At 44.0% G+C, this 60648-nt stretch overlaps 1 protein-coding gene across 1 annotated transcript; it reads left to right on the forward strand.

The window, feature by feature from the left end:
* Window positions 1-23528: 23528 nt before the first annotated feature.
* Window positions 23529-56399, forward strand: LOC139748797 (uncharacterized). The gene is made up of 5 exons (XM_071662231.1): window positions 23529-23828; window positions 45763-45892; window positions 53785-55542; window positions 55668-55817; window positions 56071-56399. Exons 1-5 carry the CDS (start codon window positions 23763-23765, stop codon window positions 56397-56399), a joined length of 2433 nt encoding a protein of 810 aa, XP_071518332.1. The 5' UTR covers window positions 23529-23762.
* Window positions 56400-60648: the final 4249 nt, after the last annotated feature.

Raw genomic sequence — 60648 nt, forward strand, 5'->3', positions numbered from 1 at the left:
TGTAGATATATTCATGTAGGCCAGACTGGTAATACTGTAACAGAGGTGTTAGTGGCACCGTCATTCAGTACGCTGGATGACCTTATCTAAAGCCCATGCCTTGCAACCATACAACATTGTTGGAACCACTATTCCTTTAAACATACCCATTTTTGCTTTCCGAGATAACGTTCTTGCCTTCCACACATTCTTCAATGCTCCCAGAAGTTTCGCCCCTTCCTCACCCTGTGGCTCACTTCCGCTGCCATGGTTCCATCCACTGCTAATTCCACTCCCAGATATCTAAAACACTTCACTTCCTCCAGTCTTTCTCCGTTCAAAATTACCTCTCAGTTAACTTGTCCCTCAAACCTACTGTACTTAATAACCTTGCTCTTCTTCACATTTAATCTCAATTCTCTCCTTTCACACACTTTACCAAACTGTTACCACCCTCTGCAGTTTCTCACCCAAATCAGCCACCAGCACTGTATCATCAGCGAACAACAACTGACTTTCTTCCCAGGACCTCAAATCCACAACGGACTGCATACTTGCACCCGCTCTCCAAAATTCTTGCATTCACCTCCCTAACCACATCATCCATAAACAAATTTAACAACCATGGAGACATCACGCACCCCTGCCGCAAACCGACATTCATTGGGAATCAATCACTCTCCTCTCTTCCTACTCATGCACATAACTTACAATCTTTTCACTATCTCTAAGAACTTACCTCCCACACCATATACTCTTAAAACCTTCGACAAAGCATCTGTATCACCCCGATCATATGCCTTCTCCAGATCCATAAATGCTACATACAAATCCATCTGTTACTCTAAGTATTTCGCACATACATTCTTTAAAGCAAACACCTGTTCCACATATCCTGTACCACTTCTAAAACCACACTGCTCTTCCCCAATCTAATGCTCTGTATATGCCTTTACAATTGCGATCAATACCCTATTATATAATTTCCCAGGAATACTCAACAAACGTATGCTTCTGTAATTTTTGCACTCACTTTTATCCCTTTGCCTATGTACAGTGGCACTATGCATGCTATCTGCCAATTCTCAAGAACTTCACCATGATCCATACATACAATGAATATCCTCACAAACTAATCAACAACACACTCAACCGCTTTTCAAATAAATTCCATTGCAATTCCATCCAAACGCGCCGCCATGCCGGCATTCATCTTCTGCAAAGCTTTCCCAACCTCTTCTCTGTTTACCAAACCCTTCTCCCTGACCATTTCACTTTGCACGACCAAAATACCCTATATATGCCACTCTACCATCTAACACATTCAACAAACCTTCAAAGTACTCACTTCATCTTGTCAGTTCATTACTGTAGGTATATATATATATATATATATATATATATATATATATATATATATATATATATATATATATATATATATATATATATATATATATATATATATAGATATATATATATATTCACTGAGAACCAATCACTTTCCTCTCTTCCTACACGTTCACATGCCTTACATCCTCGATAAAAACTTTTCACTGCTTCTAACAACTTGCCTCCCACACCATATATTCTTAATACCTTCCACAGAGCATCTCTATCAACTCTATCATATGCCTTCTCCAGATCCATAAATGCTACATACAAATCCATTTGCTTTTCTAAGTATTTTTCACATACATTCTTCAAAGCAAACACCTGATCCACATATCCTCTACCACTTCTGAAACCACACTGCTCTTTCCCAATCTGATGCTCTGTACATGCCTTCACACTCTCAATCAATACCCTCCCATATAATTTACCAGGAATACTCAACAAACTTATACCTCTGTAATTTGAGCACTCACTCTTATCCCCTTTCCCTTTGTACAATGGCACTATGCACGCATTCCGCCAATCCTCAGGCACCTCACCATGAGTCATACATACATTAAATAACCTTACCAACCAGTCAATAATACAGTCACCCCCTTTTTTAATAAATTCCACTGCAATACCATCCAAACCTGCTGCCTTGCCGGCTTTCATCTTCCGCAAAGCTTTTACTACCTCTTCTCTGTTTACCAAATCATTTTCCCTAACCCTCTCACTTTGCACACCACCTCGACCAAAACACCCTATATCTGCCACTCTATCATCAAACACATTCAACAAACCTTCAAAATACTCACTCCATCTCCTTCTCACATCACCACTACTTGTTATCACTTCCCCATTTGCGCCCTTCACTGAAGTTCCCATTTGCTCCCTTGTCTTACGCACTTTATTTACCTCCTTCCAGAACATCTTCTTATTCTCCCTAAAATCTAATGATACTCTCTCACCCCAACTCTCATTTGCCCTCTTTTTCACCTCTTGCACCTTTCTCTTGACCTCCTGTCTCTTTCTTTTATACATCTCCCACTCAATTGCAATTTTTCCCTGCAAAAATCGTCCAAATGCTCTCTCTTCTCTTTCACTAATAATCTTACTTCTTCATCCCACCACTCACTACCCTTTCTAATCAACCCACCTCCCATTCTTCTCATGCCACAAGCATCTTTTGCGCAATCCATCACTGACTCCCTAAATACATCCCATTCCTCCCCCACTCCCCTTACTTCCATTGTTCTCACCTTTTTCCATTCTGTTCTCAGTCTCTCCTGGTACTTCCACACACAAGTCTCCTTCCCAAGCCCACTTACTCTCACCACCCTCTTCACCCCAACATTCACTCTTCTTTTCTGAAAACCCATACAAATCTTCACCTTAGCCTCCACAAGATAATGATCAGACATCCCTCCATGGAGACATCACACACCCCTGCCGCAAACCTACATTCACTGAGTTGAGGGAATAATTGGTATACATGGGGTGTTCAGTGTTGTAAATGGAAATGGTGAAGAGCTTGTAGATTTATGTGCTGAAAAAGGACTGGTGATTGGGAATACCTGGTTTAAATTAGCGAGATATACATAAGTATACGTAAATAAGTAGGAGAGATGGCCAGAGAGAGTTATTGGATTACGTGTTAATTGACAGGCGCGCGAAAGAGAGACTTTTGGATGTTAATGTGCTGAGAGGTGCAACTGGAGGGATGTCTGATCATTATCTTGTAGAGGCTAAGGTGAAGATTTGAATGGGTTTTCAGAATAGTGGAGTGAATGTTGGGGTGAAGAGGGTGGTGAGAGTAAGTGAGCTTGGGAAGGAGACTTGTGTGTGGAAGTACCAGGAGAGACTGAGTACAGAATAGAAAAAGGTGAGAACAATGGAAGTAAGGGGAGTGGGGGAGGAATGGGATGTATTTAGGGAATCGGTGATGGATTGCGCAAAAGATGCTTGTGGCATGAGAAGCGTGGGAGGTGGGTTGATTAGAAAGAGTAGTGAGTGGTGGGATGAATAAGTAAGATTATTAGTGAAAGAGAAGAGAGAGGCATTTGGACGATTTTTGCAGGGAAAAAATGCAATTGAGTGGGAGATGTATAAAAGTAAGAGACAGGAGGTCAAGAGAAAGGTGCAAGAGGTGAAAAAGAGGGCAAATGAGAGTTGGGGTGAGAGAGTATCATTGAATTTTAGGGAGAATAAAAAGATGATCTGGAAGGAGGTAAATAAAGTGCGTAAGACAAGGGAGCAAATGGGAACGTCAGTGAGGTGATAACAAGTAGTGGTGATGTGAGAAGGAGATGGAGAGAGTATTTTGAAGGTTTGTTGAATGTGTTTGATGATAGAGTGGCAGATATAGGGTGTTTTGGTCGAGGTGGTGTGCACAGTGAAAGGGTTAGTAAAAATGATTTGGTAAACAGAGAAGAGGTAGTAAAAGCTTTGCGGAAGATGAAAGCCGGCAAGGCAGCAGGTTTGGATGGTATTGCAGTGGAATCTATTAAAAAAGGGGGGGACTGTATTGGTGACTGGTTGGTAAGGTTATTTAATGTATGTATGACTCATGGTGAGGTGCCTGAGGATTGGCGGAATGCGTGCATAGTGCCATTGTACAAAGACAAAGGGGATATGAGTGAGTGCTCAAATTACAGAGGTATAAGTTTGTTGAGTATTCCTGGTAAATTATATGGGAGGGTATTCATTGAGAGGGTGAAGGCATGTACAGAGCATTAGATTGGGGAAGAGCAGTGCAGTTTCAGAAGTGGTAGAGGATGTTTGGATCAGGTGTTTGCTTTGAAGAATGTATGTGAGAAATACTGTATGTGAGAAAAGCAAATAGATTTGTATGTAGCATTTATGGATCCGGAGAAGGCATATGATAGATTTGATAGAGATGCTCTGTGGAAGGTATTAAGAACATATGGTGTGGGAGGCAAGTTGTCAGAAGCAGTGAAAAGTTTTTATCAAGGATGTAAGGCATGTGTACGTGTAGGAAGAGAGGAAAGTGATTGATTCTCAGTGAATGTAGGTCTGCGGCAGGGGTGTGTGATGTCTCCATGGTTGTTTAATTTGTTTATATATATATATATATATTATTAATATTATTATTATACTTTGTCGCTGTCTCCGGCGTTTGCGAGGTAGCGCAAGGAAACAGACGAAAGAAATGGCCCACCCCCCCCCCCCCCCATACACATGTATATACATAGGTCCACACACGCAAATGTACATACCTACACAGCTTTCCATGGTTTACCCCAGACGCTTCAATGCCTTGATTCAATCCACTGACAGCACGTCAACCCCGGTATACCACATCGCTCCAATTCACTCTATTCCATGCCCTCCTTTCACCCTACTGCATGTTCAGGCCCCGATCACACAATATATATATATATATATATATATATATATATATATATATATATATATATATATATATATATATATATATATATATATATATATATATATATTGAAGCTTATTGATACAGTGGTTAAATTGATGAGAACTGCCATTGACGTTTGTGTAAATAACTTATACATTTCCTTTTTTCCATAGCCAGAGGTTGAACCATTATGTGACATTCTTTTTTTCATTCATTTCAAGCTAGAAGTTTCAGTTTTCTAAATTGTTTCTTACATTTGTCATATGTATATATATAATAATATGTATACATATATATATATATATAATATATATGATAATATAATATATATATAAAATAAATATATATATAATAAGTATAATAAAATAAATAAATATATATATATATATTTTTTTTTTTTATTATACTTTGTCGCTGTCTCCCGCGTTTGCGAGGTAGCGCAAGGAAACAGACGAAAGAAATGGCCCATCCCCCCCCATACACATGTATATACATACGTCCACACACGCAAATATACATACCTACACAGCTTTCCATGGCTTACCCCAGACGCTTCACATGCCTTGATTCAATCCACTGACAGCACGTCAACCCCGATATACCACATCGATCCAATTCACTCTATTCCTTTCCCGCCTTTCACCCTCCTGCATGTTTAGGCCCCGATTACACAAAATCTTTCTCACTCCATCTTTCCACCTGCAATTTGGTCTCCCACTTCTCCCCGTTCCCTCCACCTCCGACACCTATATCCTCTTGGTCAATCTTTCCCCACTCATTCTCTCCATGTGCCCAAATCATTTTAAAACACCCTCTTCTGCTCTCTCAGCCACGCTCTTTTTATTTCCACACATCTCTCTTACCCTTACGTTAATTACTCGATCAAACCACCTCATACCACACATTGTCCTCAAACATCTCATTTCCAGCACATCCATCCTCCTGCGCACAACTCTATCCATAGCCCACGCCTCGCAACCATACAATATTGTTGGAACCGCTTTTCCTTCAAACATACCCATTTTTGATTTCCGAGAAAATGTTCTCGACTTCCACACATTCTTCAAGGCTCCCAGGATTTTCGCCCCCTCCCCCACCCTATGATCCACTTCCGCTTCCATGGTTCCATCCGCTGCCAGATCCACTCCCAGATATCTAAAACACTTCACTTCCTCCAGTTTCTCTCCATTCAAACTTACCTCCCAATTGACTTGACCCTCAACCCTACTGTACCTAATTACCTTACTCTTATTCACATTTACTCTTAACTTTCTTCTTTCACACACTTTACCAAACTCAGTCACCAGCTTCTGCAGTTTGTCACATGAATCAGCCACCAGCGATGTATCATCAGCGAACAACAACTGACTCACTTCCCAAGCTCTCTCATCCCCAACAACCTTCATACTTGCCCCTCTTTCCAAAACTCATGCATTCACCTCCCTAACAACCCCATCCATAAAGAAATTAAACAACCATGGAGACATCACACACCCCTGCCGCCAACCTACATTCTCTGAGAGGGCAAATGATAGTTGGGGTGAGAGAGTATCATTAAATTTTAAGGAGAATAAAAAGATGTTTTGGAAGGAGGTAAAGAAAGTGCGTAAGACAAGGGAGCAAATGGGAACTTCATTGAAGGGTGCAAATGGGGAGTTGATAATAAGTAGTGGTGATGTGAGAAGGAGTGAGTATTTTGAAGGTTTGTTGGATGTGTTTGATGATAGAGTGGCAGATATAGGGTGTTTTGGTCGAGGTGGTGTGCAAAGTGAGAGGGTTAGGAAAAATGATTTGGTAAACAGAGAAGAGGTAGTAAAAGCTTTGCGGAAGATGAAAGCCGGCAAGGCAGCCGGTTTGGATGGTATTGCAGTGGAATTTATTAAAAAAGGGGATGACTGTATCATTGACTGGTTGGTAAGGTTATTTAATGTATGTACGACTCATGGTGAGGTTCCTGAGGATTGGCGGAATGCGTGCATAGTGCCATTGTACAAAGGCAAAGGGGATAAGAGTGAGTGCTCAAATTACAGAGGTATAAGTTTGTTGAGTATTCCTGGTAAATTATATGGGAGGGTATTGACTGAGAGGGTGAAGGCATGTACAGAGCATCAGATTGGGGAAGAGCAGTGTGGTTTCATAAGTGTTAGAGGATGTGTGGATCAGGTGTTTGCTTTGAAGAATGTATGTGAGAAATACTTAGAAAAGCAAATGGATTTCTATGGAGCATTTATGGATCTGGAGAAGGTATATGATAGAGTTGATAGAGATGCTCTCTGGAAGGTGTTAAGAATATATGGTGTGGGAGGCAAGTTCTTAGAAGCAGTGAAAAGTTTTTATCGAGGATGTAAGGCATGTGTACGTGTCGGAAGAGAGGAAAGTGATTGGTTCTCAGTGAATGTAGGTTTGCGGCAGGAATGTGTGATGTCTCCATGGTTGTTTAATTTGTTTAATTTGTTAGAAGCAGTGAAAAGTTTTTATCGAGGATGTAAGGCATGTGTACGTGTAGGAAGAGAGGAAAATGATTGGTTCTCAGTGAATGTAGGTTTGCGGCAGGGGTGTGTGATGTCTCCATGGTTGTTTAATTTGTTTATGGATGGGGTTGTTAGGGAGGTAAATGCAAGAGTTTTGGAAAGAGGGGCAAGTACGAAGTCTGTTGGGGATGAGAGAGCTTGGGAGGTGAGTCAGTTGTTGTTCGCTGATGATACAGCGCTGGTGGCTGATTCATGTGAGAAACTGCAGAAGCTGGTGACTGAGTTTGGAAAAGTGTGTGGAAGAAGAAAGTTAAGAGTAAATGTGAATAAGAGCAAGGTTATTAGGTACAGTAGGGTTGAGGGTCAAGTCAATTGGGAGGTGAGTTTGAATGGAGAAAAACTGGAGGAAGTGAAGTGTTTTAGATATCTGGGAGTGGATCTGGCAGCGGATGGAACCATGGAAGCGGAAGTGGATCATAGGGTGGGGGAGGGGGCGAAAATCCTGGGGGCCTTGAAGAATGTGTGGAAGTCGAGAACATTATCTCGGAAAGCAAAAATGGTTATGTTTGAAGGAATAGTGGTTCCAACAATGTTGTATGGTTGCGAGGCGTGGGCTATGGATAGAGTTGTGCGCAGGAGGATGGATGTGCTGGAAATGAGATGTTTGAGGACAATGTGTGGTGTGAGGTGGTTTGATCGAGTGAGTAACGTAAGGGTAAGAGAGATGTGTGGAAATAAAAAGAGCGTGGTTGGGAGAGCAGAAGAGGGTGTTTTGAAGTGGTTTGGGCACATGGAGAGGATGAGTGAGGAAAGATTGACCAAGAGGATATATGTGTCGGAGGTGGAGGGAACAAGGAGAAGAGGGAGACCAAATTGGAGGTGGAAAGATGGAGTGAAAAAGATTTTGTGTAATCGGGGCCTGAACATGCAGGAGGGTGAAAGGAGGGCAAGGAATAGAGTGAATTGGATCGATGTGGTATACCGGGGTTGACGTGCTGTCAGTGGATTGAAGCAGGGCATGTGATGCGTCTGGGGTAAACCATGGAAAGCTGTGTAGGTATGTATATTTGCGTGTGTGGACGTATGTATATACATGTGTATGGGGGGGGGGGGGTTGGGCCATTTCTTTCGTCTGTTTCCTTGCGCTACCTCGCAAACGCGGGAGACAGCGACAAAGTATAATAAAAATGAAAAAAAAATATATATATATATATATATATATATATATATATATATATATATATATATATATATATATATATATATATATACATATATATATTTTTTTTTTTTTTTTGCTTTGTCGCTGTCTCCCGCGTTTGCGATTTATCGCAAGGAAACAGACGAAAGAAATGGCCCAACCCACCCCCATACACATGTATATACATACGTCTACACACGCAAATATACATACCTACACAGCTTTCCATGGTTTACCCCAGACGCTTCACATGCCCTGATTCAATCCACTGATAGCACGTCAACCCCGGTATACCACATCGCTCCAATTCACTCTATTCCTTGCCCTCCTTTCACCCTCCTGCATGTTCAGGCCCCGATCACACAAAATCTTTTTCACTACATCTTTCCACCTCCAATTTGGTCTCCCTCTTCTCGTTCCCTCCACCTCCGACACATATATCCTCTTGGTCAATCTTTCCTCACTCATTCTCTCCATGTGCCCAAACCATTTCAAAACATATATATATATATATATATATATATATATATATATATATATATATATATATATATATATATATATATATATATATATATATATATTTATATATATTGTTTTTCATCTACATTTATTTTGCTTTGTCGTTGTCTCCCGCGTTAGCGAGGTAGCGCAAGGAAACAGACGAAAAATGGCCTAACCCACCCAAATACACATATATACACACACAGACATATACATATATACACATGTACATAATTCATAGTCTGCCTTTATTCATTCTAATCGCCTCCTCGCAAGACATGGAATAACAATCCTCTCCCCCCTCATATGTGTGAGGTAGCGCTAGGAAAAGACAACAAAGGCCCTATTCGTTCACACTCAATCTCTACCTAACTTGTAATAATGCATCGAAACCACAGCTCCCTCTCCACATCCAGGCATCACACAACTTTCCATGGTTTACCCCAGACGCTTCACATGCCCTGGTTTAATTCATTGACAGCACGTCGACCCCGATATACCACATCGTTCAAATTCACTCTATTCCTTGCACTCCTTTCACCCTCCTGCATGTTCAGGCCACGATCATTCATTATCTTTTTCATTCCATCTTTCCACCTCCAATTTGGTCTCCCACTTCTCGTTCTCTCCACCTCTGACACATATCCTCTCGGTCACTCTTTCCTCACTCATTCTCTCCATGTTACCTAATTATTTCAAAACACCCTCTTGTGCTCTCTCACCACACTATTTTTATTACTACACATCTCTCTTACACTTACATTACTTAATCGATCAAACCACCTTATACCACATATTGTCCTCAAACATCTCATTTCCAGCACATCCGCCATCATCCGCACAACTGTATCCATAGCCTACGCCTCGCAACCATACATTTTTGAAACCACTATTCCTTCAAACATAGCCATTTTTGCTTTCCGAGATATTGTTCTCGACTTCCACACATTTTTCAAGGCTCCCAGAATTTTTGCCCCCTCCCCCACCCTATGATTTACTTCCGCTTCCATGGTTCCGTCCGCTGCCAAATCCACCTCCAGATATCTAAAACACTTCACTTCCTCCAGTTTTTCTCCATTCAAACTTATCTCCCAAGTGACTTGACCCTCAACGCTACTGTACCTAATAACCTTGCTCTTATTCACATTTGCGCTAAACTTTCTCCTTTCACACACCTTACCAAACTGTCACCAGCTTCTGCAGTTTCTCACATGAATCAGCCACCAGCGCTTCATCATCAGCGAACAACTGACTCACTTCCCAAGCTCTCTCATCCACAACAGACTTCATACTTGCCCCTCTATCCAAAACTCTTGCATTCACCTCCCTAACAACTACATGCATAAACAAAATAAACAACCTTGGAGACATCGCACACCCCTGCCGCAAACCTATATTCACTGAGAACCAATCACTTTCCTCTCTTCCTACACGTACACATGCCTTACATCCTCGATAAAAACTTTTCATTGCTTCTAACAACTTGCCTCCCACACCATATATTCTTAATACCTTCCACAGAGCATCTCTATCAACTCTATCATATGTCTTCTCCAGATTCATAAATGCTACATACAAATCCATTTGCTTTTCTAAGTATTTCTCACATACATTCTTCAAAGCAAACACCTGATCCACACATCCTCTACCACTTCTGAAACCACACTGCTCTTCCCCAGTCTGATGCTCTGTACATGCCTTCACCCTCTCAATCTGTACCCCTCCATATAATTTACTAGGAATACTCAACAAACATATACCTCTGTAATTTGAGAACTCACTCTTATCCCCTTTCCCTTTGTACAATGACACTATGCAAGCATTCCGCCAATCCTCAGGCACCTCACCATGAATTGTACATACATTAAATAACCTTACCAGCCAGTCAACAATACAGTTACCCCCTTTTTTGATAAATTCTACTGCAATACCATCCAAACCTGCTGCCTTGCCGGCTTTCATCTTCCACAAAGCTTTGTCTACCTCTTCTCTGTTTACCAAATCATCCTCCCTAACCCTCTCACTTTGCATATCACCTCGACCAAAACGTCCTATATCTGCCAATCTATCATCAAACACATTCAAAAAAATTTGAAAATACTCACTCAATCTCCTTCTCACATCACCACTACTTGTTATCACCTCCCCATTAGCCTCCTTCACTGAAGTTCCAATTTGTTCTCTAGTCTTACGCACTTTATTTACCTCCTTCCAAAACATCTTTTTAGTCTCCCTAAGATTTAATGATACTCTCTCACCCAAACTCTCATTTGCCCTCTTTTTCACCTCTTGCACCTTTCTCCTGACCTCCTGATTCTTTCTTTTATACATCTCCCATTCATTTGCATTTTCTCCCTGCAAAAATCGTCCAAATGCCTCGCTCCTCTCTTTCACTAATAATCTTACTTCTTCATCCCACCAATCACTACCCTTTCTAATCAACCAACCTCACACGCTTCTCATGCCACAAGCATCTTTTGCGCAAACCATCACTGCTTCCCTAAATACATTCCATTCCTCCCACACTCCCCTTACCTCCTTTGTTCTCACCTTTTTCCATTTTGTGGTCAGTCTCTCCTGGTACTTCCTCACACAAGTCTCCTTCCCAAGCTCAATTACTCTCACCACTCTCTTCACCCCAACATTCTCTCTTCTTTTCTGAAAACCTCTACAAATCTTCACCTTCGCCTCAATAAGATAATGATCAGACATCCCTCCAGTTGCACCTCTCAGCACATTAACATCCAAAAGTCTCTTTCGGGTGCCTATCAATTAACACGTAATACAATAACGCTCTCTGGCCATCTCTCCTACTTACATACGTATACTTATGTATATCTCTTTTTTTAAATCAGGTATTCCCAATCACCAGTCCTTTTTCAGCACATAAATCTACAAGCTCTTCACCATTTTCATTTACAACACTGAGCACCCAATGTATACCAATTATTCCCTCAACTGCCACATTACTCACCTTTGCATTCAAATCACCCATCACTATAACCCGGTCTCGTGCGTCAAAACCACTAACACACTCATTTAGCTGCTCCCAAAACACTTGCCTCTCATGATCTTTCTTCTCATGCCCAGGTGCATATGCACCAATAATCAATCATCTCTCGCCACCAACTTTCAGTTTTACCCATATCAATCTAGAATTTACTTTCTTACACTCTATCACATACTCCCACAACTCCTGTTTCAGGAGTAGTGCTACTCCTTCCCTTGCTCTTGTCCTCTCACTAACCCTTGACTTTACTCCCAAGACATTCCCAAACCATTCCTCCCCTTTACCCTTGAGCTTCGTTTCACTCAGAGCCAAAACATCCAGGTTCCTTTCCTCAAACATACTACTTATCTCTCCTTTTTTCTCATCTTGGTTACATCCACACACATTTAGACACCCCAGTCTGAGCTTTCTAGGAGGATGAGCACTCCCCGCGTGACTCCTTCTTTTGTTTCCCCTTTTAGAAAGTTAAAATACAAGTAGGGGAGGGTTTCTAGCCCACCGCTCTTTTTATTATACTTTGTAGCTGTCTCCCTCGTTTGCGAGATAGCGAAAGGAAACAGACAATAGAATGGCCCAACCCACCCACATACAAATGTATATACATACATGTCCTCACACGCACATATACGTACCTATATATTTCAACGTATACATATATATAAATACACGAACATATACATATATACACATGTACATAATTCATACTTGCTGCCTTTATATATTTCCGTCGTTACCCCGCCACACATGAAATGACACTAAACCCCCCCCCCCCCCCCCCCCCCCCCCCCCCCCCCCCCGGGAACGCGGAAGGGATAGCGCTAGGAAGAGACAACAAAGGCCACACTCGTTCACACTCATTCTCTTGCTGTCATGTATAATACACCGAAACATCGGCTCCCTTTCCACATCCAGGACCCGCAAAACTTTCCATGGTTTACACCAGGCACTTCACATGCCCTGGTTTAATCCATTGACAGCACGTCGACCCCGGTATACCACATCGTTCAAATTCACTCTATTCCTTCTACACCTTTCACCCTCCTGCATGTTCAGGCCCCGATCGCTCAAAATCTTTTTCACTCCATCCTTCTACCCCTAATTTGGTCTCCCACTTCTCCTCGTTCCCTCCACCTCTGACACATATATCCTCTTTGTCAATCTTTCCTCACTCAGTCTCTCCATGTGACCAAGCCATTTCAAAACACCCGCTTCTGTTCTCTCAACCACACTCTTTTTATTATCACACATCTCTCTTACTCTTACATTACTTACTCGATCAAACCACCTCTCACCACATTTTGTCCTCAAACATCTCATTTTCTACACATCCACCCTCCTCCGCACATCTCTATCTATAGTCTACGCCTCGCAACCATATAACATTGTTGGAACCACTATTCCTTCAAAAATACCCATTTTTGCTATCCGAGATAATGTTCTCGACTTCCACACATTCTTCAACGCTCCCAGAACGCTCGCTCCCTCCCCCACCGTGTGAGTCACTTCCGCTTCCATAGTTCCGTCCACTGCCAAATCCACTCCCAGATATCTAAAACACTTCACTTCCTCCAGTTTTTCTCCATTCAAAATTACCTCCCAGTGGACTTGTCCGTCAACTCTACTGTACCTAATAACCTTGCTCTTAATCACATTTACTCTCAGCTTTCTTCTTCCACACACTTTACCAAACTCAGTCACCAGCTTCTGCAGTTTCTCACCGGAATCAGCCACCAGCGATATATCATCACCAAAAAACACTGACTCACTTCCCACTCTCTCTCATCCACGACAGACTGCTTACTTGCCCTCTCCCCAAAACTCTTGCATTCACCTCCCTAACAATCCCATCCATAAACAGATTAAACAACCATGGAGACATCACGCACCACGGCCGCAAACGGACATTAACTGAGAACCAGTCACTTTCCTCTCTTCCTACACGTACACATGCCTTATATCCTCGATAAAAACTTTTCACTGCTTCCAACAACTTGCCTCCCACAACATATGCTCTTAATACCTTCCACAGAGTATCTCTATCAAATCTATCATATACCCTCTCCGGATCCATAAATGCTATATACAATTCCATTAGCTTTTCTAAGTATTTCTCACATACATTTTTCAAAGCAAACACGTGATCCATACATCCTCTACCACTTCTAAAACCACACTGCTCTTCCCCAATCTGATGCTCTGTACATGCCTTCACCCTCTCAATCAACACCCTTCCATATAATTTCCCAGGAATATTCAAAACACATATACCTCTGTAATTTGAGTATTCACCTTTATCACCTTTGCCTTCGTGCAATGGCACTATGCATGCATTACGCCAATCCTTAGGCACTTCACCATGAATCACACATACATTGAATATCCTTACCAACCAGTCAACAATACAGTCACTCCTCTTTTAATAAATTCCACTGCAATACCATCCAAACCCACTGCCTTGCCAGCTTTCATATTCTGCAAAGCTTTTACTACCTCTTCTCTGTTTACCAAATCATTCTCCCTAACCCTCTCACTTCGCACACCATCTCGACCAAAACACCCTATATCTGCCACTCTGTCATCAAACACATTCAACAAACCTTCACAATACTCACTCCATCTCCTCACATCACCACTACTTGTTACCACCACCCCATTAGTCCCCTCCACCGATATTCCCATTTGTTTTCTTGTCTTTCGCACTTTATTTACTTCCTTCCAAAACATTTTTTTATTCTCCCTAAAATTTTGATGCTCTCTCACCCCAACTCTCATTTGCACTCTTTTTCACCTCTTACAGCTTTCTCTTGACCTCCTGCCTCTTTTTTTATACATCTCCCAGTCATTTACACTATTTCCCTGCAAAAATCGTCCAAATGCCTCTCTCTTCTCTTTCACTAATAATCTTACTTCTTCATCCCACCACTCACTACCCTTTCTAATCTGTCCACCTCCCACGCCTGTCATGCCACAAGCATCTTTTGCGCAAGCCATCACTGCTTCCCAAAATACATCCCATTTCTCCCCCACTCCCCTTATATCCTATGCTCTCACCTTTTTCCATTAAGCACTCAGTCTCTCCTGATACTTCCTCAAACAAGTCTCCTTCCCAAGCTCACTTACTCTCTCTCCTCTGTTAACCCCAACATTCTCTCTTCTTTTCTGAAAACCCATTCAAATCTTCACATTAGCCTCCACAAGATAATGATCAGACATCCCTCCAGTTGCACCTCTCAGCACATTAACATCCAAAATTCTCTCATTCGCGCGCCTGTCAATTAATACGTAATCCAATAACGCTCTCTGGCCATCTCTCCTTACGTACGTATACTTATGTATATCTCTCTTTTTAAACCATGTATTCCCAATCACCGGTCCTTTTTCAGCACACAAATCTACAAGCTCTTCACCATTTCCGTTTATAACACTGAACACCCCATGTACACCAATTATTCCCTCAACTGCCACATTGCTCACATTTCCATTTAAATCATCCATCACTATAACCCGGTCTCCTGCATCAAAACTACTAACACATTCACTCAGCTGCTCACAAAACACTTGCCTATATATGATCTTCCTTCTCATGCCCAGGTGTATATGCACTAGTAATCACCCATCTCTCTACATCCACTTTCAATTTTACCCACATCAATCTAGAGTTTACTTTCTCCTGTTTCAGGAGTACTGCTACTCCTTCCCTTGCCCTTGTCCTCTCACTAACCCCTAACTTTACTCCCAAGACATTCCCAAACCACTCTTCCCCTTTACCCTTGAGCTTCGTTTCACTCAGAGCCAAAACATCCAGGTCCCTTTCCTCAAACATACTACCAATCTCTCCTTTTTTCTCATCTTGGTTACATCCACACACATTTAGACACTCCAATCTGAGCCTTCGAGGAGGATGAGCACTCCCCGCGTGACTCCTTCTTCTGTTTCCGCTTTTATCTTTGTAAAAGTGGAAAGAAAAGGCTTAAGTAAACCATGGGAAGTTTTTTGGGGCCTGAATGTGGAAAGGAAGCTGTGGTTTCTGTGCATTACACATGACAGCTAGACACTGAGTGTGAACGAATGTGGCCACTTTTTTTTTTTAGTGCTACGTTGCGCACGCCGGGGGGGGAGGGGGGTTCCATTTCATGTGTGGCGGGGTGGCGACGGAAATGAATAAAGGCGGCAAGTATGAATATGTACATGTGTTTATATGTATATGTCTGTGTACGTATATGTAAGTATACGTTGAAATGTATAGGTATGTATATATGCGTGGAAGGTATTAAGAATATATGGTGTGGGAGGCAAGTTGTTAGAAGCAGTGAAAAGTTTTTATCGAGGATGTAAGGCATGTGTACGTGTAGGAAGAGAGGAAAGTGATTGGTTCTCAGAAAATGTAGGTTTGCGGCAGGGGTGTGTGATGTCTCCATGGTTGTTTAATTTGTTTATGGATGGGGTTGTTAGGGAGGTGAATGCAAGAGTTTTGGAAAGAGGGGCAAGGATGAAGTCTGTTGGGGATGAGAGAGCTTGGGAAGTGAGTCAGTTGTTGTTCGCTGATGATACAGCGCTGGTGGCTGATTCATGTGAGAAACTGCAGAAGCTGGTGACTGAGTTTGGTAAAGTGTGTGAAAGAAGAAAGTTAAGAGTAAATGTGAATAAGAGCAAGGTTATTAGGTACAGTAGGGTTGAGGGTCAAGTCAATTGGGAGGTGAGTTTGAATGGAGAAAAACTGGAGGAAGTGTAGTGTTTTAGATATCTGGGAGTGGATCTGGCAGCGGATGGAAACATGGAAGCGGAAGTGGATCATAGGGTGGGGGAGGGGGCGAAAATTCTGGGAGCCTTGAAGAATGTGTGGAAGTCGAGAACATTATCTCGGAAAGCAAAAATGGGTATGTTTGAAGGAATAGTGGTTCCAACAATGTTGTATGGATGCGAGGCGTGGACTATGGATAGAGTTGTGCGCAGGAGGATGGATGTGCTGGAAATGAGATGTTTGAGGACAATGTGTGGTGTGAGGTGGTTTGATCGAGTAAGTAACGTAAGGGTAAGAGAGATGTGTGGAAATAAAAAGAGCGTGGTTGAGAGAGCAGAAGAGGGTGTTTTGAAATGGTTTGGGCACATGGAGAGAATGAGTGAGGAAAGATTGACCAAGAGTGTCGGAGGTGGAGGGAACGAGGAGAAGAGGGAGACCAAATTGGAGGTGGAAAGATGGAGTGAAAAAGATTTTGTGTGATCGGGGCCTGAACATGCAGGAGGGTGAAAGGAGGGCAAGGAATAGAGTGAATTGGAGCGATGTTGTATACCGGGGTTGACGTGCTGTCAGTGGATTGAATCAAGGCATGTGAAGCGTCTGGGGTAAACCATGGAAAGCTGTGTAGGTATGTATATTTGCGTGTGTGGACGTATGTATATACATGTGTATGGGGGTGGGTTGGGCCATTTCTTTCGTCTGTTTCCTTGCGCTACCTGGCAAACGCGGGAGACAGCGACAAAGCAAAAAAAAAAAGAAAAAAAAAAATATATATATATATATATATATATATATATATATATATATATATATATATATATATATATATATATATATATATATATATATATATATATATATATATATATATATATATAAGTTTCAGTTTTCTAAATTATTTCTTCCTTTTTCATATGTATATATAAGTATATGTGTGTGTGTGTGTGTGTGTGTATGTGCGTGTGTATGTGTATGTATATATGTATATATATATATATATATATATATATATATATATATATATATATATATATATATATATATATATATATATATATATATATATATACATATATATATATATATATATATATATATATATATATATATATATATATATATATATATATATATATATATTATCCCTGGGGACAGGGGTGAAAGAATACTTCCCACGCATTCCTCGCGTGTCGTAAAAGGCGACTAGAGGGGACGGGAGCGGGGGGCCAGAAATCCTCCCCTCCTTGTATTTTTTAACTTTCTAAAATGGAAAACAGAAGAAGGAGTCACGCGGGGAGTGCTCATCCTCCTCGAAGGCTCAGACTGGGGTGTCTAAATGTGTGTGGATGTAACCAAGAGGTGAAAAAAGGAGAGATAGGTAGTATGTTTGAGGAAAGGAACCTGGATGTTTTGGCTCTGAGTGAAACGAAGCTCAAGGGCAAAGGGGAAGAGTGGTTTGGGAATGTTTTGGGAGTAAAGTCAAGGGTTAGTGAGAGGACAAGAGCAAGGGAAGGAGTAGCGCTACTCCTGAAACAGGAGTTGTGGTAGTATGTGATAGAATGTAGGAAAGTAACTTCTAGATTAATATGGGTAAAACTGAAAGTTGATGGAGAGAGATGGGAGGTTATTGGTGCATATGCACCTGGGCATGAGAAGAATGATCATGAGAGGAAAGTGTTTAGTGAGCAGCTGAATGAGTGTGTTAGTGGTTTTGATGCACAAGACTGGGCTATAGTGATGGGTGATTTGAATGCAAAGATGAGTAATGTGGCAGTTGAGGGAATAATTGGTATACATGGGGTGTTCAGTGTTGTAAATGGAAATGGTGAAGAGCTTGTAGATTTATGTGCTGAAAAAGGACTGATGATTGGGAATACCTGGTTTAAAAAGCGAGATATACATAAGTATACGTATGTAAGTAGGAGAGATGGCCAAAGAGCGTTATTGGATTACGTGTTAATTGACAGGCGCGCGAAAGAGAGACTTTTGGATGTTAATGTGCTGAGAGGTGCAACTGGAGGGATGTCTGATCATTATCTTGTGGAGGCTAAGGTGAAGATTTGTATGGGTTTTCAGAAAAGAAGAGAGAATGTTGGGGTGAAGAGGGTGGTGAGAGTAAGTGAGCTTGGGAAGGAGACTTGTGTGAGGAAGTACCAGGAGAGACTGAGTACAGAATGGAAAAAGGTGAGAACAATGGAAGTAAGGGGAGTGGGGGAGGAATGGGATGTATTTAGGGAATCAATGATGGATTGCGCAAAAGATGCCTGTGGCATGAGAAAAGTGGGAGGTGGGTTGATTAGAAAGGGTAGTGAGTGGTGGGATGAAGAAGTAAGATTATTAGTGAAAGCGAAGAGAGAGGCATTTGGACGATTTTTGCAACGGAAAAAATGCAATTGAGTGGGAGATGTGTAAAAAAAAGAGACAGGAGGTTAAGAGAAAGGTGCAAGAGGTGAAAAAGAGGGCAAATGAGAGTTGGGGTGAGGGAGTATCATTAAATTTTAGGGAGAATAAAAAGGTGTTCTGGAAGGAGGTAAATAAAGTGCGTAAGACAAGGGAGCAAACGGGAACTTCAGTGAAGGGCGCAAATGGGGAGGTGATAACAAGTAGTGGTGATGTGAGAAGGAGATGGAGTGAACATTTTGAAGGTTTGTTGAATGTGCTTGATGATAGAGTGGCAGATATAGGGTGTTTTGGTCGGGGTGGTATGCAAAGTGAGAGGGTTAGGGAAAATTATTTGGTAAACAGAGAAGAGGTAGTAAAAGCTTTGCGGAAGATGAAAGCCGGCAAGGCAGCAGGTTTGGATGGTATTGCAGTGGAATTTATTACAAAAGGGGGTGACTGTATTGTTGACTGGTTGGTAAGGTTATTTAATGTATGTATGACTCATGGTGAGGTGCCTGAGGATTGGCGGAATGCGTGCATAGTGCCATTGTACAAAGGCAAAGGGGATAAGAGTGAGTGCTCAAATTACAGAGGTATAAGTTTGTTGAGTATTCCTGGTAAATTATATGGGAGGGTATTGACTGAGAGGGTGAAGGCATGTACAGAGCATCAGATTGGGGAAGAGCAGTGTGGTTTCAGAAGTGGTAGAGGATGTGTGGATCAGGTGTTTGCTTTGAAGAATGTATGTGAGAAATACTTAGAAAAGCAAATGGATTTGTATGTAGCATTTATGGATCTGGAGAAGGCATATGATAGAGTTGATAGAGATGCTCTGTGGAAGGTATTAAGAATATATGGTGTGGGAGGCAAGTTGTTAGAAGCAGTGAAAAGTTTTTATCGAGGATGTAAGGCATGTGTACGTGTAGGAAGAGAGGAAAGTGATTGGTTCTCAGTGAATGTAGGTTTGCGGCAGGGGTGTGTGATGTCTCCATGGTTGTTTAATTTGTTTATGTATGGGGTTGTTAGTGAGGTAAATGCAAGAGTTTTGGAAAGAGGGGCAAGTATGAAGTCTGTTGGGGATGAGAGAGCTTGGGAAGTGAGTCAGTTGTTGTTCGCTGATGATACAGCGCTGGTGGCTGATTCATGTGAGAAACTGCGGAAGCTGGTGACTGAGTTTGGTAAAGTGTGTGGAAGAAGAAAGTTAAGAGTAAATGTGAATAAGAGCAAGGTTATTAGGTACAGTAGGGTTGAGGGTCAAGTCAATTGGGAGGTGAGTTTGAATGGAAAAAAACTGGAGGAAGTGAAGTGTTTTAGATATCTGGGAGTGGATCTGGCAGCGGATGGAACCATTGAAGCGGAAGTGGATCATAGGGTGGGGGAGGGGGCGAAAATTCTGGGGGCCTTGAAGAATGTGTGGAAGTCGAGAACATTATCTCGGAAAGCAAAAATGGGTATGTTTGAAGGAATAGTGGTTCCAACAATGTTGTATGGTTGCGAGGCGTGGGCTATGGATAGAGTAGTGCGCAGGAGGATGGATGTGCTAGAAATGAGATGTTTGAGGACAATGTGTGGTGTTAGGTGGTTTGATCGAGTGAGTAACGTAAGGGTAAGAGAGATGTGTGGAAATAAAAAGAGAGTGGTTGAGAGAGCAGAAGAGGGTGTTTTGAAGTGGTTTGGGCACATGGAGAGAATGAGTGAGGAAAGATTGACCAAGAGGATATATGTGTCGGAGGTGGAGGGAACGAGGAGAAGAGGGAGACCAAATTGGAGGTGGAAAGATTGAGTGAAAAAGATTTTGTGTGATCGGGACCTGAACATGCAGGAGGGTGAAAGGAGGGCAAGGAATAGAGTGAATTGGAGCGATGTGGTATACCTGGGTTGACGTGCTGTCAGTGGATTGAATCAAGGCATGTGAAGCGTCTGGGGTAAACCATGGAAAGCTGTGTAGGTGTGTATATTTGCGTGTGTGGACGTATGTATATACATGTGTATTGGGGGGGGTTGGGCCATTTCTTTCGTCTGTTTCCTTGCGCTACCTCGCAAACGCGGGAGACAGCGACAAAGTATAATAAAAGAAAATAATATATACATATATATATATATATATATATATATATATATATATATATATATATATATATATATATGTATATATATATATATATATAAATATATATAATGGGAAGTGAGTCTGTTGTTGTTTGCTGATGATACAGCGCTGGTGGCTGATTCATGTGAGAAACTGCAGAAGCTGGTGACTGAGTTTGGTAAAGTGTGTGAAAGAAGAAAGTTAAGAGTTAATGTGAATAAGAGCAAGGTTATTAGGTACAGTAGGGTTGAGGGTCAAGTCAATTGTGAGGTAAGCTTGAATGGAGAAAAACTGGAGGAAGTAAAGTGTTTTAGATATCTGTGAGTGGATCTGGCAGCGGATGGAACCATGGAAGCGGAAGTGAATCATAGGGTGGTGGAGGGGGCGAAAATCCTGGGAGCCTTGAAGCATGTGTGGAGGTCGAGAACATTATCTCGGAAAGCAAAAATGGGTATGTTTGAAGGAATAGTGTTTCCAACATTGTTGTATGGTTGCGAGGCGTGGGCTATGGATAGAGTTGTGCGCATGAGGGTGGATGTGCTAGAAATGAGATGTTTGAGGACAATGTGTGGTGTGAGGTGGTTTGATCGAGTAAGTAATGTAAGGGTAAGAGAGATGTGTGGAAATAAAAAGAGCGTGGTTGAGAGAGCAAAAGAGGGTGTTTTGAAATGGTTTGGTCACATTCAGAGAATGAGTGAGGAAAGATTGACCAAGAGGATATATGTGTCGGAGGTGGAAGGAACGAGGAGAAGTGGGAGACCAAATTGGAGGTGGAAAGATGGAGTGAAAAAGATTTTGAGTGATCGGGGCCTGAACATGCAGGAGGGTGAAAGGCGGGCAAGAATAGAGTGAATTGGATCGATGTGGTATACCGAGGTTGACGTGCTGTCAGTGGATTGAATCAGGGCATGTGAAGCGTCTGGGGTAAACCATGGAATGTTGTGTGGGGCCCGGATGTGGAAAGGGAGCTGTGGTTTCGGGCATTATTGCATGACAACTAGTGACTGAGTGTGAACGAATGGGGCCTTTGTTGTCTTTTCCTAGCGCTACCTCGCACACATGAGGGGGGAGGGGGATGGTATTCCATGTGTGGCGAGGTGGCGATGGGAATGAATAAATGCAGACAGTGTGAATTGTGTGCATGGGTATATTTGTATGTGTCTGTGTGTGTATATATATGTGTACATTGAGATGTATAGGTATGTATATTTGCGTGTGTTGACCTGTATGTATATACATGTGTATGGGGGTGGGTTGGGCCATTTCTTTCGTCTGTTTCCTTGCGCTACCTCGCAAACGCTGGAGACAGCGACATAGCAAAAAAAAGATACATATATATAGAGGAGAGGGCGAAAATTTTGGGAGCGTTGAAGAATGTGTGGAAGTCGAGAGCATTATCTCGGAAAGCAAAAATGGGTATGTTTGAAGGAATAGTGGTTCCAACAATATTATATAGTCGCGAGGCGTCGGCTATAGATAGAGTTGTGCGGAGGAGGGTGGATGTGCTGAAAATGAGATGTCTGAGGAAAAAATGTGGTGTGAGGTGGTTTGATCGAGTAAGTAACGTAAGGGTAAGAGAGATGTGTGGAAATAAAAAGAGCGTGGTTGAGAGAGCAGAAGAGGGTGTTTTGAAATGGTTTGGTCACATGGAGAGAATGAGTGAGGAAAGATTGACCAAGAGGATATATGTGTCGGACGTGGAGGGAACGAGGAGAAGAGGGAGACCAAATTGGAGGTGGAAAGATGGATTGAAAAAGATTTTGTGTGATCGGGGCCTGAATATGCAGGAGGGTGAAAGGAGGGCAAGGAATAGAGTGGATTGGAGCGATGTTGTATACCGGGGTTGACGTGCTGTCAGTGGATTGAATCAAGGCATGTGAAGCGTCTGGGGTAAATCATGGAACGCTGTGTAGGTATGGATATTTGCGTGTGTGGACGTATGTATATACATGTGTATGGGGGTGGGTTGGGCCATTTCTTTCGTCTGTTTCCTTGCGCTACCTCGCAAACGCGGGAGACAGCGACAAAAAAAAGAAAAAAAAATTATATATATATATATGTATATATATATATATATATATATATATATATATATATATATATATATATATATATATATATATATATATATATATATATATATATATATACATATATATAATATGATAGTTAAACAAGACTGGTCGTGTGTCAGGGGAAGTAGACTTGGTTACTACATCACAGATGTCATCTGTGTCTCTCACCCACCTGCTATGGCGCAAGATAATATGTGGCCAGTGTTTATGATTACATCATCTCGCCCCCATCGTCTGTCAGCTCCTGGTCTGCAGGTGTTGACTGAAGACTTCTCACATGACGAGAGGGCACGAGGTCAGGAGGAGGGTCGTGGTTGTGCAGTGTGTCAGTGGCTCGGCTGACAGTGCCAGCAGAGGACCAGCAGCAGCAAGGCGTTCTTAGTCCCCATAATACGGCCTTTATTCCCGCCTCTCCCATCAGCTCTTACATCCAGGTGCTCTGGTACCTGCCAGCCAGGAGACTCGCTCACCGGCAGTAGAACCTCTGGGTGTGGGCCAAGAGCTCTCGTGTATCCACCGTGGACTCTTCTTCGTCAGCGTCAATATGCGGCTGTGGGCGGCAGTGGCTTTGTGCGTGTGGGTGTTCCCAGCCATCGCTCTTGCTGATAAGGTAACGTTTCTCAGCCTCACTCACCCACTACCTGTGGACACTTTCATGCACAACACTGACATACGGCTCATGAAAACAACACGTAATATATTGCAAAAAAATTTTGACCAGGAGTCAGTTTCCCAAAGGCTTTTTTTCTCAGAAGGTCGTTAGCCAAACCATTCAGAAATATATTCTTTTAAGAGATCTCTTTCATGATATATCCATTATCAGCTTACCAGAGTTTCCCTGTAGCCATGGACCTAATGCTCTGCTCTGCTCCTCCAGCATCATCATTATCAGCTCATCATAATTCCTCTTATAATGCGGTACAGGTTGAGCCTCTTTAACCTGGCAGTCTTGGGACCTGACCATTGCCGGATCACAGGAAATGCCCGTAAACAGAAATGACCCCTTAGGGAACGCCCTATGTAAACATATTCCCGACCCCTAGTTTTGCCTGCTCATTCCACACACATATTTCTTTGTTATCAAAGGAAGAACAAAGCTTAGAATAGGAAATAGTACAATCATCAAATCTTGCAAACAAGTTGTTTTTGTTACATCAGATGGAGCAAGCATTTTGCGTGGCATATAACGCCAATACAGAGCACATTTGTCATCATTATACATTTGTTCTGAGGATTAGTTTTCCGCTGCCACTAACTGTGCCAATTTATCCACCAACTTGGTCCAGGTTTGTGACGAGTAATTAATATAACGAATGACCATAGGTTGGTGGTTGGCTCTGGTCGACTCTTGTTACTATTGATGTTTTATTGTTATAACGAACGACCATAGGTTGGTGGTTGGCTCTGGTCGACTCTTGTTACTATTGATGTTTTATTGTTATAACGAACGACCATAGGTTGGTGGTTGGCTTTGGTCGACTCTTGTTACTATTGATGTTTTATTGTTATAACGAACGACCATAGGTTGGTGGTTGGCTTTGGTCGACTCTTGTTACTATTGATGTTTTACTGTTATCGTGGAAGCAGCCAGCCCGCGCTGCGGCGTTAGTTCCAGCTAGGCAGCCAGTTTGTCCACTCACTCTCGCCCTGTACGTATTGGTTGTTTAATAGAAAATTTGAGCTTTTATCGATTCTTTTATTACGACGTTACGCTACAAGGTTCCGCGTCAGCACTACGCTTTTCTCCGCACACACTATGTGCTGAAGTTTCATGTCTCCACTTAAACTTGTGTAACCATCCTTGCCAATAGTCACAGTCATAGCACAGCTTTAGTTCTCTATGAAAAATTTTGGCCTCCTTGATGAGCATCTCCCCAGAAGTCTTACACCTTCATTACGTGGGAGCTTAAACCACTTTACAAGTGCATTGTCTAATTCTGTACTCCTGGCACCTTTCAAAGTTTTCCGAAACTTTAAGCTTTCTCCGTCTGTGATATTCAAGTAAGAGTCTCCAGTTATTGATGATAATCATCATTCTTTGTCAAATCTTAGACCAATGCCACAACCGCTGGTTGCCCAAACGTTGTTTGATGGCAACAATTATTGTTGCTCAGCCGTTGTTTGATGGCAACAATGATGGCTGCTCAGCCGTTGCTTGATGGCAACAATGATGGTTGCTCAGCCGTTGTTTGATGAGAACACTGGTGGTTTCTCAGACTTTGTTTGATTGTTTGATGGCAGCAATAATGGTTCCTCAGCAGTTGTTCGATGGCAATAATGATGGTTGCTCAGGCGTTGTTTGATGGCATCACTGGTGGTTGCACAGACGTTGTTTGAAGGAAACAATGATGATTGTTCAGCCGTTGTTTGATGGCAACAATGATGGTTGCTCAGCCGTTGTTTGATGGCAACAATGATGGTTGCTCAGCCGTTGTTTGATGACAACACTGGTGGTTGCTCAGATTTTGTTTGATGGCAACAATAATGGTAGCTCAGCCGTTGTTTGATGGCAACAATGATGGTTGCTCATACGTTGTTTGATGGCAACAATGATGGCTGCTAAGACGTTGTTTGATGGCAACACTGGTGGTTGCTCAGACGTTGTTTGATGGCAGCAATAATGGTTGCTCAGCCGTTGTTTAATGGCAAAACTGGTGGTTGCTTAGACGTTGTTTGATGGCAACAATGATGGTTGCTCAGACGTTGTTTGATGGCGACACTGGTGGTTGCTTAGACGTTGTTTGATGGCAACAATGATGGTTGCTCAGTCGTTGTTTGATGGCGACACAGGTGGTTGCTTAGAAGTTGTTTAATTCCAACAATAACGGTTGCTCAGCCGTTGTTTGATGGCAACACTGGTGGTTGCTCAGCCGTTGTTTGATGGCAACAATGATGATTGTTCAGCCGTTGTTTAACGGCAACCTTGCTGGTTAATCAGACGTTGTTTGATGGCAACACTGGTGGCTGCTCAGCCGTTGTTTGATGGCAACAATGATGGTTGCTCAGCCGTTGTTTGATGGCGACACAGGTGGTTGCTTAGAAGTTGTTTAATTACAGCAATAACGGTTGCTCAGCCGTTGTTTGATGGCAACAATGATGATTGTTCAGCCGTTGTTTAATGGCGACATTGATGGAATGCTCAGACGTTATTTGATGGCAACAATGATGGTTGCTCATACGTTGTTTGATGGCAACTCTGGTGATTGCTCAAACGTTGTTTGATGGCAACCCTGGTGGTTGCTCAGACGCTGTTTGATGGCAGCAAAAAAGGTTGCTCAGCCGTTGTTTGAAGACAACACTGATGGTTGCTCACCCGATGTTTGATGGCAACAATGATGGTTGCTCAGCCGTTGTTTAATGGCGACACTGGTGATTGCTTAGAAGTTGTTTGATGGCAACAATGATGGTTGCTCAGCCATTGTTTGATGGCAACACTGGTGGCTGCTCAGCTGTTGTTTGATGGCAACATTGATGATTGTTCAGCCGTTGTTTAACGGCAACCTTGGTGGTTGCTCAGAAGTTGTTTGATGATAAAAATGATGGTTGCTCAGCCGTTGTTTGATGGCAACACTGATGGTTGTTCAGCCGTTGTTTGATGGCAACACTGGTGGTTGTTCAGCCGTTGTTTGATGGCAACAAAAATGGTTGCTCAGCCATTGTTTGATGGCAACACGGGTGGTTGCTCAGCCATTGTTTGATGAGAACAATGATGGTTGCTCAGCTGTTGTTTAACGGCTGAGCGACCGTTGCTTGATGGCAATAATGATAGTTGTTCAGACGTTGTTTGATGGCAACACTGATGGTTGCTCAGACATTGTTTGATGGCAACACTGGTGGTTGCTCAGACTTTGTTTGATGGCAGCAAAATTGGTTGCTCAGCCGTTGTTTGATGGCAACAATAATGGTTGCTCAGCGTTGTTTGATGGCGACACTGGTAGTTGCTTAGACGTTGTTTGATGGGAACAATGATGGTTGTTCAGCCGTTGTTTGATGACGACACTAGTGATAGCTTTGACGATGTTTGATGGCAACAATAGTGGTTGCTCAGCCGTTGTTTGATGGAAACACTGGTGGTTGCTCAGCCGTTGTTTGATGGTAGCTAGGATGATTGTTCTGCCATTGTTTAACGGCAACCTTGGTGTTTGCTCAGCCGTTGTTTGATGGCAAAAATGATGCTTCCTCAGCCGTTGTTTGATGGCAATAATTGTGGTTGCTCAAACATTGTTTGATGGCAACACTGGTGGTTGCTCAGCCGTTGTTTGATGGCAACAATGATGATTGTTCAGCCGTTGTTTAACGGCAACCTTGGTGGTTGCTCAGCCGTTATTTGATTGCAACAATGATGGTTGCTTAGACTTTTTTTGATGGCAACACTGGTGGTTTCTCAGACGTTGTTTGATAGCAACCATGATGTTTGCTCAGACGTTGTTTGATGGCAACACTGATGGTTGCTCAGACGTTGTTTGATGGCAACACTGGTGGTTCCTCAGCTGTTGTGTGATGGCAACACTGGTGGTTGTTCAGCTGTTGTTTAATGGCAACAATGATGGTTGCTCAGCCGTTGTTTGATGGCAACAGTAAGAGTTGCTCAGACGATTTTTGATGGCAACAACAATGGTTGCTCAGTCGTTGTTTGATGGCAACACTGGTGGTTGTTCAGACGTTGTTTGATGGCAACACTGGTGGTTGCTCAGACGTTATTTGATGGCAACAATAATGGTTGCTGAGCCGTTGTTCAATGGCAACACTGTTGGTTGCTCAGCTGTTGTTTAATGGCAACAATGATGGTTGCTCAGCCGTTGTTTGATGGCAACAATGATGGTTGCTCAGCCGTTGTTTGATGGGAACTCTGGTGGTTGCTCAGCTGTTGTTAGATGGTAACAATGATGGTTGCTCAGCCGTTGTTTGATGGCAGTAATGATGAGTGTTCAGCCGTTGTTTGATGGCAATAATGATGGTTTCTCAGCCGTTGTTTGATCGCAAAAATGATGGTTGCTCAGACGTTGCTTGATGGCAACGGTGATGTGTGCTCAGCCGTTTTTCGGTAGCAAATATGGTGTTTGTTCAGCGGTTGTTTGATGGCAACAATGAGGGTTGCTCAGCCGTTCTTTGATGGCAACAATGATGGTTGCTCAGCCGTTGTTTGATGGCAGCAGTGATGGGTGATCAGACATTATTTGATGGCACAATGTTGGTAGCGTAGCCATTGTTTGATGGCAACAATGATGGTTCCTCAGGTGTTGTTTTATGGCGACATTGGTGGTTGCTTAAAAGTTGTTTGATGGCAACAACGATGGTTGTTCAGCTGCTGTTTGATGCCAACACTGGTGGTTTCTCAGCCGTTGTTTGATGGCAACACTGGTGGTTGCTCAGCCGTTGTTTGATGGCAGCACTGGTGGTTGCTCACCCGTTGTTTGATGGCAAAAATGATGGTTGCTCATGCAATTTTTGATGGCAACACTGGTAGTTGCTCAGCCATTGTTTGATGGCACCAGTGATAGTTGCTCAGCCGTTGTTTGATGTCAACATTGATAATTATGCAGCCGTTGTCCGATGGCTACACTGATGGTTGCTGAGTCGTTGTTTGATGGCAACAATAATGATTGTTCAGACATTTTTTGATGGCAACACTAGTGGTTGCTCAGCCGTTGTTTCATGGCAACATTGATGATTGTTCAGCCGTTGTTCGATGGCAATACTGCTGATTGCTCATCCATTGTTTATGGCAACACTTGTGGTTGCTCAGACGTTGTTTGATGGCAACAATGATGGTTGTTCAGCAGTTGTTTGATGGCAACACTGGTGGTTGCCCAGACGTTGTTTGATGGCAACAATGATGGTTGCTCAGCCATTGTTTGATGGCAACACTAGTCGTTGCTCAGTCGTTGTTTGATAGCAACAATGATGATTATTCAGCCGTTGTTCAATGGCAACACTGATGGTTGCTAAATCGTTGTTTGATGGCAACAATAATGCCTGCTCAACAGTTTTTTATGGCAACACCAGTGGTTGCTCAGCCGTTGTTTGATGGCAACCATGATGATTGTTTAGCCGTTGTTCGATGGTAATACTGGTGGTTGCTCAGACGTTGTTTGAAGGCAACACTGGTGGTTGCTCAGCCGTTGTTTGATGGTAACACGATGGTTGCTTTGCCGTTGTTTATGGCAACACTTGTGGTTGCTCAGACGTTGTTTGATGGCAAAAATAATGGTTGCTCAGCCGTTGTTCAATGGCAACACTGATGGTTGCTCAGCCGTTGTTTGATGGCAACAATAATTGTTGCTCAGCCGTTGTTTGATGTCAGCAATAATGGTTGCTCAGCTGTTGTTTGATGGCAACACTGATGGTTGCTCAGCCGTTGTTTGATGGCAACAATGATGGTTGCTCATTTGTTGTTCGATGGCAATAATTGTGGTTGCTCAGACGTTGTTTGATGGCAAAACTTGTGGTTGCTCAGCCCTAGTTTGATGGCAACACTGGTGGTTGCTCAGACGTTGTTTGATGGCAACAATAACGGTTGCTCAGCCATTGTTTGATGGCAACACTGGTTTTTGCTCAGCCGTTGTTTAATGGCAGCAGCAATGGTTGCTAAGACACTGTATGATGGCAACAATGATGGTTGCGCAGCCATTGTTTGATTGCAACAATGATGGTTGCTCAGACGTTTTTTGATGGCAACACTGGTTGTTGCTCAGCTATTGGTTGATGGCAACAATGATTGTTGTTCAGCCGTTGTTTGATGGGAACAATGATTGCTGCTCAGCCGTTGTTCATTGGCAATACTTGTGGTTGCTCAGACGTTGTTTCATGGCAACAACGATGGTTGCTTACCCGTTCCTTGATGGGAACACAGCTGGTTGCTCAGCCGTTGCTTGATGGCAGCATTGGTGGTTCTTCAGCCGTTTTTTGATGGCAACACTGGTGGTTGCTCAGACTTTGTTTGATGGCAATAATAATGGTTGCTCAGCCATTGTTTGATACCTACATTGGTTTTTTGCTCAGCCGTTGTTTAATGGCAACAATGATGGTTGCTCAGCCATTGTTTCATGGCAATAATGATGGTTTTTATCCGTTGTTGGATGGCAATGCTGGTGGTTGCTCAGACGCTGTTTGATGGCAACACTGGTGGTTGCTCAGCCGTTGTTTGATGGCAACAACGATGGTTGCTCAGCCGTTGTTTGATGGCAACACTGGTGGTTACTCAGACGTTGTTTGATGGCAATAGTATCGGTTGCTCAGCCGTTGTTTGATGGCAACACTGGTGGTTGCTCAGCCGTTGTTTGATGGCAGCAGTGATGGTTGCTCAGACATTGTTTGAAGGCATCAATGATCGGGTCCCATCCATTGCTTGATGGCAACAACGATGGTTGCACAGCCATTGTTTGATGGCAACACTGGTGGCTGCTCAGCCGTTGTTTGATGGCAACAATGATGGTTGCTCAGACATTGTTTGATGGCCACAATGATGGGGTGGCATCCATTGTTTGATGGCAACAACGATGGTTGCTCAGCCATTGTTTGATGGCAACGCTGGTGGTTGCTCAGCCGTTGTTTAATGGCAACAATGATGGTTGCTCAACCGTTGTTTGATGGCAATAATGATGGTTTTTCCAGCCGTTCCTCGATGGCAATGCTGGTGGTTGCTTAGCCGTTGTTTGATGGGAACAAAAACGGTTGCTCATTTGTTGTTCGATGGCAATAATTGTGGTTGCTCAGACGTTTTTTGATGGCAACACTGGTGGCTGCTCAGCCGTTGTTTGATGGCAACAATGATGGTTGTTCAGCCGTTGTTTGATGGCAATAAAGATGATTACTCAGCCGTTGTTCGATGGCAATGCTGGTGGTTGCTAAGACGTTGTTTGATGACAACACTGGTGTTTGCTCAGACGTTGTTTGATGGCAACCATGATGATTGTTTAGCCGTTGTTCGATGGTAATACTGATGGTTGCTCAGACGTTGTTTGATGGCAACACTGGTGGTTCCTCAGCTGTTGTGTGATGGCAACACTGGTGGTTGATCACACGTTGTTTAATGGCAACAATGATGCTTGCTCAGCCGTTGTTTGATGGCAACAATGATGATTGCTCTATCGTTGTTTGATAACGACACTGGTGGTTGCTTAGACGTTGTTTGATGACAGCAATGATGGCTGCTCAGCCGTTGTTTTAGGGCGACATTTGGTGTTTGCTCAATCATTGTTTGATGGCAAAAATGATGGCTGCTCAGCCGTTGTTTGATGGCAACAGTAAGAGTTGCTCAGACGATTTTTGATGGCAACAACAATGGTTGCTCAGTCGTTGTTTGATGGCAACCCTGGTGGTTGCTCAGACGTTGTTTGATGGCAACAATAATGGTTGCTGAGCCGTTGTTCAATGGCAACACTGTTGGTTGCTCAGCTGTTGTTTAATGGTAACAATGATGGTTGCTCAGCCGTTGTTTGATGGCAACAATGATGGTTGCTCAGCCGTTGTTTGATGGGAACTCTGGTGGTTGCTCAGCTGTTGTTAGATGGCAACAATGATGGTTGCTCAGCCGTTGTTTGATGGCAGTAATGGTGAGTGTTCAGCCGTTGTTTGATGGCAATAATGAAGGTTTCTCAGCCGTTGTTTGATCGCAAAAATGATGGTTGCTCAGACGTTGCTTGATTGCAACGGTGATGTGTGCTCAGCCGTTTTTCGGTAGTAAATATAGTGTTTGCTCAGCGGTTGTTTGATGGCAACAATGGGGGTTGCTCAGCCGTTCTTTGATGGCAACAATGATGGTTGCTCAGCCGTTGTTTGATGGCAGCAGTGATGGGTGATCAGACATTATTTGATAGCAACAATGTTGGTTGCGTAGCCATTGTTTGATGGCAACAATGATGGTTCCTCAGATGTTGTTTTATGGCGACATTGGTGGTTGCTTAAAAGTTGTTTGATGGCAACAACGATGGTTGTTCAGCTGTTGTTTGATGCCAACACTGGTTGTTTCTCAGACGTTGTTTGATGGGAACAATAATGGTTGTTCAGCCGTTGTTTGATGGCAATAATAATATTTGCTCAGCAATTGTTCGATGGCAATAGTGATGGTTGCTCAGACGTTGTTTGATTTTAACAATAATGGTAGCTGAGCCGTTGTTTGATGGCAATAATGATGGTTGCTCAGCCGCTGTTTGATGGCAACAATGATGGTTGCTCAGACGCTGCTTGATGGCAACGGTGATGTTTGCTTAGCTGTTGTTTGGTGGCAAATATGATGATTGCTCAGCCGTTGTTTGATGGCAACAACGATGGTTCCTCAGCCGTTGTATGATGGCAACACTTGTGGTTGCTCAGTCGTTGTTTGATGGCAATAATAATGGTTGCTCAGCCGTTGTTTGATGGCAACACTGGTGGCTGCTCAGCCGTTGTTTAATGGCAACAGTGATGGTTGGTAAACTATTGTTTGATTGTAACAAAGATGGTTGCTCTGCCGTTGTCTGATGGCAATAATGATGGTTGCTCAAGCCTTTTTGGATGACAAAAATGAAGACTGCTCAGCCGTTGTTTGATGGCAACAATGATGGTTGCTCTATCGTTGTTTGATAACGACACTGGTAGTTGCTTAGACGTTGTTTGATGACAGCAATGATGCTTGCTTAGCCGTTGTTTTATGGCGACATTGGTGGTTGCTGAATCGTAGTTTGATGGCAAAAATGATTGTTGCTCATCCGTTGTTTGATGGCAACACTGGTGGCTGGTCAGCCGGGATTTGATGGCAACACTGGTGGTTGTTAACCCGTTGTTTGATGGCAAAATGATTGATGTTCAGACGTTTTTTGATGGCAAAACTGGTGGTTGCTCAGACATTGTTTGAAGGCACCAGTGATGGTTGCTCAGCCGTTGTTTGATGGCAACAATGATGGTTACTCAGCCGTTGTTCAATGGCAACATTTGCGGTTGCTAAGTAGTTGTTTGATGGCAACAATAATGATTGCTCAGCCGTTGTTTGATGGCAACACTGGTGGTTGCTCAGCCGTTGTTTGATGGCAATAATGATGGTTGCTAAGCTGTGGTTTGATGACAACAAAGATGGATGCTCTGCCGTTGTGTGATGGCGACAGTGATGGTTGCTCAGGCGTTGTTTGATGGTAAAAATGATGATTGCTCAGCCGTTGTTTGATGGCAACACCAGTGGTTGATCACACGTTGTTTAATGGCAACAATGATGCTTGCTCAGCCGTTGTTTGATGGCAACAATGATGATTGCTCTATCGTTGTTTGATAACGACACTGGTGGTTGCTTAGACGTTGTTTGATGACAGCAATGATGGCTGCTCAGCCGTTGTTTTAGGGCGACATTTGGTGTTTGCTCAATCATTGTTTGATGGCAAAAATGATGGCTGCTCAGCCGTTGTTTGATGGCAACACTGGTGGTTGCTCAGCCGTTGTTTGATGGCAGCACTGGTGGTTGCTCACCCGTTGTTTGATGGCAACAATGATGGTTGTTCAGCAGTTGTTTGATGGCAACATTGATAGTTATGCAGCCGTTGTCCGATGGCTACACTGATGGTTGCTGAGTCGTTGTTTGATGGCAACAATAATTATTGTTCAGATATTTTTTGATGGCAACACTGGTGGTTGCTCAGCCGTTGTTTCCTGGCAACATTGATGATTATTCAGCCGTTGTTCGATGGCAATACTGGTGATTGCTCAGACGTTGTTCGATGGCAACACTGGAGGTTGCTCAGTCGTTGTTTGAAGGCAACAACGTTGGTTGCTCATCCATTGTTTATGGCAACACTTTTGGTTGCTCAGACGTTGTTTGATGGCAACAATGACGGTTGTTCAGCAGTTGTTTGATGGCAACACTGGTGGTTGCCCAGACGTTGTTTGATGGCAACAATGATGGTTGCTCAGCCATTGTTTGATGGCAACACTAGTCGTTGCTCAGTCGTTGTTTGATAGCAACAATGATGATTATTCAGCCATTGTTCAATGGCAACACTGATGGTTGCTAAGTCGTTGTTTGATGGCAACAATAATGGCTGCTCAACAGTTTTTTGATGGCAACACCAGTGGTTGCTCAGCCGTTGTTTGATGGCAACCATGATGATTGTTTAGCCGTTGTTCGATGGTAATACTGGTGGTTGCTCAGACGTTGTTTGAAGGCAACACTGGTGGTTGCTCAGCCGTTGTTTGATGGCAACACGATGGTTGCTTTGCCGTTGTTTATGGCAACACTTGTGGTTGCTCAGACGTTGTTTGATGGCAACAATAATGTTTGCTCAGCCGTTGTTCAATGGCAACACTGATGGTTGCTCAGCCGTTGTTTGATGGCAACAATGATTGTTGCTCAGCCGTTGTTTGATGTTAACAATAATGGTTGCTCAGCTGTTGTTTGATGGCAACACTGATGGTTGCTCAACCGTTGTTTGATGGCAACAATGATGGTTGCTCATTTGTTGTTCGATGGCAATAATTGTGGTTGCTCAGACGTTGTTTGATGGCAAAACTTGTGGTTGCTCAGCCCTTGTTTGATGACAACACTGGTGGTTGCTCAGACGTTGTTTGATGGCAACAATAACGGCTGCACAGCCATTGTTTGATGGCAACACTGGTTTTTGCTCAGCCGTTGTTTACTGGCAGCAGTAATGGTTGCTAAGACACTGCATGATGGCAACAATGATGGTTGCGCAGCCATTGTTTGATTGCAACAATGATGGTTGCTCAGACGTTTTTTGATGGCAGCACTGGTTGTTGCTCAGCTATTGGTTGATGGCAACAATGATTGTTGGTCCGCCGTTGTTTGATGGGAACAATGATTGCTGCTCAGCCGTTGTTCATTGGCAATACTTGTGGCTGCTCAGACGTTGTTTCATGGCAACAACGATGGTTGCTTACCCGTTCCTTGATGGGAACACAGCTGGTTGCTCAGCCGTTGCTTGATGGCACATTGGTGGTTCTTCAGCCGTTTTTTGATGGCAACACTGGTGGTTGCTCAGACTTTGTTTGATGGCAATAATAATGGTTGCTCAGCCATTGTTTGATGCCTACATTGGTTTTTTGCTCAGCCGTTGTTTAATGGCAACAATGATGGTTGCTCAGCCATTGTTTCATGGCAATAATGATGGTTTTTATCCGTTGTTGGATGGCAATGCTGGTGGTTGCTCAGACGTTGTTTGATGGCAACACTGGTTGTTGCTCAGCCGTTGTTTGATGGCAACAACGATGGTTGCTCAGCCGTTGTTTGATGGCAACACTGGTGGTTACTCAGATGTTGTTTGATGGCAATAATATCGGTTGCTCAGCCGTTGATTGAAGGCAACGCTGGTTGTTGCTCAGCCGTTGTTTGATGGCAGCAGTGATGGTTGCTCAGCCGTTGTTTGATGGCAACAATGATGGTTGCTCATTTGTTGTTCGATGGCAATAATTGTGGTTGCTCAGACGTTGTTTGATGGCAAAACTTGTGGTTGCTCAGCCCTTGTTTGATGACAACACTGGTGGTTGCTCAGACGTTGTTTGATGGCAACAATAACGGCTGCTCAGCCATTGTTTGATGGCAACACTGGTTTTTGCTCAGCCGTTGTTTACTGGCAGCAGTAATGGTTGCTAAGACACTGTATGATGGCAACAATGATGGTTGCGCAGCCATTGTTTGATTGCAACAATGATGGTTGCTCAGACGTTTTTTGATGGCAACACTGGTTGTTGCTCAGCTATTGGTTGATGGCAACAATGATTGTTGTTCAGCCGTTGTTTGATGGGAACAATGATTGCTGCTCAGCCGTTGTTCATTGGCAATACTTGTGGTTGCTCAGACGTTGTTTCATGGCAACAACGATGGTTGCTCACCCGTTCCTTGATGGGAACACAGCTGGTTGCTCAGCCGTTGCTTGATGGCAGCATTGGTGGTTCTTCAGCCGTTTTTTGATGGCAACACTGGTGGTTGCTCAGACTTTGATGGCAATAATAATGGTTGCTTAGCCATTGTTTGATGCCTACATTGGTTTTTTGCTCAGCCGTTGTTTAATGGCAACAATGATGGTTGCTCAGCCATGGTTTCATGGCAATAATGATGGTTTTTATCCGTTGTTGGATGGCAATGCTGGTGGTTGCTCAGACGTTGTTTGATGGCAACACTGGTTGTTGCTCAGCCGTTGTTTGATGGCAACAACGATGGTTGCTCAGCCGTTGTTTGATGGCAACACTGGTGGTTACTCAGATGTTGTTTGATGGCAATGATATCGGTTGCTCAGCCGTTGTTTGATGGCAACGCTGGTGGTTGCTCAGCCGTTGTTTGATGGCAGCAGTGATGGTTGCTCAGACATTGTTTGATGGCATCAATGATCGGGTCCCATCCATTGCTTGATGGCAACAACGATGGTTGCACAGCCATTGTTTGATGGCAACACTGGTGGCTGCTCAGCCGTTGTTTGATGGCAACAATGATGGTTGCTCAGACATTGTTTGATGGCCACAATGATGGGGTGGCATCCATTGTTTGATGGCAACAACGATGGTTGCTCAGCCATTGTTTAATGGCAACGCTGGTGGTTGCTCAGCCGTTGCTTAATGGCAACAATGATGGTTGCTCAACCGTTGTTTGATGGCAATAATGATGGTTTTTCCAGCCGTTCCTCGATGGCAATGCTGGTGGTTGCTTAGCCGTTGTTTGATGGGAACAAAAATGGTTGCTCATTTGTTGTTCGATGGCAATAATTGTGGTTGCTCAGACGTTTTTTGATGGCAACACTGGTGGCAGCTCAGCCGTTGTTTGATGGCAACAATGATTGTAGCTCAGCCGTTGTTTGATGGCAATAAAGATGATTACTCAGCCGTTGTTCGATGGGAATGCTGGTGGTTGCTAAGACGTTGTTTGATGGCAACACTGGTGTTTGCTCAGACGTTGTTTGATGGCAACAATGATGGTTGCTCAGCCATTGTTTCATGGCAATAATGATGGTTTTTATCCGTTGTTGGATGGCAATGCTGGTGGTTGCTCAGACGTTGTTTGATGGCAACACTGGTGGTTGCTCAGCCGTTGTTTGATGACAACACTGGTGGTTACTCAGCCGTTGTTTGATGGCGACACTGGTGGTTGCTCAGCCGTTGTTTGATGGCAGCAGTGATGGTTGCTCAGACATTGTTTGATGGCATCAATGATCAGGTCCCATCCATTGCTTGATGGCAACAACGATGGTTGCACAGCCATTGTTTGATGGCAACACTGGTGGCTGCTCAACCGTTGTTTGATGGCAACAATGATGGTTGCTCAGACATTGTTTGATGGCCATAATGATGGGGTCGAATCCATTGTTTGATGGCAACAATGATGGTTGCTCAGCCATTGTTTGATGGCAACGCTGGTGGTTGCTCAGCCGTTATTTAATGGCAACAATGATGGTTGCTCAACCGTTGTTTGATGGCAATAATGATGGTTTTTCCAGCCGTTCCTCGATGGCAATGCTAGTGGTTGCTTAGCCGTTGTTTGATGGGAACAAAAATGGTTGCTCATTTGTTGTTCGATGGCAATAATTGTGGTTGCTCAGACGTTTTTTGATGGCAACACTGGTGGCTGCTCAGCCGTTGTTTGATGGCAACAATGATGGTTGCTCAGCCGTTGTTTGATGGCAATAAAGATGATTACTCAGCCGTTGTTCGATGGCAATGCTGGTGGTTGCTAAGACGTTGTTTGATGGCAACACTGGTGTTTGCTCAGACATTGTTTGATGGCAACACTGGTTGTTGCTCAGCCGTTGTTTGATGGCAACAATGATGGCTGCTCAGCCGTTGTTCGATGGCAACAATGATGGCTGTTTAGCCGTTGTTCGATGGCAATACTGGTGGTTGCTCAGACGTTGTTTGATGGCAACAATGATGACTGTTTAGCTGTTGTTCGATGGCAATACTGGTGGTTGCTCAGACGTTGTTTGATGGCAACAATAATGGCTGCTCAGCCGTTGTTTGATGGCAATGCTGGTGGTTGCTAAGACGTTGTTTGATGGCAACACTGGTGTTTGCTCAGACATTGTTTGATGGCAACACTGGTTGTTGCTCAGCCGTTGTTTGATGGCAACAATGATGGCTGCTCAGCCGTTGTTTGATGGCAACAATGATGGTTGCTCAGCCGTTGTTTGATTGCAACAACGGTGGTTGCTCAGCCGTTGTTTGATGACAACACTGGTGGCTACTCAGACGTTGTTTGATGTTAACAATAATTGTTGCTCAGCCGTTGTTTGATGGTAACACTGGTGGTTGCTCAGCCTTTGTTTGATGGCAACAATGATGGTTGCTCAGCCGTTCTTTGATGGTAACAATGATGGTTGCTCAGCCGTTGTTTGATGGCAACAATGATGTTTGCTCGGCCGTTCTTTGATTGCATCAATGATGGTTGCTCAGCCGTTGTTTGATGGCAACAATGATTGTAGCTCAGCCGTTTTTGATGGCAATCATGATCTTTGTTCAGCTGTTGTTTAATGGCAACAATCATGGCTGCTAAGCCGTTGTTTGATGGCAACAATAATGGTTGCTCAGCCGTTGTCTGATGGCAAAACTGGTGGTTGCTCGGCCATTGTTTGATGGCAACAATGATGGTGGCTCAGCCATTGTTTGATGGAAACAATGAAGGTTGCTTAGCCGTTGTTTGATGGCAACACTGCTGGTGGTTCAGCCGTTATTTGATGGCAACAAAAATGGTTGCTCAGCAGTTCTTTGATGGCAACAATGATGGTTGCTCAGACGTTGTTTGATGGCAAATATGATAGTTGCTCAGACGTTGTTTGATGGCAATAATGATGGTTGCTCAGTCGTTGTTTAATGGCAACAATGATAGTTTCTCAGACGTTGTTTGATGGCAAAAATATTGGTTGCTCAGCCGTTGTTTGATGGCAGCACTGGTGATTGCTTAGACGTTGTTTGATGGCAACAATAATGTATGCTTAGCCGTTGTTTGATAGCAACAATGATTGTTCCTCTGCCGTTGTTTGATGGCAAGAAAGATGGTTGCTCAGCCGTTGTTTGATGGCAACACTGGTGGTTGCTTAGACGTTGTTTGATGGCTTCAATAATGTTTGCTTAGCCGTTGTTTGATGGCAACACTTGTGGTTGCTTAGACTTTGTTTGATGGCAATGATAATGGTTGGTCTGCCGTTGTTTGATGGCAACAAGTTAATCATCTGTATGTTTCTGACATGGTACTGATCAAACTTTTTAATGTTTTCAACCAGTTTGCTGAAAACTACAGTAAACAGTTGTTCGAGAGGCTTGTGGACAGAGCAACCAGAGGACATCACATCAAATGAAAGAAGGAACTTGTCAGTATAGATTTAAAGAAGGACTCTGAAGGTATACGAGTAGTGGATGAATGTGAGGTAAAGAGGGACTCGGAAGGTATACGAGTAGTGGATGAGTGTTAGGTAAAGAGGGACTCTGAAGGTATACGAGTAGTGGATGAGTGTTAGGTAAAGAGGGACTCTGAAGGTATACGAGTAGTGGATGAGTGTTAAGTAAAGAGGAACTCTGAAGCTATACGAGTAGTGGATGAGTGTTAGGTAAAGAGGGACTCTGAAGGTATACGAGTAGTGGATGAGTGTGAGGTAAAGAGGGACTCTGAAGGCATACGAGTAGTGGATGTGTGTGAGGTAAAGAGGAACTCTGAAGGTATACAAGCAGTGGAGGAGTGTGAGGTAAGATATTGTGGTTAAGATACAGAAGGTTAGAATGTTGTATGATGGTAGAAATGTTCAAGAGATGGAACGCGCGAGTGTAGAACTCCCTCCCCGTACCGTAGGAACGGATGTTTACAAATAGGTGATTATGACAAGTAAAACACATAGAGATACGCAGAGAGAGAGAGAGAGAGAGAGAGAGAGAGAGAGAGAGAGAGAGAGAGAGAGAGAGAGAGAGAGAGAGAGAGAGAGAGAGAGAGAGAGAGAGAGAGAGAGAGAGAGAGAGAGAGAGAGACCATGATTAACGTGTAGGTAATGAAGGGTATCACATCTTACCAGTTGTTCAGCCAGCATAATGAATATCGCCGCAAGATTCACAAACATTGCCGACAGGATAATACCCTCCATCCTTCCTATTACCAATAATATTATCTTTCAGTCTTAGATTTTCCCTGACGCCAACTCGGTTCGTCAAAATCAAAGATAAATCTTTACAAAGTAAGAAATGATGTGACATTGATCGCTTTAACTCTGCCAGCGTTGAGTAGAAGTGACCAAAGTCAACCACTGTGGGGAAAAGAGTAACCTGATCACATATGTAAAGACGCCTTATTACGTAGAGTATGTCAGCCATATATACATATATATAATACATATATACATATAACCCACATTTCTTAGTTAGATAAACATGTTAGAAATTATCTCAGGTGTTTGCTTATATAAGTTTGCTCTCAATTTTTCTTTATTAAGAGATTTAGGTTTGTTTTTGTGTTCATGTAAAGGGTAGACGAGAAAATGTAACTCGTACATGTCTGGGGAGTGTGGTGTTCAGATGCGTGTATGACTGGTGGGATGGTGTTCAAGACTGAGGTGTCTTGGTTGGTTAACTGGTTATTCGGGCTTTAGGCCTATCGCCTGCTAGGGTCATTAAGGCTGTAAATATCATTGTGTAACGACCATTTGGAATACCCGAGTATATTTCTCCAGTCGTCCAAGATAACTCTCAAGCCCCACACGCTCTTACCGTACATACATCTTTTGAGAAATGATGTGGTAACATCAGCAGCTGGGCAGTTTGCACTGAAGACCAGAGTCTGTGTATGTATCTGCTTGTATAATGTGTGTGGCTCACACGGCTGAGAGATCTGTCCTCGACGACACTCCTCCAGTGGTCTCGTCTGTGCCAGATTAACTCTTCAATCCCCAGCTTAAGAAGACAATCTTAGATGTCACCCACTGTACTGAACGTTTATTCATCCAACTGACCCTTGCATGATAAAGCTGAGTTTGACGACTACTTGTTATTACCTCCCCACTTGCCACCTTCACCGATCTTTCCATTGTTCTCTTGTCTTACGCACGTTATTTACCTCTTTCCAAATCATCTTATTCTTCCAAAAGTTTAATAATTCTCTCTCACACAAAGATCCTTTGCCCTCTTTTTCAATCCTTGCACCAAACTCTTGACCTCCTGCCGCTTTCTTTTATGCATCTCCCAGTCATTTACACTCCTCTCTTCCAAGTATCGTCGAAACGCCTCTTTTCTCTTTTACTAAAAACCATTCACTACCTTTTCTAATCACCTCCCACCTTTCTCATGCCACAAGCATCTTTTGCACAAGCCATCACTGCTTCCTTAAATACACCATATTCCTCCCCCACTCCCATCACGTCATTTGCTCTCACCTTTTGCCATTCTGCACTCAATTTTTCCTGGTACTTCCTCACACAAGTCTCCTTACCAATCTCACTTATTCTCACCACTCTCTTCTCCCAAACCAGTCTCTCTTCTTGTCTGAAAACCTCTAGAAATCATCACCTTCGCCTCCACATTCCTCTAGCTGCCCCTTTCAGCACATTAACATCCAAAAGTTTCTCTTACACACGTCTATCAATTAAGACGTGATCCAATAATGCCCTCTGACCATCTCTCCTGCTCACATACGTATACTTACGTATATTTCTATTTTTAAACCAGGTATTCCCAGTCACCAGTGTTTATCCAGCAAACAACTTCGCACGCTCTTCACCATTTACAACTCTGAACACCGCATGCACACCAGTTATACCCTCAGCTGTCACATTACTCACCTTCGCATTTAAATCACCCATTACTAAAACCCTTCCTCGTGCATCAAAGCTGCTAACACACTCATTCAGCTGCTCCCAGAACACTTATGACCATGTGCATAGGCACCAATAATCACCCATCTCTCTTCATCCATTTTCATTTTCACCCATATCAATCTAGAGTTTACTTTCTTACACTCTATCACATACTCCCACAACTCCTCCTTCAGAAGTAGTGCTACTCCTTCCTTTGCTTTTGTCCTCTCACCAACCCCTGACTTTACTCTCAAAATATTCTCAAACCTCTCTTCCCCTTTACCCTTGAGCTTCGTTTCAGTCAGAGCCAAAACATCCAGGTTTCTTTCCTCAAACATACTATCTATCTCTCCTTTCTTTTCATCTTGGTTACAACCACACATGTATATTACTTTAGTGACCCAGGATTCCCTTTTTTGTTGATTCGGAGTTTTATTATAGTGAGGAATGAAGTGGTCAGTCAGCATCTATGTTCACTTGTTCTTAGTTCAGTCATGTCCTCAGGCCAGGGTTTATATCCCGACACTCATAGTGCATTCTTACAGTGCCATGAGTGAGGGTCGTCACTGCTGCCCCACTCCCCCTCCTGCCATAGTTACAGTGCCGTGAGTGGGGGGTCATCAGTGCTGGCCGGCACCCCAGTAGCAGGTGTACGTAATGTGTTGTAACGTTCATGTGTTATGTTGGTAACACTTGATAATTGTCTTGTATTAATGTCAGCTGCTCGTTTATGTAAGACTATTTACATATTTGTCATCTTTGTTTGGTGTACAGTCGCGGACTGACGTCCCTGGGACACGCCTGAGGTTCATGTCCCAGTACACACTACGTAACCATGTCCAGGTACGCACTACGTAACCATGTCCCAGTACGCACTACGTAACCATGTCTCAGTACGCACTACGAAACAATGTCCCAGTACGCACTACGTAACCATGTCCCAGTACGCTTACGTAACCACGTCCCAGTACGCACTACGTAACCATGTCCCAGTACGCACTACGTAACCGTGTCCCAGTACGCAATGCGTAACCATGTCCCAGTACGCACTAAGTACCCATGTTCCAGTAAGCACTAAGCACCTGAAACTGTACCGAATCCTTTGTGTCTGGGAGTCGAGACAGAAGGTTCGGTTCAGCTTCGACCCGGTGAGTCTCAGGACTAGTGATCGCGACTGTACACACACCTTCCCTGTTACGACTCGGTGTGTGGGGCCAGCTGCCACCACAATACCTTGTGTACGGTACGTAAACCACTCCTGCTTCAACGAAATTGACGAGTTTACTTATGTTTCACTTCACTGATAATCTGCTTCGAGTTCATGAAGCAACAACACATTTGTGACAAAAGAACATAAGTGATGAATCTTGGCTTCACAGACAACGCAGAAAGAAGAAGTCGACCTGAAGGAGATGTTTGTTTGCCAATCCTCAGGAATCGGTCAAGTTACGTGTGGCTTGAAGCTAATCTTTTGTCGTAGCGTCACAATCAGTTTACTGGAAGGGCGACGAAGCACCAGAGGCCAAGCCTGGCTGGGGCACAAGTGAAAAGCTGCCGTGTGCTCTGCACTGGCGGAGGGACCTGCCTGCAGGGCCATGTGTTGCTCAGGATCACACGAATGAGGCTGGCTGCTCGCCTCATCTGCTGTCTCTCTGAGATGACATTTAAAGATAAGATCTTCTCTCGAGATGTTCATCAAGGAGACTGACTGCTGCTGTACAGTTTACGGGACGATATAAGGATGGAGGTCATTCTTCTGACTTAGTGAGATGACTGACTTAGGAACACTCGGGGGATATCATGACCCCAGTACTGACCCCTGACTTACTCACCTGACAGTGGCTCAACACTGACCCATGAGTCACTTAGTGAGATGACTGACTTAGGAACACTAGGGGGATATCATGACCCCAGTACTGACCCCTGACTTACTCACCTGACAGTGGCTCAACACTGACCCATGAGCCACTTCCCTGAGTACTGGACTCCTGATAGTGGCCCAATACTGATTCATGAGTCACTTCACTTACTACTGGACTCCTGATAGTGGCCCAATACTGATTCATGAGTCACTTTCCTGAGTACTGGACTCCTGATAGTGGCCCAATACTGCTTCATGAGCCACTTCCCTGAGTACTGGACTCCTGACTGTGGCCCAGTACTGATTCATGAGTCACTTCCCTGAGTACTGGACTCCTGATAGTGGCCCAATACTGATTCATGAGTCACTTTCCTGAGTACTGGACTCCTGACTGGTGGCCCAATACTGATTCATGGAGTCACTTCCCTGAGTACTGGGACTCCTGACTGTGGCCCAGTACTGATTCATGAGTCTCTTTCCTGAGTACTTGGACTCCTGACTGTGGCCCAATACTGATTCATGAGTCACTTTCCTGAGTACTGGTACTCCTGACTGTGGCCCAGTACTGACTCATGAGTCATTCCTCTAACTACTGGACTCCTGACTGTGGCCCATACTGATTCATGAGGTCACTTCCCTGAGTACTGACTCGCTGACTGTGTGGCCCAGTACTGATTCATGAGTCACTTCCTGAGTACTTGGACTCCTGACATGGTGGGCCAGTACTGTGACTCGATGAGTCATTCCTCTAACTACTGGTCTCTGACTCTGTGGCCCAGTTACTGATTCATAGAGTCACTTCCCTGGAGTACTGGACTCCTGACTGTGCCCTGTACTGATTCATGAGTCACTTTTCCTCTGTACTTGGACTCCTGACTGTGAGGCCCAATACTGATTCATGAGTCACTTTCCGGAGTACTCTGGATTCCTGACTGTTGGCCCCAGTATCTGATTCATGAGTCACTTTTCCTGAGTACTGGACTCCTGACTGTGGCCCAGTACTGATTCATGAGTCACTTTCCTGAGTACTGGACTCCTGACTGTGGCCCAGTACTGATTCATGAGTCACTTCCCTGAGTACTGGACTCCTGACTGTGGCCCAGTACTGATTCATGAGTCACTTTCCTGAGTACTGGACTCCTGACTGTGGCCCAGTACTGATTCATGAGTCACTTTCCTGAGTACTGGACTCCTGACTGTGGCCCAGTACTGATTCATGAGTCACTTTCCTGAGTACTGGACTCCTGACTGTGGCCCAGTACTGATTCATGAGTCACTTTCCTGAGTACTGGACTCCTGACTGTGGCCCAGTACTGATTCATGAGTCACTTTCCTGAGTACTGGACTCCTGACTGTGGCCCAGTACTGATTCATGAGTCACTTTCCTGAGTACTGGAGTGTAGTCAAATTTGAGATCAGTTATGTTGAGGTACGTGCCATGTGTTAACCTGGCTCACTCGTCCTTCATTAATCTCATCAGATTCTTGACGATAATTCGGATAGATAACATGATCGACCTTTTCATTACCACGAGATTAGAAAGAGAGTAAGTTTGTAAGGCAGGAACAAACCCTAGTAAAGCTATATTGCCAATATCTATTTCGTTAATGATGTTGTAGACAAGTACATAATGATTTCGTTATCAGTGAAGTAATTATCCTACAACCCAAGTTAAGTCAACAGAAGTATCATTTTGATGTAAAAATCAGTTATTGTAACTGGTTGTGGTTGTGGATATGTTGTTGTAGGTGATGTTGGTCAACACCTGACAATGATTCATTGAACAAGTTGTGACGAGCAAGAGTCACTTGTTCAGCTTTACACTCATGTTAAGACTGGCCGATATGTATCATCGTGTCCAGCAGGTGACTTACTGATTTTATCTCATGCCACTGACATTCCTTGGTTGGTCTCGTTGGTAACATGGTGCACACACTACCCTGCAGCTGAGCGTCGGGCACTGTGAACGAGAGGGGGGAGTGTGTGTGGCCTCCAGCGACGGCTGCCCTGCCAACACCAGCCACACCAGTCACCTCCCTTGCCCTCAACACCTGCACCGATGCTGCCTTCCTCAAGGTCAGTCTGTGTGTGTGTGTGTGTGTGTGTGTGTGTGTGTGTGTGTGTGTGTGTGTGTCTGTGTGTGTGTGTATGTGTGTGTGTGTGTATGTGTGTAATTACCTATAGATATTTCCCCATTTGTATTGTATGGGTGGGATGGGGGAGAGGGGACGTCTTACGATGATGGGACCCCATCACAGGGACCTTCTCTATTGCAACAAAACTTTTTTTCTATGATGTTTGCAGTTACTATATCCTCATTTACTCCACCCATCCACCCACCCACACACGCGCCCGCACACACACCCACCCACCCGCCAATCCGCCCACCTGCCCACCCGCCCGCCCACCTGTCGCCACTAAGCTATTAAACTACTATTATACACACACACACAAATACACACACACACACACACACACACGCACACATACACACACACACACACACACACACACACACACACACACACACACACACACACACACACACACACACACACACACACACACACACACACATACATACATACATACACACACACACATACACACACATACACACACACACACACACACACACACACACACACACACACACATACATACATACATACACACACACACATACACACACATACACACACACACACACACACACACACACACACACACACATACATACATACATACACACACACACATACACACACATACACACACACATACACGCACATACACACAAACACACACATACATACATACACACACACACATACACACACACACACACACACACACACACACACACACACACACACACACACACAAACAAACACACACACACACATACACACACGCACATACACATATGTATATTGGAAAGGATCACAGTTTTGCGTGTGTTCAAGTATATTCCTATGAGTCCACGGTGAAAATGAAACACGATAAGTTCCCAAGTGCACTTTCGTGTAATAATCACATCATCAGGGGAGACACAAGAGAGAAATAACAGTCACTTGATATACAAAATGTTTACCAAATGACATTCTAGCTATGTCTCTTCGTTGTATATCAACTGACTCTTATATTTCTCTCTTGTGTCTCCCCTGATGATGTGGTTATTACACGAAAGTGCACTTGAGAACTTATCGTGTTCCATTTTTCCCGTGGACTCAAAGGAATATATACACATCCATTCCCGTCGCCACCCCGCCACACATGAAATAGAATCCCCTCTAGCGAGGTAGCGGTAGCAACAGACAACAAAGGCCACATTCGTTCACGCTCAGTCTATAGCTGTCATGTGATAATGCACCGAAACCACAGCTCCCTTTCCACATCCAGGCCCCACAAAACTTTCCATGGTTTACCCCAGACGCTGCACATGCCCTGGTTCAATCCATTGACAGCACGTCGACCTCGGCATACCACAGCGTTCCAATTCACACCTTGCACACCTTTCACCCTCCTGTATGTTCAGGCCCCGATCGCTCAAAATCTTTTTCGCTCCATCCTTCTACCTCTAATTTGGTCTCCCGCTTCTCCTTCCCTCCACCGATGATATATGTATCCTCTTTGTCAATCTTCTGCACTCATTCTCTCCATGTGTCCAAACCATTTAAATGCACCCTCTTCTGCTCTCTCAACCACAGTCTTTTTATTACTACACCTCTCTCTTACCCTTTCATTACTTACTCGATCAAACCACCTCACACTGTATATTATCCTCAAATTTTTCATATCCAACACAGCCACCCTCCTCCGCACAACCCTATCTATAGCCCCATATAACATATTTAGAACCTCTATTCCTTCAACTTCCCCATTTTTCCTCTCCGAGATAACGTTCTCGCCTTCCACACATTCTTCAACGCTCCCAGAACCTTCACCACCTCCCCCACCCTATGACTCACTCACGCTTCCATGGTTCCAACCACTGCTAAATCCACTCCCAGATATCTAAAACACTTCACTTCCTCCAGTTTTTTCTTCATTCATACTTACCTCCCAATTAACTTGCCCCTTAACCCTACTGAATCTAATAACCTTGCTCATATTTATATATACTCTCAACTTTCCTTTTTCACACACTTTACCAAATTCAGTCACCAACCTCTGCAGTTTCTCACAAACCTCTACAGTTTTTCACCCGAATCAGCCACCAGCGTTCTATCATCAGCGAACAACAACTGACTCAGTTCCCAAACCCTCTCATCCACAACAGACTGCATACTTGCCCCTATCTCCAAAACTCTTGCATTCACTTCCCTAACCACCCCATCCATAAACAAATTAAAGAACCTTGGAGACGTCACGCACCCCTGCCGCAAACCGACAATCACTCGGATCCATTCCCTTTCCTCTCTTCCTACTCGTACACATGTCTTACATCCTTGGTAAAAACTTCTCACTGCTTCTAGCAACTTACCTCTCACACAGTATATTCTTAAAACCTTCCACAATGCATCTCTATCAACCCGATCATATCCCTTTTCCAGATCCATAAAAGCTACATACAAGTACATTTGATTTCTAAGTATTTCTTACATACATTATTCAAAGCAAGCACCTGATCCACACATTTTCTGAACTTCTGAAATTACACTGCTCTCCCCCATCTGATGTCCTATACATGCCTTTACCCTCTCAATCAATATCTTCTCATATAATTTCCCAGGAATACTCAACAAACTTATACCTCTGTAATCTCAGCACTCACCTTTATTCCCTTTGCCTTTATACAATGGCACTATGCCAGCATTCCGCCAATCCTCAGGCACCCCACCATGACTCATACATACATTTAAACAACCTTACCAACCGATCAACAATACAGTCACTCACTTTCTTGATAAATTATACTGAAATTCCATCCAAACCCGCCGCCTTGCCGGCTTTCATCTTCCTCAGAGCTTTCACTATCTCTTCTCTGTTTACCAAATCATTCTCCCTAACCCTCTCACTTCGCACGCCACCTTGATTAAAACACCCTATATCTGCCACTCTATCATCAAACACATTCAACAGACCTTCAAATTACTCATTCCATCTCCTTCTAACTTCATCATTGCTTGTTATTATTTCCCCATTTGCCCCTTCACCGATGTTTCCATTTGTTCTCCTTCTTACGCACGTTATTTACCTCCTTCCAAAACATCTTTTTATTCTCCCTAAAATTTAATGATACTCTCTCACCCCAACTTTCATTTACCCTCTTTTTCATCTCTTGCACATTTCTCTTGACCTCCTGCCTCTTTCATTTATACATCTCCCAGTCATTTGCAGTACTCCCCTTCAAAAATCGTCCAAGCGCCTTTCTTCTCTGTCGCTAACAACCTTACTTCTTCATCCCACCACTCACTACCCTTCCTAATCTGCCCACCTCCCACCTTTCTCATGCTACATGCATCTTTTGCGCAAGCCATGATTGCTTCCCTAAATACATCCCATTCCTCTCCAAGTCCCCTTACGTCCCGTGCTCTCACCTATTGCCATTCTACACTCAATCTCTCCTGGTACTTCCTCACACAAGTATCCTTTCCAAGTTCACTTATTCTTACCACTCTCTTTTCCCCGGTATTCTCTCTTTTCTGAAAACCCTTACAAATCTTCACCCTCGCCTCCACAAGACAGTGATCACATATCCCTCCAGCTGCCCCTCTCAGAACATCTACATCCAAAAGTCTCTCTTTTATATGCCTATGAATTAACACGTAATCCAATAACGCCCTTTGACCATCTCTCCGACTCATATATATATATACTTATGTGTATCTCTCTTTTAAGAATAGGTATTCCCAGTCACAAGTCCTCTTTGAACACACAAATCCAAAAGCTCTTCATCATTTCCATTTACAACACTAAACACCCCATGTACACCAATTATACCCTCAACTGCTACATCACTTATGTTCTCATTCAAATCACCCATCACTATAACCCGGTCTCGTGAATCAAAGCTGCTAATACACTCATTCAGCTGCTCCCAAAACACTTGCCTCATATGATCATTCTTCTCATGCCCAGGTGCATAGCCACTAATAGTCACCCATCTCTCTCCATCCACTTTCAGTTTTACCCATATCAATCTAGAGTTTACTTTCTTACACTCTATCACATACTCCCACAACTCCTGTTTCAGGAGTAGTGCTACTCCTTCCTTTGCTCTTGTCCTCTCACCAACTTTTGACTTTATTCCCAAGACATTCTCAAACCATTCTCCCGCTTTACCCTTGAGCTTCGTTTCACTCAGAGCCAAAACATCCAGGTTCGTCTCCTCAAGCATACTACCAATCTCTCCTCTTTTCTCATCTTGGTTACATCCACACACGTTTAGACACCCCAATCTGAGCCTTCGAGGAGGATGAGCACTCCCCGCTTGACTGCCTCCTGCTGTTTCCGCTTTTAGAAATTTAAATACAAGGAGTTAAAAACCTAAAGGTTATGATCAGGTCACCACTAACTCTTCTCTGATGTATTTCCGTATGTGTATTTCCGTATAACGTCAGTTAAGTGAAGATGAAAAAAGATATAATGAAATACATAGGAATAAGTGAATTATGCGCATCATTATCCGATCATCATGCACATTATCATCATCCTACCTTCATGCTCATCATCATCCTACCATCATGCACATCATCATCATCCTCCCATCATGCACATCATCATCCTACCATCATGCACATTATCATCCTACCATCATGCACATCATCATCCTACCATCATGCACATCATCATCATCCTACCATCATGCACATTATCATCCTACCATCATGCACATCATCATCCTACCATCATGCACATCATCATCATCCTACCATCATGCAAATTATCATCATCTTACCATCATGCACATCATCATCATCCTACCATCATGCACATCATCATCATCCTACCATCATGCACATCATCATCATCCCACCTTCATGCACATTATCATCATCCTACCATCATGCACATCATCATCCTACCATCATGCACATCATCATCATCCTACCGTCATGCACATCATCATCATCCTACCATCATGCACATCATCATCATCCTACCGTCATGCACATCATCATCATCCTACCATCATGCACATCATCATCATCCTACCATCATGCACATTATCATCATCCTACCATCATGCACATCATCATCATTCTAAAATCATGCACATCATCATCATCATCCTACCATTATGCACATCATCATCCTAACATCATGCATATCATCATCATCGTACCATCATGCACATCATCATCATCGTACCATCATGCACATCATCATCATCCTACCATCATGCACATCATCATCCTACCATCATGTACATCATCATCATCCTACCATCATGCATATCATCATCCTACCATTATGCACATCATCATCCTACCATCATGCACATCATCATCATCCTACCATCATGCACATCAACATCATCCTACCACATGCACATCATCATCATCCTACCATCATGCACATTATCATCATCCTACCATCATGCACATCATCATCATCCTACCATCATGCACTTCATTATCATCCTACCATCATGCATCTCATCATCATCGTCCTACCATCAAGTACATCATCATCATCCTACCATCATGCACATCATCATCATCCTACCATCATGCACATTATCATCCTACCATCATGCACATCATCATCCTACCATCATGCACATCATCATCATCCTACAATCATGCATATCATCATCCTACCATCATGCACATCATCCCCCTCCCATCATGCATATCATCATCATCCTACCATCATGCACATCATCATCATCCTACCATCATGCACATCATCATCATCCTACCATCATGCACATCATCATCATCCTACCATCATGCACAGCATCATCATCCTACCATCATGCACATTATCATCATCCTACCATCATGCACATTATCATCATCTTACCATAATGCATATCATCATCCTACCATCATGCACACCATCATCATCCTACCATCAAGCATATCATCATCCTACCATCATGCACATCACCATCTTACCATCATGCACATCAGCATCCTACCATCATGCACATCATCATCATCCTACCATCATGCAAATTATCATCATCCTACCATCATGCACACCATCATCATCCTACCATCATGCACATCATCATCATCCTACCATCATGCATATCATCATCCTACCATCATATACATCATCATCCTACCATCATGCACATCATCATCCTACCATCATACACATCATCATCATCCTACCATCATGCACATCATCATCCTACCATCATACACATCATCATCATCCTACCATCATGCACATCATCATCATCCTTCCATCATGCATATCATCATCCTACCATCATGCACATCATCATCATCCTACCATCATGCACATCATCATCATCCTACCATCATGCACATTATCATCATCTTACCATCATGCACATCATCATCCTACCGTCATGCACATCATTATTATCCTACCATCATGCATATCATCATCCTACCATCATTCACATCATCATCATCCTACCATCATGCACATTATCATCATCCTACCATAATGCACATCATCATCATCCTACCATCATGCACATCATCATCATCATCCTACCACCATGCACATTATCATCATCTTACCATCATGCACATCATCATCCTACCATCATGCACATCATTATCATCCTACCATCATGCATATCATCATCCTACTATCATGCACATCATCATCATCCTACCATCATACACATCATTATCATCCTACCATCATGCACATTATCATCATCCTACCATCATGCACATCATCATCATCCTACCATGATGCACATTATCATCATCCTACCATTATGCACATCATCATCATCCTACCATCATGCACATCATCATCATCCTACCATCATGCACATTATCATCATCTTACCATCATGCACATCATCATCCTACCATCATACACATCATCATCATCCTCCATCATGCACATCATCATCTTACCATCATGCACATCATCATCCTACCATTATGCACATCATCATCATCCTACCATCATGCACATCATCATCATCCTACCATCATGCACATTATCATCATCTTACCATCATGCACATCATCATCCTACCATCATGCACATGATTATCATCCTACCATCATGCATATCATCATCCTACCATCATGCACATCATCATCATCCTACCATCATGCACATTATCATCATCCTACCATAATGACATCATCATCATCCTACCAACTCCATGCACATCATCATCATCCATCATCCTACCACATGCACATTATCATCATCTACCATCATCATCCTACCATCATGCACATCATCATCATCCTACTATCATGCATATCATCATCCTACCATCATGCATATCATCATCCTACCATCATGCAAATCATCATCCTACCATCATACACATCATCATCATCCTACCATCATGCACAGCATCATCATCCTACTATCATGCATATCATCATCCTACCATCATGCACATCATCATCATCCTACCATCATGCACATCATCATCATCCTACCATCATGCACATTATCATCATCCTACCATCATGCACATCATCATCATCCTACCATCATGCACATCATCATCATCCTACCATCATGCACATCATCATCATCCTACCGTCATGCACATTATCATCATCCTACCATCATGCACATCATCATCATCCTACCATCATGAACATTATCATCATCCTACCATCATGCACATTATCATCATCGTACCATCATGCACATCATCATCATCCTACCATCATGCACATCATCATCCTACCATCATGCACATCATCATCATCCTACCATCATGCACATCATCATCATCCTACCATCATGCACATCATCATCATCCTACCATCATGCACATCATCATCATCCTACCATCATGCACATGACTAACCAATCTCTGTTATTTCCAGGGAGCCGACGAAGGGTAGGGAGAGATGTGGGAGGTAAGGGAGGAAGGCCCGCCAGGGAGGCCAGTAAGGTGGCTGGGGAGAAAGGGGTGGATGAAGCAAGACTTGGCTGGGGAGAGAGTAAAGGTGAGGGAGAGAGGGAATGGGTGAGCAGGCCTGCTGGGGGAGGCCAGGAGGCGGAGCCCAGCAAGCTGGGAGGAAGAAGGAATGTGGCCAGGAAGGCAGCCAAGGATATGACGTCTGCGGGAAAGACGGAGGAAACTGAGGACGAGAAGAGTTTAGAGGGAAAAAACGGGAGTGATTTGCGAAGAAGGAAAACAAGGAGGAGAAAAGGAAGGAAAATGAGGGAGGGAAGTGAGGAAGGAAAGATGAGCAAGAGAAGGGAAGGAGGGAAGACGTCAGGAGGAGAGTTAGAGGAAGGAAAACCAGAGATGGAGAAAGACAGACAAAAGGATAAGATAAAGAACGACAGTGGAAGGAGACAGAGGAAGACAGATGGAGTGAGACGGACGGGTCAAGTTAAACAAGATGAAAATGGAGGACGAAGAAGGAAAGACGGGAAGAGGAAGCAGACAAAGACAGCAGGGAAGAGGCAGCAGACAAAGAAAGCAGGGAAGAGGAAGCAGACAAAGAAAGCAGGGAAGAGGAAGCAGACAAAGAAAGCAGGGAAGAGGAAGCAGACAAAGAAAGTAGGGAAGAGGAAGCAGACAAAGAAAGCAGGGAAGAGGAAGCAGACAAAGAAAGCAGGGAAGAGGAAGCAGACAAAGAAAGCAGGGAAGAGAAAGCAAACAATGAAAGCAGGGAAGAGGAAGCAGACAAAGAAAGCAGGGAAGAGGAAGCAGACAAAGAAAGCAGGGAAGAGGAAACAGACAAAGAAAGCAGGGAAGAGGAAGCAGACAAAGAAAGCAGGGAAGAGAAAGCAAACAATGAAAGCAGGGAAGAGGAAGCAGACAAAGACAGCAGAGAAGAAGAAGCAGACAAAGAAAGCAGGAAGGGGGAAACAGACAAAGAAAGCAGGGAAGAGCAAGCAAAGAAAGAAAGCAGGGAAGAGGAAGCAGACAAAGAATGCAGGGAAGAGGAAGCAGACAAAGAAAGCAGGGAAGAGGAAGCAGACAAAGAAAGCAGGAAGGGGGAAACAGACAAAGAAAGCAGGGAAGAGCAAGCAAAGAAAGAAAGCAGGGAAGAGGAAGCAGACAAAGAAAGCAGGGAAGAGGAAGCAGACAAAGAAAGCAGGGAAGAGGAAGCAGGCAAAGAAAGCAGGAAAGAGGAAGCAGACAAAGAAAGCAGGGAAGAGGAAACAGGCAAAGAAAGCAGGAAAGAGGAAGCAGACAAAGAAAGCAGGGAAGAGGAAGCAGACAAAGAAAGCAGGGAAGAGGAAGCAGACAAAGAAAGCAGGGAACAGGAAGCAGACAAAGACAGCAGGGAAGAGGAAGCAGACAAAGAAAGCAGGGAAGAGAAAGCAAACAAAGACAAATGTAGGGAAAGGCAAAGTAAAAAGTGGAAGAAATGAACGAAGAATGAAAATGAAAGAAAGAAACAAGGGGAAGAGACGAGAAGACAAGAGAAAGAAGAAGAATGAACGAAGGAGAAACAAAAATAGCGAAGGTGGCAGCGAGAAGAGGTCCGATGGCAGGAACAAGAATAATGATAATAAGAAGAAAGAAGATAAAGAAAGATTAGGGAAACAAGGGAAAGATGATGACCAGGAGAGGACGGACGGCCTGGTCAAAATGGCGGACAAACAGAGAGCAACAAAGAAGGGTAAGTTGGCCAGCTGTGTGGGGGGATAAGCTGCCCCTGGCCCGGTACTAGTGTACCAGGCTGCAGGGTACCAGGCTGCAGGGTACCAGGCTGCAGGGTACCAGGTTGCAGGTACCTGGGTGCAGGGTACCAGGCTGCAGAGTACCAGGCCGCTGGGTACCAGGCTGCAGAGTACCAGGCTGCAGGGTACCAGGTTGCAGGTACCTGGGTGCAGGGTACCAGGCTGCAGAGTACCAGGCTGCAGGTTACCAGGCTGCAGAGTACCAGGCTGCAGGGTACCAGGCTGCAGGGTACCAGGCTGCAGAGTACCAGGCTGCAGGGTACCAGGTTGCAGGTACCAGAGTACACGGTACCAGGCTGCAGGGTACCAGGTTGCAGGGTACCAGGCTGCAGGGTATCAGGGTGTAGGGTACTAGGGTGCAGGGTACCAGGCTGCAGGGTACCAGGCTGCAGGGTACCAGGCTGCAGGGTACCAGGCTGCAGGATGCCAGACTGCAGGACACTAGGTTGCAGGGTACCAGGGTGCAGGATACCAGACTGCAGGGTACCAGGCTGCAGGGTACCAGGTTGCAGGGTACCAGAGTACACGGTACCAGGCTGCAGGGTACCAGGATGCAGGGTATCAAGATGCAGAGTACCAGGCTGCAGGGTATCCGCCTGCAGGGCACCAGGCTGCAGGGTACCAGGCTGCAGGGTACCAGGCTGCAGGATACCAGGGTGAGGGTACCAGGCTGCAGGGTACCAGGGTGCAGGGTACTAGGTTGCAGGGTACCAGGCTGCAGGGTACCAGGGTGCAGGGTACCAGCTTGCAGGATACCAGACTGCAGGGTATCAGGCTGCAGGGTACCAGGGTGTAGGGTATCAGGGTGTAGGGTACCAGGTTGCAGGGTAACAGGTACCAGGCTGCAGGGTACCAGGATGCAGGGTACCAGGATGCAGTGCACCACGGTACAGGGTAACAAGCTGCAGGGTACCAGGGTGTAGGGTACCAGGGTGTAGGGTACCAGGGTGCAGGATACCAGGGTGTAGGGTACCAGGGTGTAGGGTACCAGGTTGCAGGGTAACAGGTACCAGGCTGCAGGGTACCAGGATGCAGGGTACCAGGATGCAGTGCACCACGGTACAGGGTAACAAGCTGCAGGGTACCAGGGTGTAGGGTACCAGGGTGTAGGGTACCAGGGTACAGGGTACCAGGCTGCAAGGTACCAGGGTGCAGGGTACCAGCTTGCAGGATACCAGACTGCAGGGTATCAGGCTGCAGGGTACCAGGGTGTAGGGTACCAGGGTGTAGGGTACCAGGTTGCAGGGTAACAGGTACCAGGCTGCAGGGTACCAGGATGCAGGGTACCAGGATGCAGTGCACCACGGTACAGGGTAACAAGCTGCAGGGTACCAGGGTGTAGGGTACCAGGGTGTAGGGTACCAGGATCCAGGGTAACAGGGTTTTAGGTTGGAAAAGTTTTAGAGTGCCAGACTGTAGAGTGTCAGGGTGTAGGGTCCCAGGGTGTCAGGGTGTAGGGTCCCAGGGTATAGGGTGTCAAGGTGCAGGGTACCACGGTTTTAGGGTTCCAGGATGCAGGGTTTCAGGGTGTAGGGTGCAGGGTCCCAAGATGCACGGTGTCAGGGTGCAGGGTACCAGGATAAAGGGCGTCAGGGCGCAAGGTGCAGGTTACCAAGATGTAGAATGTCAGGGTGCAGGGTACCAAGGTGTTGGGTGTCAGGGTGCAGGGTACCAAGGTGTAGGGTATCAGGGTGCAGGGTACCAAGATGTAGGGTATCAGGGTGCAGGGTACCAAGATGTAGGGTATCAGGGTGTAGGGTACCAAGGTGTAGGGTGTCAGAGTGCAGGTTATAAGGGTTTTATGGTACTGGGATGTAGGGTCCAAGGGTGCAGGGGCTCAGGGCTTTAGGGTGCCAAGGTGCAACGTCCCAGGGTGTAGGGTGTCAGGGTGCAGGGCCAAAGGGTTTTAGTGTGCCAGGGTGCAGGGTCCTAGGGTGTAGGGTGTCAGGGTACAAGGTACCAGAGTGTAGGGTCTCAGGATTTTAGGGTCCCAGGTTGTAAGGTGCTAGGGTGCAGGGTCCCAGGGTGTAGGGTGTCAAGGTCCAGGGTTCCCATGGGTTTAGGGTGCTAAGGTGCAGGGTTTCAGGGTTTTAGTGTGCAAAACCAGACTTAATTTAACGTTGGCCAAATAATTCAACTATCTGTAATGTTTACACTGTCCAACGTAAGGCATGTGAGGATGTGTACATTGGCCAAACGGGCAAAACTGAGAGATGTTATTGGCACCGTCGCTCAGTACTCAGGGACGACCTCAGACATACGATCACTAAACACTGTCATGAAAACGATCATTCTGTAGACCTTAACAACCCAATCCCATTACACCCTTCGTCTCATTATGCTACTCTTAACGTCATTCAATCTGTCTGAATCACTAATACTGAGAACTTTAATTTGTCCCCTGCCAAATATAAGCCCATCCTGATATCAACCAAATCATTAAGAAAGAACTAGCATAAAAACAAAACATAAGAAAAATCATTGACTACACGTCTTTTGACCTGGTCAACCCCCACCATACAGCCCCCCTTAACAACATGGTACCCCCCCACCTCCCCACTTTCCCTCAACCGGTCACAGTCGATCATGCCACTGTGTCGTCTGGAATGGCAGAAACAGGACGGTATTGCGGCGGTGATCACATCTGAAATAAACTTTATGAATTATTAGCACCAAATGAGGCGGATTGCCTCCATGAAACATGTTAGATATGATCATTTGAACTCCTACTGAACTGCCATCCTCTCCCCCCTCCAGCGAGGCAGTGCCAGGATTAGACAACAAAGGCCACATTCGTTCACACTCAGTCTCTAGCTGTCATGTAATAATGCACCGAAACCACAGCTCCCTTTCCACATCCAGGCCCCACAGAACCTTCCATTGTTTACCCCAGATGCTTCAAACGCCCTGGTTCAATCCATTGACAGCACGTCAACCTCGGTATACCACATCGTTCCAACTGACTCTTTTCCTTGCACACCTTTCACCCTCCTATATGTTCAGACCCCAATCGCTCAAAATCTTTTACGCTCCAACCTTCCACCTCCAATTTGGTCTCCCGCTTTTCCTTCTTCCCTCCACCTCTGGACACATATATCCTATTTTTCAATCTTTCCTCACTCATTCCATGTGTCCAAACTATTTCAACACACCCTTTTCTGCTCTCTCAACCACACTCTAATTATCAAAACACATCTCAATTACCCTTTCAATACTTTCTCAATCAAACCACCTTACACCACATATTGTCCTCAAAAACTTCATTTCCAACACATCCGCCCTCCTCCGCACAACCCTATCCATAGCCCACGCCTCGCAACCATATAACATTGTTGGAGCCACTATTCCTTCAAACACACCCATTTTTGCTCTCCGAGATGACGTTCTTACCTTCCACACATTCTTCAACGCTCCCAGAATCTTCACCCCCTCCCCAACACTGTGACTCACTTCCGCTTCTTTGGTTCCTCCGCTGCTAAATCCAATCACAGATGTCTAAAACACTTCACTTCCTCCAGTTTTTATCCATTCAAACTTACCTCCCATTAACTTGTCCCTCAACCCTACTGTACCTAACAACCTTGCTCTTATTCACATTTACTAACTTTCTTCTTTCACACACTTTACCAAACTTAGTCAACAACTTTTGTAGTTTCTCACCTGAATCAGCCACCAGCGCTGTATCATCAGCGAATAACAACTGACTCACTTTCACAACAGACTGCATACTTGCCCCTCTCTCCAAAACTTTTGCATTCACCTCCCTAACCATCCAATCCATAAACAAATTAAACAACCATGGAGACATCACGCACACCTGCCCCAAACCGACATTCACTGGAAACAAATCACCATATACTCATAAAACCTTCCACAAAGCATGTTTATCCACCCTATCATATACCTTCTCCAGATCCATAAATGCTACATACATATAAATATGTTTTTCCTAAGTATTTCTCACATACATTCTTCAAAGCAAACACCTGATCCACATATCCTCTACCATTTCTGAAACCACACTGCTCTTCCCAAATCTGATTCTCTCTACATGCTTTCACCCTCTCAATTACTACCTTCCAATATGATTTCCTAGGAATACTCAACAAACCTATGCCTCTGAAATTTGAACAATCACCTTTATCCCCTTTGCCTTTGAACAGTGGCATTATGCATGCATTCCGCCAATCCTCGGGCACTTCACCACGACCCATACATAGATTAAATATCCTTTCCAACCAATCAACAATACAGTCATCCTCTTATTTCTTATTAATTCCACTGCAATACCATCTAATACCGCCGCCATGCCGGCTTTCATCTTCCGCAAAGCTTTCACTACCTCTTCTTTATTCACCAAACCATTCTCCCTGACCCTCTCACTTCGCACACCACCCCGACCAAAACACCCTATATCCGCCACTCTATCACTAAACACATTCAACAAGCGTTCAAAATACTCACTCCATCTCCTTCTGACCTCATCACTACTTATCATTACCTCCCCATTTGCCCCCTTCACCAATGTTCCCATTTATTCTCTTGTTTTACGCTCTTTATTTACCTTCTTCCAAAACATCTTTTTATTCTCCCAAAAATTCTATGATACTTTCACACCTCAACTCTCATTTGCCGTCTTTTTCACCTCTTGCGCCTTTCTCTCGACCTCCTGCCTCTTTGTTCATACATCTCTCAGTCATTTGCACTGCTTCCCTGCAAAAATCGTCCAAACGCCTCTCTCTTCTTTTTCATTAACAATCTTACTTCTTCATCCCATAATTCACTACACATTCTAATCTGCCCACCTCCCACCTTTCTCATACCACATGCATATATTGCTCAAACCATCACTGCTTCCCTAGATTCATTCCATTTCTTCCCCACTCCCCTCACGTCATTTGCTCTTACCTTTTGTCATTCTGCACTCAATCTCTCCTGGTGTTTCCTCAGAAAAGTCTCCTTTCCAAGCTCACTTACTCTCACCACTTTCTTCTTCCCAACATTCTCTCTTCTTTTCTGAAAACGACTACAAATCTTCACCTTCG

The sequence above is a fragment of the Panulirus ornatus genome, chromosome 5, assembly GCF_036320965.1.
Source record: "Panulirus ornatus isolate Po-2019 chromosome 5, ASM3632096v1, whole genome shotgun sequence".
NCBI classification, from domain to species: Eukaryota; Metazoa; Arthropoda; class Malacostraca; order Decapoda; family Palinuridae; genus Panulirus; species Panulirus ornatus.

Coding starts and splice junctions, on each gene's coding strand:
- LOC139748797 (XM_071662231.1), top strand. CDS start 23,763: ATGCGGCTGTGGGCGGCAGTGGCTTTGTGCGTGTGGGTGTTCCCAGCC. Junction 23,829..45,762: donor CCATCGCTCTTGCTGATAAG/GTAACGTTTCTC, acceptor ACTACCCTGCAG/CTGAGCGTCGGGCACTGTGA. Junction 55,818..56,070: donor GCAGAGTACCAGGCTGCAGG/GTACCAGGCTGC, acceptor ACCAGGGTGCAG/GATACCAGACTGCAGGGTAC.